The following is a 72,089-nucleotide window of genomic DNA, read 5'->3' on the forward strand; positions in this document are numbered from 1 at the left end:
CTACATGTTAGCCTTAAGAGAATCATGAACTAGGGTTCCTGAGTCTCTTCATCCTCCACATTTACAAAACCTTTCCCCGTTTAGAAAATAGTCTACAACTCTATTCTTCCTACCAAAGCATGTTATCTCACTTTTCCATGTTGCATTCCATCTGCCACTTCTTTACCCACTCTTCTTGCCTGCCCAAGTCCTTCTGCAGCCTCCTGTCCCCTAAATGCTACCTTCCCCTCCACCTTTCTTTTACCATCTGCAAACTTAGCAACAATACCTTTGGTTCCTTGATCCAGAATGTTAAAGTGTAATATGAACAGTTGTGATCCCATCACTGACACCCACGGAACTCCACTAGTCACTGGCTGCCATAAAAAAAATTCCCTTTATCCCAACTCTCTGCCTTCTGCTGGCCAATGAATTCTCCATCCATGTCAGTACTTTACCCTGTCACCTTGGGCTCCTATCTTATTTAGCTATCTTGCTCGGCCCATTGTCAAAGATCTTTTGAAAATCCAATAGATCAGGTCTACTAGCTTTCCTTTGTGTAACTTGTTCATTAATTTAATTTTTTTAAACGAATATCTGTAGCTCGGTAATGGTTGGAGTCGTTGGTTGGTACACAGAACTGACTGGTTTTCATGCAAATGTTTCATCTCCCTTCTAGGTGACATTGTCAGTGCTGTGTAGACTCTGTTGAAGTGCTGTTAGTCCATCCCACTCTGAATTTATATGGTCTATTCTGTCATGGCCACTACTGCCCACTATCTGCAACCTCCTCAGCCATCTCCTAGAGCAGTCTGGGCCGTAGTCTTGGTGAATGGTCCAGCTTCAGACATTTCAGCTTCCCCTGCACATTCTCCTTAACGACGACCAGTGCACTTACTCCTATCTCTTGACTCTCCTGAAGTTCTCATATGCTGTTGGTGTCTTCCACTGAGAAAACTGATGCAAAGTACCTATTCAATTCTTCTACCATTTCTTCGCAACCCATTACTACTTCTCCAGCCTCATTTTTAGCAGTCTGATCTCCACTCTTGCCTCTTTCTTACCTTTTATATATCTGATAAAACTCCTGCAATCTTATTTTATTTTGCTGTCTAGGTTACCTCGTTTCATCTTCTCATCCCTTAATTTTTTTTTAGCTATTGTCTTCTAGTTTTTAAAGGCTTCCCTATCTTTTGGCTTTCCACTAATCTTCACCAAATTGTATTCCTTTTTTTCTCTCTGGTTTTTCTGCTGTCTCTGATTCCTGCTAATCAGCTGTGGTTGCCATGTCTACCCCTTAGATTGTTTGTTCATTCTTGGGATTAATTTCCTCTGTGCCTCCCATATTATCCTCAAAAACCCCTGCCATTGCTGCTCTTGCTGTCTTTCTTAATTGCAAGGATGCCCTTCCAACCAACTCTGGCCAGCTCATCCCTCATGCCTTTGTACCTTTACTCAATTATAATGCTATCGCACTTGATTTCAGCTTCTCCGTGAAACTGCTGGATCAATTCTTTCATATTATGGTCATTGCTCGCTAGGGGTTCCTTCACCTTAAGCTCCCTAACCAAGTTGTGCCTCATTGCAAATCACCAAATCCAGAATTGCCTGTTCCCGAATGGGATCTACCACAAGCTGCTCCAAAAAAACACCTCTTAGACATTCTACAAATTCCTTTTCTTGAGATCTGCTATCAACCTTGTAGCTTAATAACCTATATTTTGTCTGATGTAGTTTATACCTACCTTCTGTTTCTGGCAATGAGGTTTCTGTCTGCTCAATTGAAATTACTCTAGAGGACTCAGCTGTTATCACCATTTAAAATGGAATTTGTGTTGTAAGCAATCCAAGACATGTTGGTAATTAATTGCCAAACATTTCAAGCCAGGGGTAAAGACTGACCCATAATATAAATAAAATGCTAATATGAAATATTTATGTTAAAGCGATTGATGCAAATCCCTTTAGTGTCCATCCATTTTGTGTGTAATGTGCACATTTTTGAAAATTTATTTATGGGAGATGGATGTCTCCAGCATTGTCTATTCTCTAATTTGTCTGCAGAAGGATGTCTTATTTGTAGTTCTTTGACCTGGTATTAAAGATTTTCAACTCAGTAGCCTTTGATTCGCTGAATCATGAGCAGAAAATGCCTTTTGAGTTATTATTGCCCTCTGAAACCTATCCAAAAATAAATTTGAATAGAAGAATCATAAGTAAGATTGCCTTCAACTGTGTAATGTAACCAGTAAACTGTCTTCCTTGGATTACTGATTTGCTTTCAGAGTGTGCATCCCAAATGCTGTGACATGTTTACAGTCATTAAGTTAATGAGCATTGGGGAGGCCCTTTCCCAAAAAAAGGCCTCTGTATTGAATAGCACAATTATTGCATATATTACCATTCATTAAAATAATACAATGATATCTGTGATGCACTGATCCTTGATCAACATCACTTTCATTGATAGGCCATTCCATTTTGGCCCATTTTCATCTTAAAATTCATCCAGAATATTTCCCTAATCGTGTCGCAGGTCAGACACTATGGGTACTTGGTATTATCAATGGCACCAGAATTTTAAGGTCTTTTGACTGGATTCTGCAATCCATCTAATCTATGCCAGTGAATAAAAGGCAATTCAATAGATTAGAGGATCTGTATTTGAGACTTGTTAATAAAGTTCTCCAAAATAAAATTGTGAGTGAGTATATTTATCATTACATATGGCATCTTTCAGCAATTTAGTATTATTCAGAGAATTAACAATCTCTCATACTTGCAAAGTAATGCAATAAAATGTTGGGCATATCACATGTTTTATTGCGAAGATATGGGATGTAATTAAGATGGATGCCACAATGTTTACTGAGCAGAATAGGCCTGTCAACAAATAGATAGGAATACCTTAAACTTAGATCAATTTTAGAATGTGTTAGAGTAGTGATGCATTAAGATTAAGTTTTAATAAAGTAACTGTCAATATAGTGTCACATGGTGTGCAATACTCCGATTGATTTTTTTTTTGTGGATACTAAATGCAAGCAGTGCTCAGAGTTTTCAAAGAATTTTCTCGGTCCACAGCTGTCCCTGTACTGTCAGTGTTTATTTTATATAACTGTAGGCTGGAAAATAAATTCTACTTTAATTATCTCAGTTCTGAAATAACAAACTCTGTCATTTATAGGATTGAATTATATAGGCTGTGGCTGACGAGGGAAGTTAAGAACTGTGTAAAGATAAAAGAGAAGTATAACATAACAAAGATGAGCGGGAAGCCAGAGGACTGGGAAACCTTTAAAGAGCAACAGAAGATAACTAAAAAGGCAATACGTGGAGAAAACATGAGGTAGAAGGCAAACTGGTCAAAAATGTAAAGAAGGATAGTAAAAGCTTTTTCAGGTATGTGAAAAGAAAAAAAAGTACAAAACGCTAGTGTGGCCTCATGTGGAATATTGCGTGCAGTTCTGGTCGCCCCATTACAGGAAGGATGTGGAAGCATTGGAAAAGGTACAGAGGAGATTTACCAGGATGTTGCCTGGTCTGGAGCGAAGGCCTGATGAAGAAAGCCTGAGTGACTTGGGTCTGTTCTCATTGGAGAGAAGAAGGCTCAGAGGGGATTTAATAGAGACATACAAGATGATCAGAAGATTAGATAGGGTGGACAGTGAGAGTCTTTTTCCGAGGATGATGACACCAGCTTGTACGAGGGGGCATAGCTACAAATTGAGGGATGATAGACTTAAGACAGATGTCAGAGGCAGATTCTTTACTCAGAGAGTGGTAAGGGCATGGAATGCCATGCCTGCCAATGTAGTGAACTCAGCCACGTTAGGGGCATTTAGACAGTCCTTGGATAAGCATATGGATGATGATGGGATGGGCTTATTTAGTTCACAGGTCAGCGCAACATCGAGGGCTGAAGGGATTGTTCTGTGTTGTATTGTTCTATGTTCTATGTTCTATCAACAGCCTGTGTATTTTCCAACAGTGGCCATTCTTATTTAAAGTTGTAAATAATTATCTTATTTTCAATGGATATTTCCAGTATCTCTACAAGGAGCTAACTGCTAGTCAGTAGAATGATTTGACTTGTTTTTGTCAGCATGACAAATAATTTTAAACTGAGAGATTCATTTTGGCTTTTCAGAATTCCTTATTCTGAGTTTGCTCCAATTCCAGCATCCATTACAGCTAATGGGTTATTTTGTGCATCTCTCATTAATGCAATGATTGGCTCTGCAATTAAATGTTTTCTCTCAAAAGTGAACCCTGAAGGGAGGATATCATGAAGTCAGATTTGATCAGTTGTTTTACAAAAGAGCAAAAAGGATATGAGAAGAAATGGATCTGTTTAGGAACTCTTCTCTCGTGAAGAATAATCAGGGATACTTTATACCAGAATATCTGCTTTGGAATTAAAATTTGAAATAGATATGTCTGATGTAACCAATGTCACCATTTATGGAAATCCCTGCAAAGATAAATTGTTTGAAAAACAGAGAAAGCCAGGAGAATATTACGAGGCCTGGATTCATTTGGAAGATTCACCGTTGAGCCACTGTTTGTATGGAGTTTGCACAATCACCCTGTGTCTGAATGGGTTTCCTCCAGTTTCCTGCCAAAGTCCAAAAATGCACAGGTAGTTGGATTGCCCATTGTGCCCAGGGATGTGCAGACTAGGTGGATTAGCCATGGAAGATGCAGGATTACAGGAATAGGGTAAGGGAATGGCTCTTTGGAGGGTTGGCGTGGACACAATAAGGCAAATGATCCGCTTCCCCATCTAGGAATTCGATGATTCTACGATTCAGGTGGTATCTTACACCATCAGTGGATACAGAGCAGGGGCAAAGGTATGCAGGAAGCTCCTCAAACTGGCTGATCATCTCAATGTCACTTTCTCATGCTATTCCCATACTCCTTGATACCATTAGGAACCATAAATCTATCAAACTCTCATCTCCAGCATGCTTAATGGCCAAACTTCCACAGCCTTCTGGTGCACAGAATTCCCAAGATTCAACATCGCCCGAATGAAAACAAGGCACCCTTATCTCAGTCATAAATAGCATGTCCTGTATTCTGAAACTGTGTCTCCTGATTCTAGACAAGGCAAAATTCATTTTTCCATCTGTCTAGCCCTTTAAGAATTTCATTAGGTTTTAATGTGGTAATTTCTCGTTCTTTGAAGCAATAGAAAATACAGGCCTCAATCTCTCCTCCCAGGACAGTCTTACCATCCCAGCAATCAATGTGGTGAACTCCCTCTATGGCAGTATATGCTTCATTAGGCAACACCTGAAGACCCAGATATTAATGGACAGGTAGAAAGGGAATTTGTGGGAATCCACAAAGATTTGGGGGGTGGGGGGCAGTGTTAGAAGAAAGATTTAGGAATACCAAACTTTTTTCATTCATTCATTGGGGGGGGGGCGGTGGGTAGGAGCTAGGGGTGTGGACGTGGACTTGGTGGGGGGATTCATTGGCTAGGCCAGCATTTGTTGCCCATCCCTAACTGCCCAGAGAACAATTAAGAATCAACCATATTGCTGTGAGTGTGGAGTCACATGTAGGCCAAACTAGGCAAGGATGGCAGATTTCTATCCAGAAAGGATATTAGTGAACCAGAATGATTTTTCCTGACAATTGACAATGGATTCACAGTCAAATTTTGACTCTTAATTCCAGACTTTTTTAATTGAATTCAAATTCCACTATCTGCCACGGTGGGACTTGAACCCAGATCCCCAGATCATTATCTAGGTCTCTTGATTAATAGTTTAGTGATAATACCTGTTGGTCATTGTTAATGTTACATTGCAGAGAGTCCCAAGATTTAATCAGTCAATTTTCAGGAAGGCATGATAGGTTGGTAAAGCATGAGACCACAGGCTGTCAGGATGCTATAGAAACAAGTGAGGGTTGCAGGATTGGCAAGGGAAGATCAGATCAGCAATCAAAACGGAGAGGGGACTAAGAAAGATTGCTAATTTTCTAAAGGAGCAACAGCTCAAAAATCAGAGGGAAAGGGCACTGGGAACATTGTGAGGTGGTGAGGTGAGTGATTGTCAAGTTGGCATTTCAGGATGGAGGAAGGGATCCAAAAAAAAGATTAGGACATCGGTGAATGGGATTGGATCAGCAACCAAAAGCAAGGGGTCCTTAGAAAGCTTATGCAGTTGGGTTTTATAAATTTTCCCACCGAACTGCGCACTGATCCTGTCCTGCCCATCATGAGGAATCCTACTAAAGCATGCAAATTGAAGATTGAATGTTTAATTGTGAGATAAACTAGTCATAGGGCATTACTCAAACATTGTAGCAGCTTGTGCAATGCAATCAACATTTATAACATATCCCAATAGGGTTAAAACTGTTGTGTTGTGGTATGTTTTGCAAAGTTTCATTGGCCAGTGTCCAAGGAACACATTGTTGTGGAGGAATTATGATCAATTCTAGACAAAGTTTATTCAGGTTTTTCCTGTGTTGATTGATTGCTGTCAATGCATGAAAATACAGCCTAAAGCTTTCATAACTTCTCGAAAGCTAAGCAGCAACTTGCCACACTTCATCTTGACTTTAACAAGCTATAAACAGTTCAGCCATTTATGAAAGATAATGGGAACTGCAGATGCTGGAGAATTCCAAGATAATAAAATGTGAGGCTGGATGAACACAGCAGGCCAAGCAGCATCTCAGGAGCACAAAAGCTGACGTTTCGGGCCTAGGGTCTAGGCCCGAAACGTCAGCTTTTGTGCTCCTGAGATGCTGCTTGGCCTGCTGTGTTCATCCAGCCTCACATTTTATTATCTCAGCCACTTATGAATACAGTTGATCAAACAGATTTGAGAAAGGAGAACCATGGCTCTTTTCTCACCTCAGAAAAGCAGTTGTATTGATCAAATGGATCAGATAATTATTGTCGTTTATAGTCGTCGTAGTAAAGGAAGAAACAGATTTTCAATGATTTAAGATTCCTGTCTTGTCACCGATAAGAGACTGTAATGGTACCTATTTGTTATGTTGATTTATTTGGTGAACATGTTGTTAAGCTTTCAGAATTTTAAATTGCAGTGTTCACTTGTGGTGACACAAGTGCAGAGTTTGTAAATGAAGCCAAGAAAACTATTCAATCCCACAAAATAAACATGAATAACATTATTGGATGTGGCATGGTGAAGGAATCAGACAGTGGAAACATTGAATCTTTGACCTCATCAGAAACCGATACATCAGGTGTTTTTGGCAATCTTGACATCTGTCCACTTCTCAAAGATTATTTTTGATGTTTACTGTGTTGATATGCTTTTATGTACAAACAAGAAAGTTAATTGAAAGCTAAGCAAACTAAATATAAGCCGGTGACTAACCAGATCTGAAAAGATGGAACAGAGAAGTGGGAGGTGTAATAATGATTTTGCAGCATTGGAAGATCTCATTGTGGCATTCCATTGCTCTTACAGAATTGAAAGCGGTGAATCCTGAAACAAATGCAATAAAAGTTTTGAAAAAACACACTGTCCCCCAGCGATTGTGCTAATTGCAGTAACGACCATCTGTAAAAGCTCTTCATGCTGTTATATCTGGTTATGATTTGCTGATGGGGAATTCTAGTTAATTGTTGGATTGCTTCTGATCTAATCATTGATAGGGATGATCTTCAAAACTTCCAAATGATCTTGAAATTTGTAGAAGCAGTAATTTACAGTTTTGTAATGAATACAATGTGAGCACTCTAGTTTCAATGAGAAGCATAAAACCCAAACAATTTTTAAATGAGACTAATGTTGATTTCCAATCACAACCAGATCAGTCATGATTTTATTAAATACCAGAGCAGGTTTGGAGGTCCAAATAGCCTCCTGTTACATGTAAAACATTTATTTCTTTGGGTGGAATTTTCTCTTTTGTAGTCCATTTTGAGCATCTTGAAGTACGTCATGTACGTTACTGTCTGGTGTGAGTTACCAGTATGTCTCAGCTTATGGTCCTGCGGTGTGTTGCTGAACAAAGAGACCTTGGTGTGCTGGTTCATAGTTCCTTGAAAGTGAAGTTGCAGGTAGCTAGAGTAATGACGAACGTGTTTGATTCACTTGCCTTTATTGATCAGCACATTGAGCACAAGAGTTGGGAGGTCATGTTGCAGCCAAACAGGATATTGATTAGACCACTGCTGGGATACTCTATTCAATTCTGCTCTCCCACAAAAGGAACTTGAAAGGGTTCAGAAAATATTGACAAGGATTTTGTCAGTGTTGGAGGGTTTGAGCTTTAGGGAGAGGCGGAATAGGCTGTTATTGTTTTCCCTGTGGCGTCACAGACTGAGGAGTGACCTTATAGAGGTTTATGAAATCACAAGGGGACACAGATAGGGTAAATAGTCAAGGTCTATTCACCAGGGTAGGGGAGTCCTAAACTACAGGGCACAGGGTTAAGGTGAGAAGGGAAAGATTTGAAAAGGAACCTAAGACGCAACATTTTCATGCAGAAGGTAATGCATGTATGGAGTGGATAGCCAGAAGAAGTGGTGGAGGCTGGTGCAATTACAACATTTAGAAGACATCTGGAATGGCTACATAAACAGGAAGGATCTGGAGGGATATAGGCCAAATACTGACAAATGGGACTAGATTAATTTAGGATATTTGGTCAGCATGGATGAATTGGACTGAATGGTCTGTTTCTGTGCTGTACAGCTCTATGACTCAATGATCAATATAAGGAAGGTAGCCTCACGCACCAGGGAATCATACACCTAAATGTTCAGAATGGTTGCCTGCGTGGTCTAAAATAAACTGAGAGTAACAGAAGATTTAGGAGTCAAACCAATACCGGGGATAATTGGGTCACAACTGAGCCAAGAAAGCCAAGACTGGAGTGAGAGAGCTAACATCAAGTGCTTTACTGTCTTTCACGAACTGGACATCGAGCTGGTGCGAGAAGACCCGTAACATTCCTGGGGGGGATGGGGACACTTCAACGGGTCAGCAAAGCAGTGAGTAATTATAAATTTAAAAGTTACTTGCATAGTATTTCTATCCAATGTTTCTGAGTAAAGACCCTCATGCAGCAGTTGGCATTCATATGGCATGATAGTTTGAGGCATCCTATGTCACCTTCTGCATGGGGTGTGAGTCATCTGAAATAGCTGCACTAATGTTTGCTCCCCCTCCATAGTGAGATTGCTTCTTCCTACTGATTTTCTCTTTGGAGGCTGCTTGGAGGTTGGTAGTGGCTGTTGGGTTTGAAGAACCTGTTACCGCCTGTGCCTTTTTTCTTACAGTACCAGCACCACAAAAGGAGCTGTGGCATTGACCACGGCAGATCTGTGAGAACATGAAGGGAAAGTACACAGTCTTGGTCAAAGGACCTTTTAGCCTAGCTCCTTCCACATGAAGCTACAGGTTAAGCCCACACAAAGGACAGTGTCGGCCCTACCCACGGAACCACATAATTCTGGTTTGTCATTGCTGCTTATACCCAGGAACCACCAACGTCACAGGAGCTTGGACTCCTGGAATACTGCAGCATCTCCAGCATCCCTGACAATAACCTTCCTGTGCCCTTTAATCATCCTCACCTCACGTAAGATGGCCCAATGAATTCTCCATGTGCCCTTGGCAGCAAACAGTTTCTAGAAGCCCCATCCCAACTTCACATTAGCCTCACATTGATGATTTGCAGAGTCAGCCTGTGACCTGAAAATTACCCTCTATTATTCATGTTCCCTATTTAATTTTGATGCCTATGTTCCCGTTGACCCTTCACCCTCCCCATTTTGGTTAAGTTCTTTATGTGACCATTAGTGCGTCTCCTTTACCCTGGGGCTTGTGATTCTTGTGATTCAAGTCTATACCCTGCTGACCTTTACCCAGCCCATATCAATGACAGAGTGACATGATCTGCCTTCACCTCATGAACAGAACATGCAATTTCCTGCCTCCCCCACCTCTAATAAAAGATCAGGTCCCACACTGCTATTTCCAATTGCGACCTATTACCAACACCATTCTCTCAGCCAGCAAATGCATCATTGAGCATCCCTATTTCTGACCTTATGATGGAGGGAAGGTTGTTGACAAAGCAGATGAAGATGGTAGGGCCTACGACACTACCTTGAGGAACTCCTGTGGAAATGTCCTGGAGCTGAGTTGACTAATTTCCAATGACAACCAGTTCCCTATATCAGGTACAACTCCAAACAAGAGAGAGATTTCCCCTTGACACCCATTGTTTACAGTTTTGCTAAGGATCCTTGATGCTACAATCAGTCCAATGTGGTCTTGGTGTAAGGGTTTACACTCTCACTTCACCTCTATCCATGTTTGAACAAAGGCTGTAATGAGATCAGGAGCTGAGTGGCCCTGGCAGAACCCAAACTGGGCATCACTGAGCAGGTGCTGCTTATTAGCACTGTTGATGATACCTTCCATCACTTTATGATGATCAACAGGAGACTGATGGGACAGTAGTTGGCCCAGTTGGATTTGTCCTGCTTTTTATGTATAAGACATACCTGGGCAATTTTCCACATTGTTGGGTAGGTGCCAATGTTGTACCTGTACTGGAACAGCTTGGCTAGGGGAATGCAAGTTTCCGAATATAATCTTCAGTACTCTTGCAGGAACTTTGTCAGGGCCCATAGCCTTTGCTGCATTGATTGTCTCCATGTAATATTCTCCCGATTGTGAGAAACATATTTTTGTTCTTTTGCTGAATTAATTCTTCATGATCACAATTTTCTCACCAACTCAGGGAAGGGAAAATCACAGCAAGCTACCATATTTATGACTAAATATTGAAGTGCATTTTTCTTTAACAGCCTGCAAGCAATGCATCTCCATAGGTGTTTTCTGGTCAATCAATGTCTATATACAGAGACATGAACCTCATCACTTCAAACAATTTATTCGGAGATTAAGAGTCAATTGGAGAATGTTCATGTGAGTGTCCTGGATATTACAATCTCAGATCTCTAACTGTTCAGGCAAAGTGTGCACTGTAACTCTCAAAAATATCTAAATTGAAGATGTTATCGGGAAAGTTTCAAAATCATACCATGAAGATGTGGGTTGTACAGAACAAACAGAAATTGATATTTTATTTTGAGAAGAGACACAAAACCAGGCAGCTTATCATGGTTTATCAGCAGTCACCAGGCAAAGTGTTGAATATGTTACTGTACAGCACTCTGCTGCAGTAATCTCTCAACTGCACCATGTGTCAGTCAGTTGTCTTGCTGGTAATGATGGAGAGGTAATGGCTTTATCAAACCACTCAGCCCTGTCAGTCAACTGCCAGAATTTCCAAACTTATTAGCCCTGTGTTCAATTTTGCATGTGATTACAGTCATGAGCATTATTATAGGACTCACTATCAGCCATATCACTGAAACAAGAGAAAGACAATGGACTGGATCTTCATGTATTTTGGCAAAGTAGCATTTTTGTCACTCATGCTAGACTTGGCTGCGGACTACTTTCCTTAGACTTTGAGACATGGCCACTTGCTTGCCGGATATGCAAGTGATTGTTGTGTAAACCGGAGACCCCACCCTTATAGGGCCTCCCACCCATCCACCTCCTCTAACCTTATATACCAGGGACAAATCAAGGTAAGCTTCTCTTTTTTTTTACTTTCTGTTTAGGGGATTAGCAGGGATGGCAGTGCAGGTAGAGGAATGTTCCTCCTGCATGATGTATGAGGTGAGGGACGCCATTAGTGTCCCATCCAAATACGTCTGCAGCAAGTGCACCCAACTCTTGCTCCTCCAAGACCGCGTTAGGGAACTGGAGCAGGATCTGGATGAACATTCGGGAGGCAGAGTCAGTGATAGACAAGAGTTACAGGGAAGTAGTTACTCCTAAGCGTGAAGAAAGCTGGGTAACTGTTAGAAGGGGGGGAAAGCAGTCAGTGCAGGGATCCCCTGTGGTTGTTCCCCTGAAAAACGAGTGTACCGTTTTGGATACTGTTGGGGGGGGGGGGGTGGAACTTACCAGGGGCATGCAGTAGGGTGCAGGTCTCTGGCACAGAGTCTGTCCCTCTTGCACAGAAGGGAAGGGGAGATAGGAAGAGAGTGATAGTCATTGGGGACTCAATAGTTAGAGGGACTGATAGAAGGTTTGCTGAATGAAAGAGACTCACGGTTGGTGTGTTGCATCCCAGGTGCCAGGGTCTGTGATGCCTCGGATCGTGTCTTTGGGGTCCAGAAGGGAGATGGTGACCAGCCCCAAGTTGTGGTCCACATAGGCACCAATGACATAGGTAGGAAGAGGGATAGGGATATCAGGCAGGATTTCAGGGAGCTAGGGTGGAAGCTGAAAGCTAGAACAAACAGAGTGGTTATCTCTGGTTTGTTACCCGCGCCACATGAAAATGAGGCAAAGAACACGGAGAGATTTCAGCTGAACACGTGGCTGCAGGGATGGTGCAGGAGGGAGGGCTTCAGGTACATGGACAAGTGGGGCTCATTCTGGGGAAGGTGGGACCTCTACAAACAGGACGGTCTCCATTTGAACCAGAGGGGCACTAATATCCTGGGTGGGAAATTTGCTAGTGCTATTCAGGTGGATTTAAACTAGCTCAGAAGGGGGATGGGAAACTGAGGTACAGTCCTAGTACACAGGAGGATGAGCGTAGGGAGGACATGGTCAGGACCTCACTGTCACAGGAGTGTGCTGGCAGACAGCAAGCTGGATTGAAGTGTGTCTACTTTAATGCCAGGAGTATCCACAATAAGGTAGGTGAGCTTGCAGCTTGGATAGGTACCTGGGACTTCGATGTTGTGGCCATTTCGGAGACATGGATAGACAGGGTCAGGAATGGATGTTGCTGGTTCCAGGGTTTAGATTTTTCATTAAGGTCAGGGAAGGTGGTAAAAGAGTGGGAGGTGTTGCTTTGTTGGTCAATGACAGTATAATGGCGGCTGAAAGAACCTTTGATGAGGACTCGTCTACTGAGGTATGGGCTGAGGTTGCTGAGGAAGGTTTGTCGGCTGAGTCAGTATGGGTGGAAGTTAGGAACAGCAATGGAGCAGCCACCTCACTGGGAGTTTTCTACAGACCCCCAAATAGCAGTAGGGAGATCGAAGAACTCATAGGCCGGCAGATTGTTGAAAAGTGCAAACGTAGCAAGGTTGTTGTTATGGGTGGCTTCAAATTTCCCAATATAGATTGGAACCTCCTTAGTGCAGATGGTTTGGATGGAGCCGTTTTTGTCAGGTGTGTTCAGGAGGGTTTCCTTACTCAGTATGTGGACAGGCTGACGAGGGGGGAGGCCATTTTGGATTTGGTGCTCGGCAATGAGCCAGGACAGATGACAGATGTCACGGTGGAAGAACACTTTGGCGACAGTGACCACAACAGCCTCACATTTACCATAGCCATGGAAAGGGAAAGGAGCAGTTACCAGGGCAAGATATTTAACTGGGGAAAAGGAAACTATGATGTTTTCAGGCAGGAGTTGGGAAGTACAGATTGGGAGCAATTGTTCCACAGAAAGGCCACAGCAAACATGTGGAGGCTGTTTAAGGAGCGGTTGTTGCGAGCGATATATGAATTTGTTCCTCTGAGACAGGTAAGAAGGGGTAAGATTAGGGAGCGTTGGATGATGGGAACAGAGGTGCTTCTTGTCAAAACGAAAAAGGCAGCTTATGTAAGGTGGAGGAAGCAAGGGTCTAGCACGGCTTTGGAGTATTACAGGCTTGCTTGGAAGGAGCTCAAAAGTGGACTGAGGAGGGCCAGGACGGGACACGAAAAAGGCTTGGCAGGAAGGATTAGGGAGAACCCGAAGGCATTTTACTCATACGTGAGGAATAAGAGAATGATCAGGGAGAAGGGTAGGGCCAATCAGGGGTAGCGTAGGGAACTTGTGCGTGGAGTCTGAGCAGATAGGGGAAGCCCTAAATGAGTTTTTTGCTTCGGTTTTCACTAAGGAAAGGGACCTTGTTGTGAACGAGAACTTTGAGGAGCAGGAAAACAGGCTTGAACAGATCAAGATTGAGAAAGTTGATGTGCTGGAAATTTCGGCAAACATTAAGATTGGTAAGTCCCCAGGGCCAGACCAGATTTACCCTAGATTGCTCCGGGAAGCGAGAAAGGAGGTTGCTAAGCTGCTGGTGAAGATTTTTGCTTCCTCACTCTCCACGGGAGTCATACCGGAAGATTGGAGGGAGGCAAATGTTGTTCCTCTTTTCAAGAAAGAGAATAGGGAAATCCCTGGAAATTGCAGACCAGTCAGTCTTACGTCTGTGGTCAGCAAGGTTTTGAAAAGAATTCTGAGGGATAGGATTTATGACTATTTGGAAAAGCATAGCGTGATTAAAGGGAATCAGCATGGCTTTGTGAGAGGCCGATCATGCCTTACAAATCTTATTGAGTTCTTTGAGGAAGTCACGAGACAGGTTGACGAGGGTCGAGCAGTGGATGTGGTGTAGATGGACTTCAGCAAGGCATTTGATAAGGTTCCCCACGGCAGGCTCATTCATAAAGTCAGGAGGTACGGGATACAGGGTGATTTGGCTGTCTGGATTCAGAATTGGTTGGCTGACAGGAGGCAGAGAGTGGTTATAGATGGTAAGTATTCTCCTGGAGGTAAGTGCTGAGTGATGTCCCGCAGGGCTCTGTTCTTGGGTCTCTGCTCTTTGTAGTTTTTATAAGTGACTTGGATGAGGAGGTTGAGGGGTGGGTTAGTATGTTTTGCTGATGACACAAAGGTTGGAGGTGCCTTTGATAGTATCGAGAGCTATTGCAGGCTTCAGCGAGACATTGACAGTATGCAGAGCTGGGCTGAGAAATGGCAGATGGAGTTCAACCTGGATAAATGCGAAGTGATGCATTTTGGAAGGTCGAAATTAAATGCTGAATATTGGATTAAAGGCAGGATTCTCGGCAGTGTGGAGGAACAGCGGGATCTTGGTGTTCAAGTGCATAGCTCCCTCAAAGTTACCTCCCAAGTGGATAAGGTTGTTAAGAAAGCATATGGTGTTTTGGCTTTCATTAACAGGGAGATCGAATTTAAGAGCTGTGAGGTTATGTTGCAGCTGTACAAAACCCTGGTGAGACCACACTTGGAATATTGTGTCCAGTTCTGGTCACCCTATTATAGGAAAGATGTGGAGGCTTTGGAGAGGGTGCAAAGGAGGTTTAGCAGGATGCTGCCTGGACTGGAGGGCTTGTCTTACGAGGAGAGGTTGACTGAGCTCGGACTTTTCTCTCTGGAGACAAGGAGGAAGAAAGGCGACCTGATCGAGGTGTACAAGGTAATGAGAGGTATGGATAGAGTCGATAGCCAGAGACTTTTCCCCAGGGCAGGATTGACTGCCACGAGGGGTCATAGTTTTAAGGTGTTAGGAGGAAGGTATAGAGGAGACGCCAGAGGGGAGGTTCTTCACCCAAGAGTTGTGAGCGCATGGAATACTTTGCCAGTGGTAGTCGTGGAAGCAAAGTCATTAGTGACACTTAAGCGACTGCTGGACATGCACATGGACAGCAGTGAATTGAGGGGAGTGTAGGTTAGGTTATTTTAATTTTGGATTAGGATTAATTCATGGCACAACATCGTGGGCCAAAGGGCCTGTACTGTGCTGTACTTTTCTATACGCAGTGTATTCAACACATACTTGACTGTCACATGGTGCAGCTGATACACTAATATAGCATGGTGTTGTACAACAACATGTCTAAACCTTGCCTGGTGACTGCTGACAAACCATGACAAGCTGCCTGGTTTTCTATCTCTTCTCAAAGACAAGGGAAGACCAAGAGAAGACCTGTGTCAGTACTGTGGGCCTTTAAACTCTGGCTGAGGGACAAGTTGGACCAAAGGGTCCGTCTCCCTGCTGTATATTTCTATGACTGTATGACTCTCTCAACTCTCTCAACCTGCCTTACAATTTTAGATTTCCTACAGTGTGGAAACAGGCCCTTCGGCCCAACAAGTCCATACCGCCCCTTGGAGAATCCCACTCAGATCCATCCCCCTATAACCCACACACCCCTGAACACCATGGCCAATCCACCTAGTCTGCACATCTTTGGACTGTGGGAGGAAACTGGAGCACCTGGAGGAAACCCACGCAGACACGGGGAGAATGTGCAAACTCCACACAAACAGTTGCGCGAGGCTGGAATTGAACCTGGGTCCCTGGTGCTGTGAGGCTGCAGTGCTAACCACTGAGCCACTGTGCCGCCCCTTTCAATGGCTGAAACACATATACACTCAGGTGCCAGCTGCTCCCGCTTCAGAGTTGTACACTCTATTTTAAATTGTCTCTCCATGTTCTTTCAACCCATTATGAAAATACGAAGTCGTAGGAGTGGGCAATTCAACTTCTTTAACCACGTGGCCAGCTCTGACATTGAATAACGTTATGGCAGATCTGATTGTTGCCTTAACACCATTTTCCCAGCTGCCCATGAGAGCTTTTGACTCCCTTGCCAATCAAGTTTCTATTACCTCTGCCGTAAAAATATTCAATGGCTGAACTTCTCCTGCTTTATGTGAAAGACAGTCCCACAAGTTTATGCCTCGCCAAAAGAATTTCTCCTCAAATCCATCTGAAATGGGACATATTTTCCTTTTAAACTGTGCCCCTCAGTTCAAATCACTCCAGCAATGGGGAGAAAAACATCCTCAGCATCCATCCTGCCAGGTGCACTCAGAATCTTTAATGTCTCAGTGAACTCTGGAGAATTTTGGAACCCTCTTCCCACCAGCCCTGTGGGTGCCCCTACACCCCAACGACTGCAGCAGTTCACAAAAAGCAGCACACCACTACCTTCTCAAGGGCAATGAATGCTGGCCTGGGCTGCAAGATCCTCACCCATCTTATGAATAAATTTTTAAGAATCACCTTTGTTTTTCTAGAGTCCTATTGATACAAACTCAGCCATTCTTAGCTTTCCTCACAAGATAACAACCTCAACCCAGGCGTCAATCAAATGAATCTTCTCCGAACTGTTTCTAAAGTATTCATATGCTTTCTTAAATAAGGAAACAAAATCATACATAACATCCCAAATGTGGTCTCACTAAAGCCTTGTACAGTTGGAAAAAGAACTATCCTACCTTTTATATTTCATTCCCTTGCAACAGATGACATTTGCCTTTCAAATCAATTACTGTACTGAAAACTAATTTTTCGTGATTCATTTGGCAGGGCACTTAGATTCCTCTGTACCCTAGAATTCTGAAATCTCTCTCTATTTAAATTGGTACATTGACTATCTGGTTTAGTAGCTACGTCAGTCTGTTTTTTTCTGAAACCATCAGGATCAGTTTTCTTGCTATTAGTTAGAAGCAGACCAGGTATCAGTTAGATCTTGAAGACACAAGAGCTATCACTCTAGAACTCTCTGGATTTATTAGAATCCCTATAGTGTGGAAGCAGGCGATTTGGCCACTCAAGTCCACACTGACCCTCTGAAGAGCATTCCATGGAGGATCACACCCCTACCCTATCCCTATATGTTACATTTCTCTATGGCTAATCAACCTAGCTTGCATGTCCCTGGACGCTATGGGCAATTGAGCATGGCCAATCCACCTAGCCGACATGGACTGTGGGAGGAAACCAGAGAACCCAGAGGAAACACGGTGTACTGGGATGTTGCCGAGATGGAGGGCTTGAATCATAACAAATAGCATTTGAACAACATCCACCAAACACTGGAACATGCAGACCCTGGGATGGCACTTGCATTGGATGTTAAAGGGTGCCTTTATTGAAGTTTATAAAACTGTGAAGGGATAGATAAAGTGGATAGTAAAGGTCTTTTCCCAAAGGTGGAGGAATTCAAAACTGGGGAGGCATATTTTTCACGTGAGAGGAGAAAGATGTAAAAAGGACATTAGAGGCAACCTTTTCATACAGAGGATGGTTAATGCGGAATGAAGTACGACAGGAAGTGATGGTTGCAGCTACAGTTACAACATTTAAAAGACATTTGGATAAATACATGAATCGAAAAGGTTTAAGAGGGATATGGGCCAAACACAGCAAGGTAGGACTACTTTAGTTTGGGGACATGGTTGGCATGGACCAGTTGGACTGGAGGGTCTGTTTCCATGCTGTACAACTCTGTAACTCTTTCATTCTCTGACTGTATAGCCTCTGCTGAACCATCCCCCTCCTTCAGCTTTTTTCATAATTTCCAAGCACGTGAATCAACTGCAACCCCTGCCCGCTCACCTCCCCACCTCATTTAGATTTAAAGCTTTATCCACAGGCCTACTTGTGTGACTTGTCAGGATTCTCGTCCCAGCATGATTCAGGTGAAGCCTATCCATCGGAACAGCTCCCTCCTTCCCCAGCTCTGGTGCCAATGTCTCATTGACTGCGCTGGGAGCAAAGAATCCAGTTGGAGATTTATTGCTGTTCATACTGTGATATCCGAGTGCTGCAGGCTGTCTTATGTTTGACTTTTCCCTCCATTGCCATGGCAATGTACTCTGTTTAAAAACAAGGCATTTGAGCAAAGAAATATCATTTTAGACAAGATCTCAATGTATTTTGATTAATAATAAGTGGGAGACCTTGCAGAATATAATTTAGCTTGAAGTGTTCCTATTTTTAAAATTTTGCACATCAATATCATTCCTTGCTACCTTTTTAATTCAGGCTGTGCCTGAATTTTATTGCACATCCCTAGTTCTCCTTGACAAGGTGGTAATGAGCTGCCTTCTTGAACCACTGCAGTCCCTATACCGTAAGCAAACCCATAATGCAATTAGGGAGGGAATTCCATGAATTGACCCAGTGTCAGTGAAGAAATGGCGATATATTTTTAAGTCAGGATGGTGAATGGCTTGGAGGGGGACTTGTAGGTGGATTCCCATGAATCCGCTGCCTTTGTCCTTTTGAGATGGTAGCGACTGTGTCTTTGGAGAGTCTTATATAAGGAGTCTTGATGAATTTCTGCAGACCATCTTGTAGATGGTATACGCTGCTGCTGCTGTACATTAGTGATGGAGGGAAGAAACTATTCATGCTTCTGGCACCAATGAAGTGGGTTACTTTGTCTTGAATGGCCTCCAGCGTCTTGGATGTTGAAGGAGCTGTACCCATTCAGGCCAGTGGGGAGTATTAAATCACACACTTGACTTACGTCTTTTAGATAATCGCCAGGTTTTGGAGAGTCAGGAGATGAGTTAATGTTGCAGAATTCCTAGCGTATGACTTGCTTGTGTAGCCATTGTATTTATATGGCTAGTCTCGTTCAGTTTCTGCTCAATAGTAATCTGCAGGATGTTGATAGGGGGGGATTAAGCTATGATAATGCTATGAATATCAAGAGGTGATGGTTCGATTCTCTCTTGTGGATGGTCATTGCCTGGAACTTGTATGGCATGAATGTTGCTTACCACTTGTCAGCCTCAGTCAGATTAGCTGACACGAAACAGCAACTTTCTAGCTCCTCTGATGTTGCCTGGCCTGCTGTGTTCTTCCAGATCCACATGATGTTATCTCTGGCTCCAGAATTTGCAGTTCTTACTGTCACTATTGTCTTGGCCTTGCTGCAATTCAAAATGAACTGTTTCAGTATCTGCAAAGTCATGTACATTGCTGACCATTGATAATCCTTGGTGAACATTCCCTCTTCGTCCTTATGAAGGAGACACTGCCATTAATGAAGCAGCAAAAGGTGATTTGCTCGCGAAAATCACACTGAGGAACCAATGATTCTAGTGAGATCTGTGTTCATAGTTATGTGTGATGTGAACATAGTTCAATTTTATAATGAATTTGTAACAAACAACATGACTTCTTATAACATAAGGTGTTTCTAAGCAAAAATGGAGGATTATTTGTTTGACTTGCATACTATTAGTATCTAATCTCACCTCATTGACAAGCATTTTCCTATTTTCAAATGTGCCAGAGAGAAACTAGAAGGCAATATGTCCTGACATGAAAGTCAGCTGGTTACTCCAGCTTGCCCCTTGCACCTCTGCATCATTACTTCGGACAGCAGCCACCAACATTTTGGGGTAAATGCCAATGACAGCAACTGTGCCCCCATCCACATAGGATGTCATCAGACAGCTTCCAGTTGTCGAAGTAGCTGGCACTTTTCAAAGTCCCATAGCCTGTAGCAGCTGCTCATTTCAATGTAACTCAGTGTCCTCAATGCAACTCAGCCTTCCTCAGTTACTATGAGGGTTGGGGGAATGTGGGGAGAGGCCCTCATTATTACTGCCCCAAATGTACAAGCAGCTTGAGCAACAGCAGTTGGAATCAAGGTCATGAAGTGTAACATTCATATAGAGGCACTCCATTGGTCTCTTTATCAGGGTCTGCATGTTCCAGTGTTTGGTGGATGTTGTTCAAATGCTATTTGTGAGTGAGCTGTGACTGCTGAATGATCCTGTTACTGAGGAACTGCTTTGTTTCTTATGTTACCCGCACAGGCTCATTGTAACTGTCCCAATGGGGTCCAGGCACTGAAGCTGCGACAGGTCCTGTACCCACTGCACTAAGAGCTGCAGCATAAATAATAGATGAGGAACACATGCATCCACACACCCAGGGCCAGCATCAATGTTCAGCAGGGGAGCTGACCCACCGCGGCCCCCGCCTCCCCACCTCAACCAATGGAGCTTGCAGCCACAGGTCCCCTTATGATGTAGTGAAGACACAGGGGAGTCACAGTCACTCTGTTCCCATGGATTGCTGTCCAGATGGGAGAGGGACAGTGATGCTATTATCTGTCCAGAGCTGGAGGTCAGTTTACCATGTCACACAGTCAGTGTATCTACATCGTAACCCACTTCCTCCACTGGGGCCATGGAGAGACATGACGTGGCTGTTCTGCATCAGGTGCCCTTGCAGGTCATGTCTGGGGTTCCATACCAGCACTGTCCAGACAGAGGAGGCTGCTTAATCCTCCAAATCTCTGCTCTAAACAACTGGAGGATGCACCGAGGCTGTGGGATGCATGATGGGATCCATGTGATGCTGCAGCATTGAAATGAGGAGGATGCTCTTCAAATGGAATGGCACCTTGAACTTCCTACAGTGCAGCAGTACCAGCTAAAGCCATGCAGGAAGGACTTCCTGGGTAAACTCGTTCACTGGAACTGAGTTGTGTGAAGTTATTGTCCAGTGAGTGCAAACATTTCGATTCTGCTGAGATCACTATCCCCTGTGTAATCCCAGCTTCATGTGCAGCTTAATGCATTGATCTTTCTTTAATAAAATTTAGATCTATAAATGGATGGAAACTTTCACAAATTCTGATGCTTCCTCTATGAATCATGTTAATGTTTCATGATAGCGCAGACACAAGAAAAAGATAGTTGTCACACATACAGGATTAGAACATTATATAGCACTGCAGATGGCGAGCCCTTGTGCCATCATTCTTGTAGTTGCATCAAAAATGGCATTTGCTCACACAACTGATGATGTGAAGTACATGTATATTTCCAAATAAAATGTCATTTATGTACCCTAAGAAGAACTTTCTTTGCCTCCTGTCATATTTACGTGTGTTGCTGGGGTCTTCAGCTGGCCAAGAGGGATCCTTTTGGCCTTAGGTGGTCCCGGGAGCATCTGTGGCCACAGAACCCAACAATTCTGACTTGATTGCATCCAGATGCAGGCTCCCCCTCCTCCGTTTGTACCTCCACAGAAATCATGGTGCAGGCAGGGAGGAGAGGGAAGGCATGGGCATTTCCAGAACAATCTGAGAGGACAGTTCTTGGGAGAACAAGTGGGTGGGGTTGGGGGTGCTCTATGGGTTTCATCCACCAGTTGAGTAGCCATTAGCACCTCGTTGTGAGGAGGATGTACCCTGGAATGAAGTCAACGTTCCTTGTCCTCCTGCCACCCTGATAGTGATCAGCAGTGGCTAGAATAACAGAGGGCAGGTTTGTGTTTCTCTCCAGCAGGCATTCACAGTGTTGGTCCTGGTGGCCCATGCCACCCATGGAGGCACACAGACACTTCTAAGCCTGAGCTAGAAAGGTATAGGCAGAATTGGTGGTTCCAATCTGTGAGTCAGTTCACTGGTGCCTGCCATATAATTGCTAGTTGCTCCTGTCTGCTTGAGCATTTGTGTGAATTTTTCAATGGCTTGCATCGCGGTCTCCTCTTCTACCAGGGGTTGAATAGTGCCTGATCCGTGAGCACCAGTGGCCTTGGGCATTTCTTCTTTGGCCAGCTGCAGAGCAGTGAGCTGTATCCCGGCTGAATTACCCACAAACAGGCTCAGTCTCTGAGGTAGTGGGGTTGTAGGAGTCAGTGCATCCTCTGAGAGATCTGTGGCTGCTGCCTCAGAGATAAAGGAGATGGAGTCCCGCATTGCTACTCTCTCGATGGTGCAAAATGTACGTTTGTAACCGCTACATGTCGGAGGCAAAAGACTGGATGATTTCTGAAATAGAGATAGAAGTTGAGGCACATTAAGGAGACGTTCACAATGGTGGTAATGGGAGAGCAGCACAACAATAGAAAATGGTTCTTACTCGGTGGGCATGACATGGAAATTGCAGCATCACCATGTGAGCTCAGTTCTCTCCTACTAAGGCAAGGGACCTCTCAGATGAGTATATGAATAATAAATGTTTGAAGAGATATGGGCCAACTGCAGGCAGGTTTGAAATTATGGCAGGCATGAACCAGTTGGAATGAAGGGTCTGTTTCTGTGTTGTATGGCTCAGTAGCTCTATGACTGTCCTCATCAGGGGAGAAGAGGTAGATATTGGGCACCCCACCTAACTTGGCTCTTTTAGTTCCATTGTGCACTGTTTAGACCTGAAATGAGAAAAAAGGAGGACTTGGTGAGATACAAGTTCAGGTTCAGCTTTTAGTGCTGGTGCAGGGAGGGGAAAATGGGGTAGTGACCCAAGTTAATGAGTAGGCATTGCAGATAGCATGGAGGGTTACTCATGTGGAGGGCTTGGGGTGATTAAGAGTGAGGGAAGTTAATAGTGAGAGTGGTAGACCATGGGCTGAGAGGGTGGGAGCTAAGTACAGTAACAGAGTTAGAGTGAGTGTGAGATAGCAGAGAGAAGATGGCAGTTCTTACCCTTGGGAAATGCATATTGTCATTGACTTTCCAGCAGCATTGCTGGGTATTCCTCTGCACCATGGGTTTTGCCCTGTCAAGTTCAGACCAGGCTGGCAGAGTCTAGTGCCATCGTCTACCCTGGTGTTCCTGAGGAAGGAGGATGACCACCCTGTCCACAAGGAATTTCAGATCACCATTGACAAAGTTAACTTGCCTCTTTCGGCCATTTCTGGGGCTGTTCACTGAAACCATACAAGACTGCTCCAGACTCACAGCTCTTGACCTGGTCCATTATTGTATTTTAAATTTGGTGCCCATAATCCTGGGCAGTCTTGGCAGTGATGAATACTTCCACCATTACTGAGTGGATGATCATACATATAAGTGCCATAGAGGCATGTGCATAATTAATGAAGTGAACTGCAGAGATTAATGTAAGAAAACAAGCCAGAGCTCATAGAGAGAAACCTCCACAAAACTCACCAACAGGAAGGATCTGAGTGTTCTGAGGAAGGGTCACCAGACCCAAAACTCTGTTTTCTCCTCCACAGATGCTGCTAGACCTGCTGAGCTTTTCCAACAACTTTGTTTCTGTTCCTGATTTACAGCATCCGCAGTTCTTTTGGTTTTCACCAATATTGATGCTTTGCCAATTTCTGGTAAAATTTAGCCCACAGTATGCAATTTCCGAAATGTTAGAAAATGTTTTGTTCTTAATTTTCCCATGATCAATTTACCCAGGCAGTAAAGTATGTTCCTAGAATATGACATGTCGGCCTGTTTAACACTTCGTTACTGAATTAGTGACATACGTATTCACTTGAATAAAACAGATGGTTGTCCGCCTTGAAGCTTTTCACAATCTGTTAGAATGATATATCCTGTAGTAGGAACTGTGGAATTCGGTAGTTATGTGTTGTGAAGCACTGGAAAAAGTGTGTTGATTCTCCAAACATCCTCAGACAGTAAAAAGCACAATCTGCAGCGACATAGATCATTGTGGCTCAATAATCTACACAGTAATCAAACATGATGCATGCTATACTTTGCTCGTATTTTTGGCTGTCCACTGACTGTTACTGACTGGATGAATGTAAGGTGGAGTCTAGATTACACCAGAGCATCACATGCCATGATGTCATCTGGCTGTCTTAAAATATAGTACTTTACTGAGGTCTGTGCAATAATACACATAATATATAGACATCTCTTTCTGATTCATACTTCATAAATAAAACAGAGTTAAACGTTACGGTTATTTTTTGGCCTAATTTAATTGGATCAGTGTTGGGACTTCTATTATTTGTAATACATACAAGTGATTTGCGTGAAATTATAGCTGGCCTGGTTACTAAAGTTGTAGACCACAGAAGAGCTGTGGATAGTGAGGAAGGCTATCAAAGGAATACAGCAGGATATAGATCAGGTGAAAGACTGGACGGAGAAATGGCAAATGGAGTTTCATCCAGACAAATGCGAGATGATGCATTTTAGAAGTACAAATGCAAAAGGAAAACATACAGTAAATTGTAGGATTGTTAGGAGCATTGACATAAAGAGGGATCATGGGGTGCAAGTCCGTAATTCCCTAAAAGTGGCAAGACATGTGGATAAAGTGATAAAGATGGCGTACAGCATGCTTGCCTTCATTGGTTTGGGCATTGAGTATAAATGTTGGCAAGTCACATTGTAGCTGTGTAAAGCTCTGGTTAGGCCACATTTAGAGTATTATGTGCAGCTCTGTTCAACATACGATAGGAAGGATGGGGAAGCTTTGTCAGGATGCAAAAAAGGTTTATCATGGGTGTTACCTGGATTGGAGTGTTTTTGCTATTGGGATGGGTTGGGCAAACTTGGATTGATTTTGCTAGAGCATCAGAGGCCAAGGGGCGACTTGGTAGAAGTATGTAAAATTATGAGAGGCTTGGATAGTGTGGATATTCTGAGTCTTTTTCCGATGGTGGGAATGTCAAATACTGTTAAGGTGAGAAGGGGAAAGTTTAAAGGAAATGTTTGAGACAAATTTTTACATAGGGTGTGGAGGGGGCTTGGAATGCACTGTCAGGGAATTGTTAGAAGCAGATACGGTAATAATGTTTATCACACATTTAGGCAGATGCACAAGTAGGATGAGAATAGAGGGATGTAGACTATGTACAGGCAGATGGGATTAGTTTAGAATAGCATCGTGGTCAGCGCAGGCACGGTGGGCTGAATGACCTGTTTCTGTGCTATTCCATTCTATGTTGCCTATTCTAATTTGGTTTGGCTTTACTGTTTTTACCAGAAAACGATACTTAATATATGTGTCTGAAGACTGAAGGATTCATCAAGTTCTTTTGCCCTTAGGGAATAAGAAGTTTCTTCTGCTATATCACAGTATATGATTTTTCTGAATGGTTTGTTTCATATATTCTTTCTAAACCCCTGCTGTAAAAAGCACCATTTTTGAGTTGTTTGCAACTGCAAAACAAAGGAATTGCTTTACAGTTCCTCAGGCCCTGTTTCCTATTTCCTAAACTGTCGGCATTGTTTATCATTTCTTGAGCTTCTGTAGTTTACAGAGTCTAATCCTGATGATGCAGCCTACCCATTATGCCAAGCAATAAACCAAAGTCTGATGTCCTAATTTCCCAGCATTCTGATTTTGCCCAAGTTGACAGTTCTGTGCTCTTTGACTGTGCAAATAAAGATGTTAAGATTATATTTCTAAATTGTTTAAAAACCAAGAATGAGAAGTGCATATTGAAAAGTTCAAAATCCTTCAACTTCATGTGAAGTATAATGCAACTGTGGTCTGAAATGACACTAAGAGTGCTCAACAGACCTGTTGGATCTTTTGAACATATTCTTATTAAGATTTTATTTAAAAGTGCTAAGTGTAGACATCACAACAGTTACTCAGTACTTTCAGCAGCCAGAGTGGATACTTGTGCATGTGCAAAGCTCCTATTCCTAGTGAATAAGCGTGTGTGGATAGGTGAAAGGAGACATTTTCATTGCTGCTTTCACAGGGGTATTTGATAAGCACCTGAAGGGACAAACAATGCGGAGCTCCAGGCAAAGTATGGGAAGAAAGGAGAGTTACCTGACCTGAGGGAGAATGACCTGACAGAAAGCTGAAAGGAGCTTGATGGGCCAAATGTTGTCTTCCTGTCCTATAATCGTTCTATTTTTAAATGCATTGTACAAAGGTCTGTTTTCACTGTATAAATATGCCCATTCAAAGCATAGCTGTCAGCACATTGTCAACACTTAGCTCATTGATCTGACAATCCAATTCTGAGCTAGGCAATCCAAAGAAAATATTTTTCATGAGAATAGATGTGGTGAGCAATCTAACTAACTGCATCTTGTTGTGCCACTGTTTTATTTTATTGTCTGTTTCTTTGTTGGACTTCACCTAAATTTTAAAAAATACTGTGGTCTGCTATTAACATCAGCATGTATATGCTGTTCATCATCCACAATAAAGCAATTTACAGCGTGAGTCAATTGATATTGTCTACAGTCATAACAATGTAAACTACAATGTCTGAACAGGTTTATTAAATTCCTGTACCCACTATATAATGGCATGGTTGGATGTACCTGCACCTGTGGTGAAATGCTCAATCCTTTTGCAGTAATCAATAATGAGAGCAAGGAGGCATTGTTCTACGCAACTTTTCAACTCCTTCTTCTTTATGGAATGACCTGCCCTGTGTGCCCAAAGACCAACAGGTCAGGAATTGGTCTGCTCAGTCGCATAAAAATTCAGGGGGGAAAAAAATTGGAAAATCCGGCATAGATAACATTCTTAAACCAAGGTACAGCCAAAGTCACCCAATGACACCAAGGCAGTCTTGTTAAAGCTGACACCAGCCTTTTTAGTTTGCTGTTTGGTATAGGAATAGCTAGACACTGGCTTGGATTTTCACTCCTGAGATCATGCACACAGTTAGGAAATTTTGTGCCTTGCCACGTTCCCCTCAGGAATGAGAGGTTTTAAATAGCAGGATCCTTGCTCTGAGGAGAAAGGCACATGCATGATAAAGTTGGTCACAGATCGGAGGCAGCAGTAGTGAGTTCAAGGGCTGAAGTAGGTTGTTTAAAAGGTGCACTTCATTTCACTGGGTCTTCATCTCAATTATTTTTTAAAATGTTATATAGAAAAACACAAATAGGGAATATAAGCAGATTATTCGTCCCCCTCATGCCTGGTCCATAGTTCAATAAGATCATGATTGATCTGATTGCAGTCTGAAATCCACATTCCATACTATCCTTGATAACCTTTCAACCCCTTTTTTAAAACAAGAATCTACCTTTCCCTTATAAATACTCAAGGCCTCTGCTTCTGCCACCTTTTCAGGAAGAGAGTTCCAAACACTCTTCCAAACAGAAAAAAAATGTCTGCTCTGTTTTAAGCAATGAATTCTAATGCATGACTCTCCTTTCAGAGGAGAGTTCTTTTACTTTTCAATCACATTCCCACTAATTCTTTTAGCAGACACAAGACTAGCCCATCCAACCTTTTCTCATCAGACAGCCTACTTATTACTGATATTTGTTTGGTAAACCTTCTCTGACCTGCTTGTGATTCATTTACACCCTTCCTTACATGAAGTGGCTATTACAGTGCACAGTACTCCAGATACGGTGTCACCGGTGCTCTGTCTAACCGAAGCATAACTTATCTTCAATTTTCCTTGTGAAAAATGAAAATATTGTACTAGCTTTCCTAATTACTTGCTGTACCTGCATACCAATGTTTTAGCCTTCCTGCCAAAATGAAAACTACACATTTTCTCACATTATACTCCATTTGGCAGATCTTTTTCCACTCACTTAATCTGCCTATATCCTTCTGTTGCCTCTTATGCCCTCTTCATGGTTTATTTTAGTGCATATTTATATTTATATACCTATTTCATCAGTGAATGTCCTCCTACGGTCCATTGCTACATTCTTCATTTTTTACTATATTTTCAAATTTTGTGTTATCTACAAACATTCATTATTGTGGCCCATGTTGCAATATCTAGGTCATTAATATACATTAAATATTGTTGTGATTATGATACAGATTCCCTGGGGACACCACGGGTTGGACTCTCCTGGAAAAACACATTTCCGCCCTGACCCTATTTTCTGTCCCTGAGCCAGTTCACATCTATGCTGCCACTACTGCCGCTTTTCTTCCCATGTGTTCAAGTTTAAGTTGTGCTAGAAAAGGTAAATATTAAGACCTTTTGAAAACCCACGTACACAATATCAACAGCATGCTCTCTCTTCAATCCTCACCACTATTTCATTCATACTTTTCATCAATAACTTGTCTTGAACAAATCTGCGCTGATAATCATTAACTACAATCATGGGTTTCCAAGTGAAAATTACTTTTCTGCCAGATTATTACCTCTAGAGATTTTCCCACCCTAGTTGTCAGGCTGACTTGCCTGTAGTTATCAGATTTCTTGGTCTCCCTTTCTTTAAACAGGGCTATAATATTTATAATTCTCTAGTCCTCGTGCTTTATTTTAATTTCCAAAAAAAGATTGAAAGAACTGGCTTCCGCTACTCCCATGTTTACTTGTCTCAGCAACCCAGCGAAGAGGAAGACTTTGCCAATTTAAGCACTGTCAAATTTTAAAATACTTCCCCTTTATCTATTTTTATCTTCATCAGATTTTCTTGTCCCTCTTGATGTACAATTTGTGATATTTGTGGTATTCTCTTTTGTGAATGCAGATGCAATGTATTCATTTTACACTTTAACCCCAACCTACCAGAAGAAATTTTCCTTTTTGGCCCCAAATCAATCTCAGCCTACCTTAGGCTAGCCTTTCACCCTCATATGATTAGCAGAAACTATAGCACTCCTCTTATGTTAGTCACTAGGTCTTTATGTCATATATTCTCTGTACCTCTTGACTCTTGTTTGAACTTTCAGTATCTTCCTTGATTTTCTATTATATTATGAACGTGATATTTATCAAAAGCCTATTTTTTTCCTGCTTCATTTTAATCTCAATTGCTTTGGCCACGTTGGGAGCATGAACTATAGACTTTCTTTCTTCTTCATGGGAAATTGCTTTGTCTGTATCTGAGCTATCTGCTCCTTGAAGGCCTCTCCTTATTTGTTTCTTCTGAAAATTTTAGCTTTCCATTCTCCTGGATTGCCGGATCATATCCCTTTACAACTCCTCAACTCAATTAAATCTCTTTCAGTTGGTGTGATTGCTGACAGATAAGTCTATTAATCCCATACCTTTATTGATCTGTTTCTTGCTGTTCTGTATTGATCCCCTAGCTCTTTCTTTACTAAGTAAAGTCTGTTCTTAAATTTTATCTCTGATTTGTATCACGTTTCTGTTTTGAATGTGAGTCCATGTTCGATTATTATATACAATAAGATATCTCTATTGCTGATTTCTACCTGCAACATTATATTAAGTAAGCTTCTCAGCAGAACAATAACTTCAGAGATGATTTTCAACTTGACTTCACTGATTGTCCAATATGGGATGGAAATGTAGACAGGGTGTACAATGGGCTGCCTATCTTCTATCACCTTCGTAAACCACAATTGAGGTTGAAATTTATGCTTGATTTCTTTTATTCATTCGCAGGACGCTGGGCCAGCATTTATTGTCCATCCCTAACTACCAAGACAGCAGGTAAGAGTCAACCATATTGCTATTGGTCTGGAGTCACATGTAGGCCAGATCAGGTAATGATGGAAATTTCCTTTTTCAAAGGGCATTCGTGAACTAAGTAGGCTTTTCCCCTGACAAGCGACAATGGGCTCATCGTTACACTCTTATTTTCAGATTTTTTTATTGAATTTAAATTGCACCGTCTGCCACGGCAAGATTTGAACCCAGGTCTCCCAGAGCACCACCTGGATCTCTGGATTAACAGTGCAGTGACAATACCGCCTCAACATTGCATCCCCTGAAGCCAAACATCTTTTGCAATTTATCCTCATGCAACAACCATTATCTTGTGGCCTGAAACACTTCATCAGTTGTTGGAATTCTAGCAGTGTGTGAAATTTGCACACTTCATGGCTAAGAGTCTTGGAGCTGGATGGGATAAAATTAGCAGACTGAATAGTGAACCTGTTACCATTAGATTTGGAACTCACAGTATCATTATGCAGTTTATGATTTAGTTTATGTACAAGACAGCAAAATAATTTTAAACCACTGGATTCTGTTTGGAATTAGGCTAATCTACCCTTGATTTTTCTTAAAGACAATAACAAAGAAGAAACACCTTAACGTGACACAAAAATGGAGAAAGCATGGGTATTCAAATAAGGAAAGAAATGATAGGCTGCATTTGTACTGTCTTGATAAAATGGTTTTATTAAAGTGGATACAGAAAGAACGTTACCCCTTGTGAGGAAGAGATAATTAAGAACCATCAATATAAGATAGTTGCCAAGAAATCCAGCAGGGCATTCAGGAAAAAAAACCTTCTCTGAAACTGTTGAAGAATATGGAAAAGAATCTGTTACCACTGTGAGTGTTTGAAGTAAGCAGTAAATGTGAATTTAAGAGAAAAATGAGATAAGCATTCGAAGGAGAAGGAAACAGAGGATAGATGAGAAAGCATGAGGAAACTTAAGTCGAGCATAAACACCAACATGCTATATATCATATATGTAAGACCATTATTAAAGCAACAAAATTCAAGGACTGCAGATTAATCTCAAAGGATGATGGAAAGAAATATTGCAAGTATTAGAGATTGGAAAAAGTAATTACCTTTCAAAATTTTATACAAACATGGAATCTTGAGTTATTCATTCCTGTCCCATGACCATTAATGTCCAAAGCAACAGTGAACTGACCTATTTGAAATAAGAGAGAATATTGGAAAGAATAAAGGTGCTGAAAATTGATCTCCTGAAGTATAGCTGGTACATAAATAAATGGTTCACAATTAACCTCACCAACTGAGTGAGGGCGCTTATGGAAAAGCTCACTTAAAACCCATGACTGATCAAACATTACAGCAGCTTTCAAGTGCAAATATCTTCATAGAATTAGATGCAAATACGTTCTCTGGCAAATATTGCTAGCAATGTTCGACCTTATTAATTATGTCTAAAGTACAATTTGAACAAGATTATTTTGAAATAATTACATTTAGAATTTCATCTGTATCTGAACATTTTCAGAGGAATTGTATAGATTGTGCAATCTGATGGCAGAGCAAAGGCAGAACTTAACAAAAATATATTATCCCTACACAAAAGCAAGAGAAATCTGGGGTGAGAAATTAAGGCAATCTACTGCAGCAAGGGAATCATCTTTGAATGACCGGAAGGTTAAAGATTTCTAAAAACATAGATCAATGAATTGGAATGTCCTCTTGAATCCAAAGGATGTATCAAAAATAAATAATTCGAAGAGATGACACTTAAACTGATCAAGACATTTCGCAGATGTCAGTACATGATAATACAAACCAGATTGTCATTATAAATTCATCTCCTTAAATACTAGGTGTGGGACCCATGAGGAAGGAATTAGCTGGAATTGAATTGCATTTGTTTCATAAGGTAAGAAAACACGGTGAGCGTAATGTTTGGCAATGTAAGTATTTGTGAAGAACTTCCCTATCCAGTGCTATAAACAATATCGCATTTTTATCATTTACTTGGCAGAGGGAATCTTCACAAATCTATTGGCACTACTGCCATTGGCCAATTTGAGAAGAATCGTTGCCCAAACATTGACTAACATGAAGAGCTGAGAAAACAAAATTAAAATACTGCAGTTGTTGGAAATCTGAAAAAATAACTAAAAGTGCTGGAAATTCTTAATAGATCAGACAGCCTATAGGTAGAGAGATAGCGCTAGCTTTCTAAGTTGAAACTGAATGTTTTTCCAAACTGAAGGAAGGTAGAGATATGATGGGTTTTATGCAGGGATAGAACAAAGGGGAAGGTGTGGGGTTAGTTAGAGGGCTTCAGAAATTAAATCACAAAAGTGTTGTGAAATCAAATGGTACGAAACAAACAAAGTAGAAATTGCCAGAGAAACTCAGTTGGTCAGGTAGCATCTGTGAAGAGAAAGCAGAGTTAGCATTTCAAGTCTAGTAACCCTTCTTTGTAAGTTTACATCCCATTATTTCCTAACATTGTCAAACACAATTTGCTGCTTTACTAGACAATGGGGAGAAACCAGATGGCAACAATTTGAATGTCTGAGCCAGTATCTGGCAACTCCAGCTTATCGCTTGCTCCTCTGGGATTCCATCTTAACCAGCAGCTCCCCCAGTGTCTTTGGGCACACTCCAAGGGCTTCACTTTGGAGTATTTTAGCACATTTTATTGCTGCTACTATTAACCCAATGGTAACTTGGCATGTGCCCATATAATGTGCTTGGCAGCTAACACTGTGTGGTCACTTTGTCAGATGGTGATGGAGGAAGAGGTCCTTCGATCAAAGGCACTCAGTAGATGATCAGGGCATCAGAAACAGGAGGCTCAAAGAGGCCTACCACCTAAAGCCCAAGCACAAATCCAACTTGACATTGATGATTTAAATGTTGAGTTATGCTCATTTATAGCACAATGCTATACCTCTCTATAGCTACCTACTGAATATTTATCAGTAAGGAGATAATAATAACATTTTCTTGAGAGATAAAATGGCCAATTTATTATCTCCAATGTCGAGGAAAATTGCACCAACTTGGCAACAATCAGACATACGCAATGTTCCAGACTGTGCACCTTTGACTAATCTGCAGGGGGCAGGTGAAAATCTCTGAGCTGGTGGAGGATGCAGGAGTTCATTCTCTGAGTATTCACTGGCTTCATCCTCAGACAAGTGGAGGTGGAGCTGAAGCTCTCCTTATGGAGATTCCCAGAATTGCAGGAGAGAAGAGGGGGATACAGCCATAGTCGATGCATAAAAGCTTGTGCAAATTAAGAATGCATTAGTGTGGCTGGTAATGGGACAGCAGCACAGTGTGAATGGCAGTTCTTGGTCTGCAGTGTCTGAGAGGGAGCACAGTTGGGCTTTAAATATGGCACCAGAAGCTTGAAAATGGAAGGACTTGCCAGTGGTGAGCACTTCAACCTTGCTCACCACACAATTCCTAAGAATTGCCACCAAAAGGCTACAAGACACAGGAGCAGAAGTAGATCATTCAATGAGATTATGACTGATCCAATAACTCCCAATTCTACTTTCCCTACCTTTCCCCTATTATCCTTGATTCCCATGCTGCTTAAAAATCTGTGTCTCTCAGCCTTGAAAAAAATTAATGACCTAGCCTCAACAGCCCTTTGTGGTGAGTAATTCCATTGGTCCACTACTCTCTGAGAGAAGAAATTACTCTTCAAATCTGTCCTAAATATGTGACCAGTAATTCTGAGATTAAGCCCTCTGGTCCTAGACTCTCCAGCAATTTGAAACAACCTTCTCCAACCTGTCAAATCCTCTAAGAATCTTGTATTTTTCAAAAGGACGTGCTTGCCTTCATTGGAAGAGGCATCAAGCATAAGGATAGACAAGTTATGCTGCAGCTTTACAGAACTTTAGTTAGGCCACACTTGGAATATTGCATATAGTTCTGGTCACCACACTACCAGAAGGATGTGGATGTTTGGAGGGGGTACAGAAAAGGGTGTTGCCTGGTATGGGGGATTTTAGTTATGAAGAAAAGTTGGATAGACTTGGTTTGTTTTCACAGGAATGCAGGAGGTTGAGGGGCGACCTGTGGGAAGTTTATAAGATTGTGAATGGCATGGATAGAGCGGAAAGTATGAAGACCTTTCCAAGGGTGGAGAGGTCAGTTGCTAGGGCAGACAGGTTCAAGGTCTGAGGGGAGAAGTTTAAAAGATGTGTGAGGCAAGTTTTTCCACACAAAAGATGGTGAGTGCCTGCAACACACTGCCAGAGGAGGTAGTGGAAGCAGACACAATTGCAGCATTCAAGAAATACCTGGACAAATACATGAATAGGAAGGAAATAGGCGCATACAAATCCTGTAAGTGATGACAGTTCTAATATGGGAGGGTAAAATGTGCCAATGCAGGCTTGGAGAGCTGAAGGGCCTGTTCTAAGTTCTCTGTTAAGGTTGTCTCTCATTCTTCTATGTTCTGTATCCAACAGGTACAGGCCTAATCTACTCAACCTCTCCTCATAAGATTTTTTTTTTCTTTTATTCATTCATGGGATAAGGGGCATCTCTGGCTAGGCAACATTCATTGCTCATCCCTAGCTCCCCAGAGTCCAGTTAAGAGCTAACAATATTGCTGTGGGCCTGGAGTCACATGTAGGCCAGACCAGGTAAGGTTGGCCATTTCCTTCCCTAAAGGACATCAGTGAACCAGATGGGTTTTCCTGAAAATTGACAATGGAGTTATTATCATCATTAGATTCTTAATTTCAGATATTTATTGAATTCAAATTCCACCATCTGCCGTGACAGGATTCGAATCCCAGGTCCCTAGAACATTTTCTGGGTCTCTGGATTAACATTCCAGCAACAATACCACTAGGCCATTGCCTCCCTCATTAATCCCTCCATGTCTGGTAGCAGCCTAGTGAACCTTTCACACTTCTAATCTCCAATTAATACATTTTCACTTGACTCAATCTCTTCCTATAAGAAAATTTTCCATACCTAGGATCAACCTACTGGATCTTCACTGTACAGCGCCCAAAGCCTCCAGGTATATCTTTCCTTACATAAGGGCCCTATTGCATAATTAATGAGATTAAAAGTTAAAGATTTCTTAAGACAATTTGCTCTAAGCCACGGCAGGCTGGATACCAAGAATCCCACCCACCTCCAAGCTTTAACTACACATTGACATATTCTGTCCATTACCTTAAGGTTAATTGGAGAATATTCCCGTCCTACTTGTCAATGAGTGAAAATCCTATGAAAAATGTAGGTTTCATAGATGAGGCAGAGAAGAGACTAATAAGTCAAAATAGCGAGACTTGTGAAATCTGAGAGAAATTTCATTGTAAGCCTTCCATTGGCACATGACCACCAAAGGAATTGTCTGGAATAAAGGCATCAGACAAAATCAGAAATGTTTTAAAATTGCATTTTGTACATCTTGCCAAGAAATGTAACATTTGCTCAATAAAAGATAAGAAATAAAGTACAGTTAAAACCTTAAAGGAAAAAATGGATGAAGACTGGACTTGGGTGATAAACATATCATCATCCATTTCGAGGAGTTCTCTGATTGAAACATAATTTTTTCCCTTTGCTTTGAGTTTGAATGAATTGTAGAGCTGGCTGATCTCGTATCTGACCACCTTGTAGGTAAACTCCTTTCATGTCTGCAGGACATGAAGGCAAAGGGGCAAGAACATGGAAGAGAAAATATCAAACAGATTAGTTGCTAAGCCACACGTCTGTTTCACTTAGCTCTTTAGCCTGAAACTGAAAGAACGAGAGCCATCAAATGGTACAGTTCAGTGCGTGTTATCAAAAAGTTGTCAGTCCCCAAAATCTCCTTAGTCTTGTTTGACTAAGGAGATTTTGGGGACTGACAACTTTCTCCAAAATCTTGTACAATCTGTCCTTGCTGATGGCATTGAATGCTTTCACGGCACCTAGATTTCTTTAGTGGCGGGCAAATGAAGAAGATCATGTCAACTGTAAATCTGCCATGAACAAAAATCTGTCTTTACTGCTGGATATACTCTGTCTATAAGTAGTTTATAAGCAGCAAAGCCTTCCCTTGCAGTGGTGCTGAGCTATGACATGTCACTTTACAGTTTTTTGTAGCCTTTGTGGATAAGGTGATGGTGTTTGTGTTTGGTGACAATGTGTGGAACAGACCTATTGTCCAATAGTGAAAGAGAATGCCACAAACATCTGGCAGTAGATGGAACTTTATGTTTGAGTAGTTGGAATTGAATTCTATGTTTGCCGGATGCCTTTCTGCTTTGCTTATGAATCAATACCCTTTTCAAGTTTAACATTTCTGCATCTAACATCATTGACACAAAGCTGTGGGAGAGTGTTAAAAGCAGATTGGAAGATTCCCATAATTTCATCCCCTTAGGACATTGGTACAGTTCATGTTGTGCTGAACTGGTTGTAGAGATCACTGGCCATCCGGAGATAATTGGGTTACGTTCGCCCAGTGGCACCATCTGTGATGGTGTTTGGCTGAAATGGAAGTGTCAGTGACACAGATTCTAAGAAGTCAATGTCTGTTGTCTGTGATCAAGCGACTCCATGATACTGAGGCATGCAGGCAATTAATCCGTCTGCTTCCGCACATGCTTCAAGATCAGTCAGATGGAATAACCTCTCACTATAGAATGTGGAATGTGCTCCAAAACTTCAGGTAGAGACTCAGGAGTGATCCCAATCTAAGACATTCGGATACAGAGTTAGTTCATAGCTCAGATGATGTTGACAGCTGCTCCATCAGATGATACCACAAAGAGATGAAGCATTCTGAAGTTGCTGCTGATGGCTTAAGTATCTATTTCAAAATGCTGCTGACACTGAAAAGGTTACACACGTTGAAGATTGTCTTCTGTATTCTTGCTATGTTATCTGAAAATATTGCTCGCTTTGTGTAGAGAGCTGGTGTAAGCTAGTATGCCTTTCTGTAGCAAACACAGACGGCACTGGAGAAACTCATCAGGTTTAACAGCATCTGTGGAGAGAAAAGCAGAGTTAATATTTTGAGTCCAGTATGACTCTTCTCCAGAATAGTTTCATGTAGAACTTGCTTAGCTTATGGCCAATCAGGGTGATCCCATGTACACTCACTGTAGAACATGCATCATCATTCATGCCAGGATACATTTTCCTGACTCTTCCACATCCATCCTGAAACATACTTCTTGACAATTTGTTGGTTATTCACTTTCCATTCACTTGGTTGTAATGAAACTCCCTTGCCTTACTGTCTCGGTACAGGAGAGTAAGATATAGATTGGCCAGTACCTTACACCTTGAAGTAGGTGGTGACTGGAGCAATGGGAAGTGATGATTTATTCCATCATTGGAGTCATTTCCCTTCCCATATGCCAGTTGAGCCAGATTTATAAACCACGGACTACTCCTTCCCACAGTTATTTCCTCACTTGTGGAAGTAACATGAAGTGAGTTCTCCAGCTGTTTGCTGCATAGTCTAGGCCTTATTTCAGGATTAGATTATCTACTGTGTGGAAACAGGCCCTTCGGCCCAACAAGTCCACACTGCCCCTTGAAGCATCCCACCTGGACCCATCCCCCTGTAACTCACACATCCCTAAACGCTACAGGCAATTTAGCATGGCCAATCCACCTAGCCTGCACATCTTTAGACTATGGGAGGAAACCGGAGCACCCAGAGGAAACCCACGCAGACACAGGGAGAATGTGTGGAGTTTGCACAGTCGCCTAAGGATGGAATCGAACCCAGGTCCCTGGTGTTGTGAGGCTGCAGTGTTAACCACTGAAGCACCATACCGCCCCTAACATGACATGAAGACTCACCTAGCATTTAAGCCTGGCTAATAAAAGAGTCACCAGATATGAAATGTTAATTCTGCTTTCTCCCCACAAATGATGCCTGACTTGGTGAGTTCCATGAGCAATTGCTGTGTTTGTTCCCACAGATATAAATTCTGTGAAATAAAAGCCAACGTGAAACAAACTGCACAGAGGTGGGCTATGCAGCAATTCCAACATTGCAACAGCGCTGATACAATTAAGAGCATGGAAAATAGGACTTTATCATAACAATGCTGCGAGCAAATTGCAATTGCCTGATTGATTGATTGATTGCTTATTACTAAATCATAAGCAGTGGAACAGGACAACCTCCAATTAAGAAATTGGGAGTGACATTATAGTAAACAGATGACTGTAGACAATGACTATTACACAGCACCATTCAAATCTGTCAAGGGGAAAGGGGAAAAGCATTTACCTGCATATTAACTGCCAGAGATCCCTCACCAAGGAAAGCAAAAGTATTGTGGGTGTCGGAAATCAGAAACAAAAGCAGAATTTAATGGAAAAGCTGAGCAGGTCTAGCAGCATCTGTGAAGAGAAATCAGAGTTAACGTTTCAGGTCCAGTGATCCTTCCTCAGTGAATCTGCTCAGTGATGCCCAGTTTGGGTTCCACGAGGGCCACTCAACTCCTGATCTCATTACACCCATGGTTCAAACATGCACAAAAAAATGCTGAATTCCAGAGGTGAGGTGGGAGTGACAGCCCTTGACATCAAGATTGCATTCAACTGAATGTGGCATCAGGAACCATTGCAAAACTGGAATCAATGGGTATCGGGAGCAAACGGTCTGCTGTTTGGAGTCATAGCTCGTACATAGGAAGATAGTTATGGTTGTTGGAGGTCAGACATCTCAGCTCCAGGAACATCTTTGCAGGAGCCCTTCAGCATTGTGTCCTAGGCACAACCATCTTCAGCTGTTGCATCAATGACCTTCTCTTTACTCTAAGATCAGAAGTAGGAATGTTTGCTGATGATTGCGCAATGTTCAGCACCATTCACAACTCCTTGAATACTGAGGCAGTCCATGATCAAATGTAATAGGATCTGGATGATATCCAGGCTTGAGCTGACAAGTGCCACGTAACATCTTTGCCACACAAATGCCAGGCATTGACCATCTCCAATAAGAAACGATCTAACCATCATCCCTTGATATGTAATGGTGTTACCATCACTGAGTCCCCCACTGTCAACATCCTTGAGGTCACCACTGACCAGAAACTCAACTGGTTTTGCCACATAAACACAACGGCTGCAAAAACAGGTTAACAACTAGGAATGCTCTGGCATGTAACACGCCTACTAACTCTCCAAGGAACGTCCACCATCTACAAGGCACAAGTCAGGAATATAATGGAAGGCGTCCAGTTACCTGAATGGGTTAATAGCCAGCGACATCATCCAGGACAAAGCAACCCACTTGATTGGTACCACATCCATAAGCATCCATCCCCTTCACCACTGACACTCAGTAGCAGCACTTACTATCTACAAGATGCACTGCAGAAATTCACCAAAGATCCTTAGACAGCACTTTCCAACCCCACAACCACTACCACCAGGAAGGACAAGGACAGCAAATACATGGGAACACCACCTCCACCTTCAAGATCCGCCCTGTCTCTCACTATTCTGACTTGGTAATATATTGCCGTTCCTTCAGTGTCACTGGGTCAAATTCCTGGAATTCCCTCTCCAAGGGGTTTGAAGGTGAAATTACAATACATGGACTACAGTGATTCAGGAAAATAGCTCATCACCACTTACGGAAGGACAGCTAAAGCTGGTCAATAAATGCTGGCCCAGCCAACAACATCCACGTCCCATAAATGAATAACAAAAAGTGCCCATTTGCCATTTATGCCAATTCATGTCAAGTTCTCAACTGTCCTCTGTTGAACCGATACCATCCATACCAACTTATGTTTCTCTACCCATCCTTCATGGTTCATCAAGCTAAACTTGACACTTTACCCACCTCCATAGCCTCATGGAGCTACTATGACAACATCATGTCGGTCCTTGTTCACACCATCACATTTTATTCTTGCGCCCCCACCATGCCAACTCATCTAGTATTCACTGTGAGCAGAAATCAGGAGCTATGATGAGATTATGTAAAATAAAGTGCAAATATGCCATACTTTTCAAAGTTTTTATTCACACAAAACATTAGTTGATAACAACCCATTCAAGACATTAAATTTTATAAAGTATGTAAACATATCTGAAAACAAATATTTAGGTACTTAATCTCTTATGAAAACTTACATTTGTATTCAAAGTACCACATCAAAATCTTGGAGCTACTAATCAACCATGATTTTAAAACCACGTTGTGGGATCAGTCATGCAGCAACAATTCTATAAGGATAATGCCCAGGCTAATGTCAACAAACAGCATGTGAAATTGCAAGCAGTTACAGAGGACATGCTTTTTAAGAAAATTTAAAAGCTTGGGGGTTTAAAGGTCTTGACACCTTGACAGTGCCAATGAATTTGTCCACTTTTAACAAAGATATATGTGTGCTTTTAACAATCCTAAAACAGTACCTGATCTCACCTAAAGGGATCCTTACCTCTCTATAAGGGTGCTCCACTTCTTCAAAGAACTCTCTAAGAAGTTTTGACTTCTCCTGATTGATCTAAATTACAGAAAATGTGTTTTGAACATTGCACAAAATAAAATTGGATCTGACTAAAGGCTGGTGTACTTGAATGTGCACAGTTGTCTCTGTGAACCACAGATGTGTAAAATGCATCCCACCCTCACCCTCCTCCGTATGAAAATGATGGGTACACTATTTAGGGGATGGATTTCTAGAAGTGAACCTCTACATATTTTGTCAAAGTTTGGGATCACTTCCATCCCTGTGAAAATCTGGCCAGGGAGTACAAAAGCTAGGAATTGATGATGAACTTCGGTTACTTGGATAAATTGGAAAAGTCAGTTTGATTTTCCCTGCAGATGTGAATGATGTGAATAGACTTGATGGCAAAATTTCAAACCTGCTGCAATATATACAATAGGAAGAAACTGTTTCCATTGGCAGACAGTTTTACTAACAGAAGAGATAAATTTCAGGTGAATGGCAAAAGGGAAAACTATTTTTACATGTTGAGTGATTAGGATCTGTAATTTTCTGCCTGAAAGTGTGTAGCAGCAGATTTAATTGTGGTGTTCCAAAGGGCAATGCTTGAAGGCTATAACTGTGGGGATATGAGGAGCCAATATGCTGTTGTGAAAAGTTGCACAGACTCAAGAGGTTGCATGCTGCAAGCGTTGTATGATATCAGCCAATATTCTACCACCTCTTTTTTGTTCCTGTGGATGTCGTGAAGGATTACCCAAAAGCCACTGATGAAGAGAAATGCACAAGGCAATATGCGAGAAAGAGTGAATTTGTAACTGGCTCCAGAGGTGAGCGTGGCGGCAGGAGGACCCTGTTACTGCCTGACATGGAGATTTACTGGTATGTTCCTGCCTTCAGAACATTACGCAGGAAGCTGGTTGGGCATCTATCTAAATGGATGTAGCAGATAGGCACCTGAACCAGTTTAAAGGCTTGACAAGGAGCTCAGACCCCAGCAGTGATGAAAACACAGCCAGAGAATAGACACAGCCTCCAGATGGCAGACTGGGACGGGGTCAGCACTTTGTTCACTATTTGTTCACAAACAGCTGTGGGTGCAGGATCAACCGTTTATTTTAAATCTGAGATAGATATATATATATATTTGACAAGCAAAGATATTAAGGGATTTGGGCCAATAGCAGAAATACAAAGTTAAGCCACGCGCCAGCCATGACCTCATTGAATGGTGGAACAGTCTTGAGGGGCTGAATGGCCTACTCCTGTTCTATTTTGCTATGTTCCTAGATCCTGCAGTTATGGTAGTTACTAAAAATTGGCCAAGTGTCAGTTTTTTGAGAGTCATGAAGGGTTTCTCTCCATGAAGCCTGACAAATTTTCTTGCATGATCATCTCAAACCCACTTCATTCATGAAATACCTCAATCCTCTCACACAAGGCTAACTCAATTTTCTCACTTACCCATAGGTAAAAGTGTTTGCCACAGGATGTCCTGGGATCTCTGTCACTGGTGCTATCTTTAATTCCCAGCCTTGCACCTAGTCAAGAGCTAAAAGCCTGGGTTAGCGCTTCACCATCAGCATAGTGGCATGGCAACCACTAACCACTGCCTTTTACAGCATGTACAATTGCACATAGCGACCTCAATTTCTGCACCGGCCCCGCAGCTCACCTTACGTTCACCACGTTCCCTCTTACAACCCTTTATGCTACTGCTACACTTTCCAAAAACCATAATGTAGCCCCGCATCTTATGATTGTGCAATGTGCCACCACAGTATACATGGAAGACCTGAAAGGATTCAAACATTTTCCTTACTTCACCAACACGGAAAATGAACAGAGACCAAACAAGCAGAAGTTGCATTTTCCTCTCAGAACAGAAATTGGATATTTGCATGTTAAGCCCCAACAATTTTACAGTCAAGGTACAACTATTGTAGCCAGTTACCATCTTTTGGAGTCAATACACTGCGGAGCTGGAGGAACACAGTAGGTCAGGCAGCATCAGAGTTTACACTGTTCATCAGTCCTAATCAAGGGTTTAAACCAAAAACATCCCCTTTCCTGCTCCTCTGATGCTGCCTGACCTGCTGTGTTTCTCCAGCTCCACACTGTATTGACTCTGACTCCAGCATCTGTAGTTCTTGCTGTCTCCCATCTACTGGAGATGGGGGTCAATGAAGTCCAGTCTGGCTTGTAGTGCCTGATGTTGCTGTGCTCTGACATGATGAAAGTGGTGTTCCTCCAGCTCAACGCTCTCATCCAGCACCACAGAAGCTTGATTCCACTCTCCCAGATCTTCAATGTTCTTCACAACCCTGTCTGTGTCTTTTTCAGTTGTGCAGAACACAACAGCTAAGATGGTGTGACACACTGTTTGGAGTGTATTCTAAGGCCTCAGCTCCCCACCACCCCGTCAAATCCAATATAAGCAGCAGAACCTCACCTTCAAGACACCTGTCATTTGCTCCACCATGACCCTGGTGGAAGAATGGACGGCATTGTAATTATGCTCAATTTCAGTCTGGCTGTTTCCTGGTGACATCATCAGCCATGGTTGTGGACGATAGCCCATGTCCCCAGTAACTATTCCTGTAAGTCATCTGGCCCCTCAAATGCCGCAATGACATGAGTGTTCTCAAGGGTATTAGCATCAGAGCAACTCCCAGGGCCCCTGGCACAGACTTGCAGAAAGTGGCATGAATGATCATAGATGATTTGCAGATTGAAGGAATGGAATCTTTTTATTATTGTTGAACTCAGTAGCATTATGAAATAGTCCTCTCAATCTGACACACGCGCAGTCTATTGTGGTCTGCACTCTGTGTTGTCAAATCCTTCTGCCTGGGCCACAGCACTGCGTGGTCATGGGGAAACAAGAATAAAGCAATGCAATCTGGCAGAAACAGCTTCAATGACAGCTTTGATACACTAGTGGTCGAGGATTGAGAAATCCCACACAGCTCCCAATGGTTCCTTACAAGGAGGCAGTTGCATAAAGGGTTTTTTTGCAGCATTCACGTTAATGGCCACTGGGATAGAATGGCCACCCAGACCTTCATGTCGGAGGTTCCACTCTAGGTTCCGCTGGTATCATATCTTCAGTGGGTTCACACAGCCTCACTTAGCAGAAGTAAGTGTTCTTGGGGACACAAACCCTGGGTCATCCTGCACCTCCTGCACACCCTGAGTGACCTTCAGCTCTGATTTGTCATGTGCCAGGTGCCTCAGCAGCCATTAGAGTTACTGCTGTCCCAGAGTCTGCCTCCATCAGTCTGAGCTCCTCGATTTGTCTGCACCATCTTTGTGTCACAGCAGCAGCAATAGAAGCCATCACTGTTAAGTTCACGTGAGCAGTGACCACATGGGGAGATAGAACAAGACCATGGTAACGTGTGCACTCAGTGGGATCTGGGGCACTCCAACTTGCACATTGCACCTTATTCCCACAAAAAAATCCACCAGTAATCCCATAAATATATAGTAGGAGATCACAGTTTGTTCATGAGTACCGAACCTTTCTCCTCCCATCCCCATATGACACACAGAAGGCAAAATTGGAAAGAACGTGTGTTACTTTCTACTTACAGCTCAAATTGAATTGGGATTTGTTGAGAAACCTGTACAACCAATGATCTTGCATTAAATTTGTAAACTGTGGCCCTTGGGTGCCTCTTTTAACATTGCCTGGGATTATTTCTGCTTCACAGAGAGGTCTATCATCAATCACAAGGACCAAGGACGTGGTGAAGATTGCTTGTGAAAAGTATTGTCACTCACACAGTCAGACACCGCAAACACTTCACATGTATGATAATATGATCACAAATGACTTGGTGATTGTTGCAGTTGCCCCTTGAAGGGCATCACTTCACACAGACATTGAGCCCATGTTTTGGCCAAGAGAGAAAAAAGAATACTGACTCTAGTGACTCTGGATATGATCACAGCCATTTTCCACACAGAAGGCACATTTAGGAATCAAGAGATCATGGAAGATAAGGTTGGACACCATGAGTCCCAGGCTTAGCCTGGTCAACCAGTCCTTACACACATCAACCTCCGGTCCCTTTCTAGCTGACACTTCCTGGAGATCCCATCACTACTGAACCCTCAGGTTCCCACACACTATCTCAAACTCCAACTCCGACTCTCACCCTTACCCCAAAAACCTTGCCACTACAGCCCACCATCTTAATGCCCATGCCCCTCATCAAGGCCGTTGTGGTGATGATTACATCCAAATGTCCTTTCCATTATATCTCGTGTCCTCCCATATGCTGCTGATGTCCTCCCCCAAGTGCTGAATTTCCCCATTCACTATTCTTGCCCCTTCAACAACCCAGGTTGCCATCTCCAATCACCAGCAAGGACATCCTCCACTTCCCTGCCACATTGGTGCCCACAAATACTCTACCTCCCAACTTGCCCTCACCACCCCACCTCCTCTGCCCCCAGTACCCACACCCCCTTTAACTTTCATCCAGGACTGACCGTGGCTCACACCTTTGACTGACTTGGATGGACAGCCTTGATGGATGACTGTCTGAATTCTTGGAGCACTGTCCACATCTAATTCCCTGAATGACGATCTGCTAACACCCTGACTGCTGACATCGGCTTGCTGGAGTTACCATGGCCGACTCACCAGAGTGCAGTGAGACGTAGCCCCTGACCCTGCCTGCCCCGTGTGAACTAATGAACATGCTGAAGCCCTTGAAATGTGAACTGATGCTGCCCTTTACTGACTGAGCCAGGAACCCCAATAACTGATGGCAGCTCTCCCTGACCTGACTTGATCGCTTTGACTTTGGGATGTGGCCCCTTAGGCTGCTGCCACGTGTTGTAGGTTTGAGATTGACACAGCTACATGCTGTACAGCAACATGTCCACCCCCTTGACCGGTTTCTGCTGGCAAAGATGACAAACTGCCTGCTTTTGAGTCTGCGCTGTAAAGCAAGACAACGCAGAAATGCTGTAAACCTTTAAGGTCTGTCTGACAGGACAAAGCCGAAAAGGCAAGGCAAGGCAAGGCTGGATCAGGCAGGAAAGCACAAAGTGAGCATGCTGGAAGACTATGCTGAGCTACAGCCTGGTCCAATCCATGAGCTGGCTGCCTGTCCCTATGTACAAAGTGTCCAAGCAGCAGTCTTTCAATGAGAGATATTATTGCACTCCAACGAGCGTGCAGTAAGTGGATCGGGGATATGCCATGATGCAGTGAACTGGTATATATATTGGATACAAATGTCTAGGGACATAGGGTCTGCCCAGCCACTGCCCAGAAAGCATACCTTGAAGTGTTGGGGTCAGGTTTGCAAGATGGAGGTCCAGAAGAGCTGGAGTTCTCAGATACCTCTTCACTTGCATCTCAAAATTCTTGGTGTTTTGCTTTTATCCAGTAAGAAAAGAAGCCTGCATGTGAATCAGGTAACAGTAGTGGTAAAGGTGGTGATAATGGGATTGATGACCACCATCAGTAGACTTCTCACTGCTCACTATCAAGAATCTCTTCTTGACATCTGAGACTAGCCAGGGAACTACAGGCTGGTGAGTCTGACATCAGTGGTGAGTAAGTTGTTGGAGGGAAATCCGAGAGATAGGATTCACATACATCTGGAAAGGCAAGGACTGATCAGGGATAGTCAGCATGACTTTGTGCATGGGAAATCAAGTCTCACTAAATTGATTCAGTTTTTTGAAGAGGTGACCAAGAAGATAGATAAGCACTAAATATTGTCTACTGACTCTAGCAAGGATTTTGATAAGGTTCCGCATGGTAGACAGGTTAGTGAAGTTAGATCATATGGGATCCAGGGTGAGCTTGTCAATTGGATACAAGTGTGCAAAAAGATCTACAATGGTGTTACTGAGACTGGAGGTTTGAGTTGGAAAGAGAGGCTGGATAGTTGAGATTTTTTTCCTTTGACCATAGGAAGCTGATGGGTGATGTTATAGAGGTTTATAAAACATGAAGAGCTAAAATAAGGTGAATAGCCAGGGTCTTTTCCCCAGGGTAGGGGACTCTAAAACTAGAGGGCATAGGTTTAAGGTGAGAGGGGAAAGGGACAACTTTTTCACAAAAAGAGTGGTCTATGTATGGAATGAGCTGCCAGAGGAAGTGGTGGAAGCAAGCACAATTACAACATTTAAAAAACATTTGGACAGGTACATAAATAGGAAAACATTAGATGGATATGAGCTAAACGCTAAGGCAAATGTCCAGCTCAGTTTAGGAATGGATGAGTTGTTATGGATGAGTTGGGCCAAAGGCCTTGTTTCTGTACTGTATAACTTTAAGACTCTTTGACTAGTTTGAAAAAAGTGATTTTTTGGCCTTAATCTTCAAGAAGGCCCTCACTCAATATTTCATTCTATATTTCCAAATTTCTCACCATAGCCTACATCAACCAGGGCCTGGGAAGATTTAGTATATATTGATAAGATTTGTAAATGCAATGGAATTATCTCAAGACTTGCTAGGACTTGTTACTTATGCCTTTAGCTCAATCTACAACAGCTTCAGTACTCAGATGAGGGGTTACTTTATTACCTGGGTTTTAATAGACTTCATACAGATAAGATTTCTGCACCTATGGAGATCAAATGAGAAGTCTACTACTTTGTGCAAGATGATGAGGCTGCAGTACCGTAGGGAATTGTCACATTTGGCCAACTAAAAGGACAGTAGATATATCAGCCAGCAGGCCGGAACAGGCACCACCACAGAAGCAGCCAGGACAGTATCAGTTACGAGGCTAACACCATTACAAAAGACTTCCAGACCCACATCTATACCAGTTACACCTTTCACTGTAATGCTGTACTGGCTCAGTGGAGTGGGTTCTGCAAGACATGCAGAAGAATGCCCTCTCCTTCACATCGATCAGGTTGAGTGGAGTGCCTTGAATAAAAGGGAGAAAGCTTATTTGAAGATGATAAAGTGTGGTTTGCCTGGAGTGGACTGGGAGCTGGTATTTTTAGGTAAACATGTCAGCAGTTTGACACATTCAAGAATGAAATAAGGAGTATACAGGGCCAACATATTCCAATAAAGACAAAGAGTATGATGAACAAATCCTGTGAACCCTGGATACCAAGGGGGACACAGCATTGGATAAAGAGAAAAGTGGAGGCTTATGCCAGATATTGGGGGATCAAATCAGCAGATGCTCTATAGGAATCCAGAATGTGCAAGGGGAGACTTGAAAAGGAGAGAAAAAAGGTGCATGAAAAAATAATGGTAGGCATATTAAAGGTAAAAGGATAACTAGGGAAAGAGTAGGGCACATTAACAACCACAGTGGTGATTTTTGTGTGGAACTGTAGGATGTAGGTAGGGTTTTAAGTGAATGTTTTGTATCAGTGTTCACTAGTGAGAGAGATGACGTGAGTATACAATCAGGAGAAGGATAGATATATTTAAAGAGTTTAACGTAGACACAGGGGTGGTTCTGAGTAGCCTGGCAGGCTTAAAAGTAGATAAATCTTCGGGACTGGAAGAAATGTATCTCAGGTTGTTAAGTGAGACAAGGGAGGAAATAGCGGGAGTGTTGGCTATAATTGTTCCCTGGCTATAGGGGAGGTGCTAAAGGACAGCCAATGTGGACCAGTCAGTCTAACCTCAGTGTTGGGGAAACTATTGGAAGTGATTGTGAGAGTCAAAATCAATCTATACTTGGTGAGGAAGAGTTTAGCCAGGAACAGGCAGCATGGTTTTGTTAAGGGCCAAACAACTTGTTTGAATTCTTCAAAGAGGTGACCAGGTGTGTAGATGAGGGCAATTTGATGTGGTCTACTTGGACTTCAGCAAGGCTTTTGAGAAGGCCCCACATGGGAGACTGATAGCGAAGGTAAGACCCCAAGAAAATTTGACTAATTGGATCTGGAATTGGTTGAGTGGCAGGAAGCAGAGGATGATGGTCAAAGGGTATTTTTGTAACAGAAAGCCTGTTTCTACTGGACTTCCATAGGGATCAGTGCGGTGGGCCTTGCTGTTTGTTTCATATATATATATAAATAATGTACACTTGGATGTAGAAGGACTGATCACTAAGTATGCGGATGTTATGAAAGTTGGTGGGCTGGTAAATAGGGAAAATAGTTGCCTTAGTTTACAGGAGAATTTAGATAGCTGGTTAGATGGGCTGATCAGTGCCTAATGGAATTTAATCTGGAGAAGTGTGAACTTGGACAAGTGAAACAAACAAGGGAACACATAATGAACAGTGGGACCCTGGGAAGCACTGAGTATCAGTGTGCATGTCCACTGGCCCATTATGGTATCGGGACAGATGGACAAAGTGGTTCCGAAGGCGTGTGGGATATTTGTCTGTATTAGTCCAGACATAGAGTTTACGAACGGGAGAATATGCTTGAACTGTGTAAAATGTTGATTAGACCACATGTCAAGTATTTGTGCATTGTGGACTCCTCATTATCGGAAGAATGTGGCCGTGCTGGAGAGGGCGTGGAGCAGATTTGCCAGGATGTTGCCTAGACTTTTACTTCTGCAGAGAGATTGGATAGATTTGAGTTGTTTTCCTTGGCGGCAAGGGGGAGATTTGAGAGAGACTTATAAAATTAAGCGGGTTGGATGCACATAGATCAGAAGAAATTCTTCTCCTTAGTGCAGGGAACATTCGTCAGAGGCATAGATGTACTGTAAGGGCCAAGAGGTTTATAGGGATCTGAGGAAGATGGTTTTCAGCCAGAGGATCATGAGGATCTGGAACTTAGTATCTGTAAGGGCAGTAGGGGCAGAAATCCTCATAACAGTTAAACAGTGTTTATATGTCCACTTGTGATGGCAAGGCGTTACAAGGCTATTGGCCAAGAGCAGGAAGGTAGGATTACAATGGTAAGGTAATAAAATGTGAAGCTGGATGAACATAGCAGGCCCAGCAGCATCTCAGGAGCACAAAAGCTGACGTTTCGGGCCTAGACCCTTCATCAGAGAGGGGGATGGGGTGACGGTTCTAGAATAAATAGGGAGAGAGGGGGAGGCGGACTGAAGATGGAGAGAAAAGAAGATAGGTGGAGAGGAGAGTATAGGTGGGGAGGTAGGGAGGGGATAGGTCAGTCCAGGGAAGACGGACAGGTCAAGGAGGTGGGATGAGGTTAGTAGGTAGGAGATGGAGGTGCAGCTTGGGGTGGGAGGAAGGGATGGGTGAGAGGAAGAACAGGTTAGGGAGGCAGAGACAGGCTGGACTGGTTTTGGGATGCAGTGGGTGGAGGGGAAGAGCATGGCTGGTTGTGTGGTGCAGTTGGGGGAGGGGACGAACGGGGCTGGTTTTGGGATGCGTTGGGGGAAGGGGAGATTTTGAAGCTGGTGAAGTCCACATTGATACCATTGGGCTGCAGGGTTCCCAAGTTGAATATGAGTTGCTGTTCCTGCAACCTTCGGGTGGCATCATTGTGGCACTGCAGGAGGCCCATGATGGACATGTCATCTAGGGAATGGGAGGGGGAGTGGAAATGGTTCGCGACTGGGAGGTGCAGTTGTTTATTGCGAACCGAGCGGAGGTGTTCTGCAAAGCGGTCCCCAAGCCTCCGCTTGGTTTCCCCAATGTAGAGGAAGCCACACCGGGTACAATGGATACAGTATACCGCATTGGCAGATGTGCAGGTGAACCTCTGCTTAATATGGAATGTCATCTTGGGGCCTGGGATAGGGGTGAGGGAGGAGGTGTGGGGGCAAGTGTAGCATTTCCTGTGGTTGCAGGTGAAGGCGCCGGATGTGGTGGGGTTGGAGGGCAGTGTGGAGCGAACAAGGGAGTCACGGAGAGAGTGGTCTCTCCGGAAAGCAGACAAGGGTGGGGATGGAAAAATGTCTTGGGTGGTGGGGTCGGATTGTAGATAGCGGAAGTGTTGGAGGATGATACGTTGTATCTGGAAGTTGGTGGGGTGGTGTGTGAGAACGAGGGGGATCCTCTTTGGGCGGTTGTGGCGGGGGCGGGGTGTGAGGGATGTGTTGCGGGAAATGCGGGAGACGCGGTCAAGGGTGGGATGTACGGGAGTAGAATGCCTCATCATGGGAGCAGATGCGGCAGAGGCGGAGGAGTTGGGAATAAGGGATGGAATTTTTGCAGGAGGGTGGGTGGGAGGAGGTGTATTCTAGGTAGCTGTGGGAGTTGGTGGGCTTGAAATGGACATCAGTTACAAGCTGGTTGCCTAAGATGGAGACTGAGAGGTCCAGGAAGGTGAGGGATGTGCTGGAGATGGCCCATGTGAACTGAAGGTTGGGGTGGAAGGTGGTGGTGAAGTGGACGAACTGTTCGAGCTCCTCTGGGGAGCAAGAGGCGGCGGCGATACAGTCATCAATGTAACGGAGGACGAGGTGGTGTTTGGGGCCTGTGTAGGTGCGGAAGAGGGACTGTTCCACGTAACCTACAAAGAGGCAGGCATAGCTGGGGCCCATGCGGGTGCCCATGGCCACCACCTTAGTCTGTAGGAAGTGGGAAGAATAAAAAGAGAAGTTGTTGAGGGTGAGGACGAGTTCGGCTAGGCGGATGAGTGTGTCGGTGGAGGGAGACTGGTCGGGCCTGCGGGACAGGAAGAAGCGGAGGGCCTTGAGGCCATCTGCATGTGGAATACAGGTGTATAGGGACTGGACGTCCATGGTGAAGATGAGGTGTTGGGGGCCAGGGAATTGGAAGTTCTGGAGGAGGTGGAGGGCGTGGGTGGTGTCACGGACATAGGTAGGGAGTTCCTAGACCAAAGGGGAGAAAATGGAGTCCAGATAGGTGGAGATGAGTTCGGTGGGGCAGGAACAGGCTGAGGCAATGGGTCGACCAGGGCAGGCAAGTTTGTGGATTTTGGGAAGGAGATAGAAACGGGCCGTGCGGGGTTGGGGAACAATGAGGTTGGAGGCTGTGGGTGGGAGGTCCCCTGAGGTGATGAATGGTGTTGGAGATGATGGTTTGGTCCTCAGGGGTGGGGTCATGATCAAGGGGGCAGTAGGAGGAGGTGTCAGAGAGTTGGCATTTGGCCTCAGCGTTGTAGAGGTCAGTGCGCCATACTACCACTGCGCCACCCTTGTCTGCGGGTTTGATCGTGAGGTTGGGGTTGGAGTGGAGAGAGCGGAGGGCTGCCCGTTCTGCAGGGGAGAGGTTGGAGTGGGTGAGAGGGGAGGAGAGGTTGAGGTGGTTGATGTCTCGATGGCAGTTGGAGATGAAGAGGTCGAGGGAGGGTAGGAGGCCTGGGGGTGGTGTCCAGGAGGAGGACTTGTGTTGGAAGCGGCGAAGGGGTCAGTGGAGGGAGGGTTAGGTTCCCGGTTAAAGAAGTAAGCGTGGAGGCGAAGGCGGCGGAAATACTGCTCTATGTCCAACCATGACTGGTATTCGTTGATGTGTGGGCAGAGGGGGACAAAGGTGAGCCCCTTGCTGAGGACTGACTGTTCGTCCTCAGTCAGTGGGAGGTCTGCAGGGTTGGTGAAGATTCGGCAGGGCCCAGTGTGGCTGCCTCCTCTGGGGTTGCTGGCTGTGGAGGTTGTGGGCAGAGCGATGAGGTTGTCGGCCGTGGGCGGGGTTCCATCGACGGTGGGAGGAGCAGGGTAGGCGGCAACAGCGGCAGTGAGGGTGGTGTTTTTCGTGCTGTAACTGGAAGTGGAGGCGGTGACTGAAGCAGCGGTCGCGTCTGCGGTCCCAGAAGTGGCGTGCCTGGCGGTGGCGGATTTGACGTCATCGGCGGGGTCACCGGCCGTGTCCTCGTGGTCAATGGCGGCGGGTGCATGGTGGGGGTGGGGCAGGGACAGGTTCTGGGTTTGGGAGGTGCAGGAATCCTCTTGTAGGTGGCAGGGGCCAGTGAGTTTGTTGTACTTATGATTTTTGATGTCCATTAAAGCTCAGTAGAACTGGGTGTTCAGTCTGTGGATCCTGCGGAGGATAAAAAACAAGAGAGGTCCTTTGCAGGTTTGGGAGCGGGAGGCTCTGAGCTGGGGCAGGCTGGATTGCAGTGCCTGGAGGTGCCGGCGCATGGCTGCGAGTGTCTGTTTCAGGACTCGCAGGGAGAAACGCTTCTGAAGGGTCTGAATTTTCTGGGTGTAGAGGTGGTCACGGTTGGGGCCAAATTGGGAAGGCTAGAATGTCTCTGCCTCCCTAACCTGTTCTTCCTCTCACCCATCCCTTCCTCCCACCCCAAGCTGCACCTCCATCTCCTACCTACTAACCTCATCCCACCTCCTTGACCTGTCCGTCTTCCCTGGACTGACCTATCCCCTCCCTACCTCCCCACCTATACTCTCCTCTCTACCTATCTTCTTTTCTCTCCATCTTCGGTCTGCCTCCCCCTCTCTCCCTATTTATTCCAGAACCCTCACCCCATCCCCCTCTCTGATGAAGGGTCTAGGCCCGAAATGTCAGCTTTTGTGCTCCTGAGATGCTGCTGGGCCTGCTGTGTTCATCCAGCCTCACATTTCATTATCTTGGATTCTCCAGCATCTGCAGTTCCCATTAGCACTGTTACAATGGTAAGGTGTTTCTTTTTGACTGGCACAGATTCGATTGGAAAAAGGGCCTTTTTTCTGTGCTGAAGATCTCTATGATTCTAAAAGCAACAAGTATAGTGCTGTCTGGAAAATAGCTACTCACCAGGATGATTAATAGAACAGTTTATTTGTTTATTTATGCCACTGGTGTGTGTGTACTCTTTCAAGATGCCAATTGCTGTGGTGTTGGCTTTCATCATAGCTGTGAGTATTCTGTGCAACATCCTACAGTTGTGAAATTTGTTACATAAGTTCACTCTTTTTATCCCCAATGTTCTGTGATCACCTCAGCATAATGGTTATCATGACCTTGCAATATTTGTTTCACTCGCTTAAAGGTAAATAAAATCCATTTCAGGATAGTTATTTGCTTTGTGCTAATTTTATCAAACTGAATATGCATTTCTTTTTGGTGAAATCATTTAATCACTTGGAATAATGCTGGTTGGGATGGGTATATTGTCCACATTCTCTTTTGTGAGTATTTGGGACTAGTTACCATTTAGAGTATCAACTACTTTGTGATGTTCCTTAGCTTTCTACCTGCTGTCTGTTTTAAGAACCTTACATCTTCTTTGACTGGTTATTACTGTACCAAAGTAATACCGAAAAAAATTCTTGCTGTTATGTTTCCTGTCTAGTTATAATGATTCCCAGTGTTCTTTACATGTGAAGGAAAGTGAAAAAGGTTTGTGTACCTTTTGAAAGTCAGACTGGCTGCCCTTGACATTAGCCCCTGTAAATATTTAACAGTGAGGAAATCAGTCTTACAGTACAGTACAGTGATCAGTCTTAATTTCAACTTACATATGCAATCACCATAACTCACTAATGTAAGTTTAAAATTCTACAAATGAAGCCACCTCACTGAAACAGTTTAACTAACTGTCCACTTATGCAATGTGAGTGGTGATGATGTGACATGAGTAAACAAATAAATGTACGATCTGAGTAATGTGTTATTCAAAGCCCCATTAAAGTTGCTGATTAAATTAAGTTTGAATTGCACTAGAATTGGCATAAATCCAAAACTATTGACTGACAGTAAAGCAAACCATTAGATGCAGACAGACATGCAAGTGTTAGAATCCATTAACAGTTATTGATGCCAACACCATCTGGTCTAGTCTGATTTTCACTGTCACATTTAAACAATGAATTTTAATAAAGTTACAATCAGGAACACGGATTCGAGAAGGATTCAGCTTCATAACAGAGTAATCTGCATGATTACTGAAGTGTAAAATATATGATAGAAACTAGAGTTCCTGGCCTACTATTATTGTTCATAAACTATGGCAAGGACAACAAGGAAAATAATTTTTACAAGCTCAAACTGAGTTGTTTAGCAAGGGTTCTAAGTTAATTAAGGGCAGAAAAAGGGAAGGTTATCCTATTAAATTTCTGATGTTTATATCATTAAATACAGTGAAGAATGTTTGTGTTTGTAAAGACATTAGCAACTATTAATATTTAAAGAAGCATTCTCAACGAAGTAAGCCAACATTTCTGGACTTGTGGGATATATACACATTCATCATGTGCATAGTGGTCAGTCTCTATCAATTTAACAAAAATCAAGCAAAGCAGAAAGGAAGTATAAGGAAATGACAACACTGCTGCACCGATTTCTTGTTCTAGATCCTTAAAACCACAATTCCCTGAGATCCTTATGGAAACCATTAAAACCTCCTATTTATTTGTTTTGAAGACCATAAACTCCAAATTATTACAAATAGTTGTACCAGATAAAAGCTTAATGTGGTTTCAAGAGATTCCCGTATTCAGTGTTTCAATGGTACCAATAAATCGTTACTTTTAAATTCATTCATTTGGAAGTGAGCATCAGTAGCTGGAACAGCATTTATTGCCCACTCCTAAACTGATTGGTTTGCAAAGGTCATTTCAGAGCACAGTTAGGAGTCAACGATGTTGTTGTGGATCTGGAGTCACATTTAGGCGAGACCAGGAAACAATGGTATATTTCCTTCCTTAAAGGAGATCAGAAAATCATATGGTCTTTCTCAACAGTCAGTCATGGTAACATGGCTGCCATTCAGCTGGCTTTTAATTTGAGATCATTATGGAATTCAGGTTTCACCTGCTATCACGGTGGGTTTCAAACTCAAGCCCCAGAACATTAGACTGAGCCTCAGAATTACTAGTCCAGTATCATTATCACCACAACATTGCCTCTCAAGTTAATATCCTTTTGAAGATAGTGAACAGGTAATTGTGATATAAATAATCGACTAAAATGACAAAGTATAATCTTGTGCCTCATTTTTAAAAACTAAATTACAATTTATTTGTTTTTCATGAGTGGTGTTGTGATGAAGAACTGATATTTTCAATACATTATCTTCATATTGGTTTTCATTGGATTCTACATGTGTTTGAATAATGTCTCCATATTGTTATTTAGCTCAATGAGCAATGGGCAGACCAGAAAGGAAATTCTGTTAAAGATAAATCATAATGGTTGTTGACTTACTTATCATGCAGCAAACATTGTAACTTATGCCAGCATCATTTTATAGCTAAACCTTACAGTCATCCTGTACCTCCTTCCAGCTATCCTCTCTACACAATCTATTTTGTACACTCATTCCTCTCCGCTTTCCGCATCTGTAACGCTGGGAACCTCTGGAAGAGGCTGAGATGCATATGCATAACGAACACTTACCTTGTATTGTATAATGTTATAGCTTTGAAGGGGTTAATGTTCAAGTCACATTTGTTTCTACTGCTCTATTGGCGTCTCAAAAACAGTAGTTGTAAACAAGGAGGTCTACTCTTGCTTTCTGTACTGGGGCACCCCAAGGCCCTATTAAATAAACCTAAATAGACATAATTCTACTTATTGCTAATACACAATAAACTTTGTTATTTAAGAACAGTGTGTTTTCTGTAGATATTTTATGATGATGTATGCTCTACTGCTAATCACTAGACCAGCCCAAGTCAAAGCAAAGAACACGTTGGATTGGTGGTAATGAATTACTTCAAACCACCCTGACCCAATACCAGTGGTAGAAATGGCAAATGCCACTTGGTCATCTGGGGGAATACCTCAGCCCAAAGTGCTATCATCACTAACATATATGTCATAATAAGCATTAACTGAGTTTGAACCCTTTCGTCAGGTTGATTCTAATCCATCTCTTCAAGCTTCTTCAAGGATAGCATTAGGAAGAGAACAAACTCTCAGAGATGAATAAGTATACCCACAGTACTCATGCAGTCTAACACAGAATCACAAAGCTTAGTTGATCCTGCATTAACTACAAGTGGGCAATGGTATGGTGAGGTGCATGTCACAAATGAGCAGCAGTAGGTGGTGGACATTTGGGCAAGAACAGATTATTTGTGTCAGAAGGGCAGAGCACTGCAAATACTGATCAGCTTCCCCAATGACCAAATCTGCTTCAGCATTGGTGCAAGTCCAAAATATAGTGAATGTGCACCAAGGGAATCACATGTCAGATCTAGAAAATGAACAATCAGCCTCCAGTTCTGTTAAATCCACAATGGATGGCACCATGTAAGATGAGGAGTGAGTTCCTCATTCAGAGGGTCGTGAATCTTTGAAATACTCGACCTCAAAGTGTTTTGGAAGCTTGGTTATATAACATACTTTGGAATATAGAGATAGTGCCAGAAAGTGGTGTAGCGGTAGATGATCAGCCATGATTGAACTCAACTGTGCAGCAGTTTCTACAGGCTGAATGGACTACTCTTACTCCTATGTTCTTTGGAAGTGGACAACGAAACCTTCTTCATTGTACAAGGGGATTGATTCCCTTTGGAGTTAGAACAATGCCAATATCAATTTCTAGATTGTTAAGGGCCTAACAAATGATTGGAGTTGTGCAGTAGGGCCATGCTGAAGTCATGACCTACTGACCTCTACAGGAATTTGTCTAGAATTTCCAATGGGCAATTGTCCTGCTCCCTGGAACCCTGCCCTTGCAGTTAGAGATGGAGATTTCAGCAAGTTCTATCTCATTAACCTCAATAGTTATCCAGGAGACATCAGACAGAAAAATTCTACCGTAGCTCCAGGGTAATGCTAGAATAGGCACCACAAACACTCACGCCATCCATCTCACCTCTCCCCACTCCCAACTTCCTCCTCAACCCCACCAAATACCACCTGACAATCCCAATAATCCTTGCAGACTGGATCTTGGCAACTGCGCCTGACCAGCCAACTATTCCTCTGTCGGCCACTTAACCCCTGACTGTCCTGATTCCCCAACTAACGCCCTTGACAAATCCCTGACTGCCAACTACCACCAAGCCCCAATTACTCCTCCAACATCTCAATTAATTACTGTCCTAAATCATTGGCTACCACAACTTGAAGATGCATGCACTTACCTTGACCACTTGTGTGAGACTATTGATCTTCTTGCCATACTGTGTACAGTTTGTCAGAATTGGCAATGACTTCAACCATCTGCTCTTACTGTGCTTTCACAATGTTCTTCTGGAATCTACTGATATGAAACACCTCTCTCCTTCCATCAAGCTCCTGCTATACTGCCTTTGGTATTGTGTGAAATAACCTTGGAACACACTCAGTACTGTGTCATGCCATTTCAAAGTTCTCCTGCTGCTTGGAGACTCTTCTACAGCAATTTTGAGCACTTGCTCCAGTCAAAACTTATCGCTGCTTTAGGAGACACAATTTGTTTCAAGCAGTTCAAATAAGCTTTATGTAATGCTAACCACACAGGATTCTGTTTCCATTCTCATGGGTGAAGCTAGTCAGCAATATTTAGCACTGAATACAAACCTCACTCATAGTAACAAACAGGCAGTGTGACGTTTATGTGTAACCTGTATCAGAACATGATGAGAAGGTGCTGGTGTTGGACTAGGGTGGATAAGGTCAAAAATCGCACGACACCAGGTTATAGCCCAACAGGTTTATTTGAAGACACAAGCTTTCAGGCTCTCACTCCTTCTTCAGATATCAGTGAGAGAGGTGGCATCAGACACAGAAATCATAAGTAAAAGGTAAAAGGGTCATAGAACTCTTGCGAATGTGTTGAACAAACCCAAGGTGGCTGTTAAATCTTTAATCAGTTAGAAAAGATTAATATGCAAATCTCAGAATTTCTTTCAAGTCACTGCCCCGAAATAACTAAAGGTTTTAACAGTATTCCAGAGGTGACATCTGAGGTAGACAATGCATTTTATGTGTGAGGCTTTGTTTAGAATTTGGCAGTGTATTAACTTGGAGTCAGACCATTTTTATTTTGAAAGTAGGAATTTATAAAATGCCACATTGACAGTCTAGAAAGTGTATGCTTTTTGAGCAAAATATGATGCATCAGTAATTACAAACCTGCAAATGCAAATTCACCCCATAGATTTTTACGTGTGTGTATATGTGCGCACATGTGGAGGAGAGAGGGGGAGTGTGTGTGTGTGTGTGTGTGTGTGTGTGTGTGTGTGTGTGTGTGTGTGTGTGTGTGTGTGTGTGTGTGTGTGTGTGTGTCAATGGTCTGGCACGTCTTGCAGACATTGCCATGATAGGGTTTTATGGTGCTGTGGTTAGTGTTGTCCTTAAGGCTGGGTAATTTGCTGTGAACAGTGGTCTGTTTAAGGTTTGGTGGATGTTTGAAGGTGAGAAGTGGAGTGGTGGGGAAGATCTTGGCGAGGTTCTCATCGTCATCAATAATGTGTTGAAGGCTGTGAAGAACATGGTGTAGCTTCTCCACTCCTGGGAATTACTGGACGATGAAAGGTGCCCTATCGGTCCCACCCTGTGTCTGTCTTCTGAGGAGGTCATTATGGTTTACCGCTGTAGCATGTTGGAACTGGCAATTGATGAGTTGAGCATCATATCCCTTTCTTATGAGGGAATCCTTCAGCACTTTCAGGTCTCCATCATGTTCCTCCTCATCTGAACAGACCCTGTATATGTGTAAGGCTTGGTACAGGGGGTGGCTTTTTTTATTATGTTTAGAGTGGAAGCTGGAGAAGTGCAGCATCTTGTGGTTATCTGTAGGCTTACGGTAGAGTGAAGTACTGAGGTGTCTATCCTTGATGGAGATGTGTGTGTTATAGAATTCCATTGTGACCAAAGTACATTATTGACAAGATGTATGGTCCATGCAGAAATCAGCAGGATACAGCATTTGCTTTCTTGAGCTTTGGAGACCTAATATTTAGTCCCATTTGCGTTGATTTTATAATGTTTATGTTTACAAGTTGCAAGAAAAACTGAACCAATATAATCTAAAAATGAATCACTGCATTTAGAGAGCAATTTTTCTTTACTTTGTAAATCGCAAGTAATTGCACAGCTGGTTAAGCACTACTCTGGTGCAATCAATGCTGGAATGTAAGTAAATGTGGATCCATTTTGAACACAGCAAAGTCTCACAAGTAACAGTGAGATATGTGACAAGAAAATATATTTTTAGCCATGACGCTTGGAGGGTAAATAACGAAATACCATCACTTTTAATTGAAAAATGACACCTTTTACATCTGTCTTAGAAAGCAGAAGCAATTTGATTTAATAGTTCAGTCAAAAGGGATTCTACAACAATACAGGAGTTCCTCTAAAATGCCACATTTGGTTTTGTGCTCGCATATCTAAAGTCCAGCTTAAATCAACAACTTTCAAAATTGAGTGACAAATGTATATCACTGAGCAAAGACTGATATCAGACTTCCTTTATAAAAGTGCATTGTGTATTTCATGCGATAATCAATGTTTTCTGTTCCACACAAGATCTAATCCAGTAAAATGCTTTAACAGTGTCTTGCAATTTTATTTTGGAAAGCACCAAGAAACAGTTAGCTATGAGACCGTGAGCCATTTGCTCTTTATTTTTGGCTTCTCACTTCTCCATATTTACAGTCGGGTTAATGCAATTCACTATTGTTAAATATTACTAACTATAAGTAAAATGTTCAGTTCCATGTCTCTTGCAATTTCTTGCTGCTATCTGCAGAACACATAAATCTCTTAACTAACCATATCTCCACTTTACATTCTCAGCTTGTTATATTTAGATTAACTGATGCTGTAGAAACATCTGTAATGTTTGGAAAAGATAAAATCTGTAGCAAGGTTGTCAGAATAAATTATGTTACTTTTAAGTTTGACTGAGCCTAAAAGGAATTGATTTAACTGCATTAAACTCAATATTTTTTAGAGCAAATGCTATTAACACAAATTTCTAAGAGGCTTCCCTGTGTAAAATAATTCTCGTGTTTGTGTGCCAGAGAAATAAGTTTCATGATGATCTTAAATAACTTGTAGAAAATATATTCATAATAGTTTAAGAAGTATTATAAATTCCATCCATAAAAAATGTTTCTACCATTCAACTGTAAAATAAATCTTAATGCCAGTGCATGAGTGAATTGTAATCCTACTCCCAAGTGATGTGATCATTCACTGAAGTGAAATTAAATTGCTAATTCACTGAAGTGAATAACATCACTTACAGTCAAACTCAGGAGATATTAAAAATGCCAGAATGAATTGTGCTTTAAGATAAATAGAACATCACCTCAATTAAGTTATTAATATTTTACATAAATCAAATACCATAACGCATCACTACCATGACCTGTCTGTCCTTTCAAACATCTGACATCTCTGCTGTTTCTGGTCACAGACAGGACGCCAATAAAATGCATTAACACTTTGTGAATCTTCATGTGCTTAAAGAGCAATCACTCTTTTATACACAGTTCCTTATTATTTTGCACAAATCTAAAGACTTTGTTTCATATCAACCTTAAGCACTTTATGGACATGTCTAATCATTTGATGCTTTAAGTCAAGAATAAGCATTGGTTGTACTATTCACATGCAGCCACTAATCTTCAAGAGCTGCGCAACAACAGTCTTAGATTTTCATCTCCCTTAAATCAGATTAGTAATTTGAAACAAAAACAAACAGAAATTGGGTGAACTAGTTGTGTCGAAGGAACAGAAGGCTGCGAGCTTGGCCTACTGAGTTTCTCCAGGAATTTCTGTTTTGTTTGTTCCAGATCCCCAGCATCCACAGTTCTTTGTTTTATGAAACAGAAATGATTGTTTGATTCCAAATCATAAGATATTTCCCATGCACAACTTTGCTGGAACGAAGATTGAGGGAGTAGTATTATTTTCAGACAACACACATTTGACCTCACAAGACTTTCCTTGATCTAAATATTTCTAAAACTAAATGCCCCAGTATGCACTACATTCATTAGAATTATATAGCAGGATAAACCATGGGCTACCAAGATGTCTCAGACATGATCCCATCACAAGTCCTGCAGATGGAGTATTTACATACAAAGAATTGATGCTACTGCTCCTGGGGTCCTCTGCTGCACAATAGATATGCAGGATGCCAAAGTGGTGCCTTTCAGTTTCCAAGGAGTAGAGCCAAAGGCCAGCAAAAATGAAGAGCCTTTGAATGGCCTCTGTTGCTTGTTCACAATGTTGGGCTGTATATTATCACTCAGCTTCTCTCAGTTTTAATCATCTCAATTTCAGGAGGAGGTTGCTTAAGCCCTCTGGGCAGAGATGGTGGACAGTAATGTATGGCCTGGCCTGGGCACACAGACTATGTTGATATGTCAGCGCAGTACTAAGGAATACTCCAGTTTTGGAGATGGTGGCCCCAGGCTTGATGCTGAGGTAGCAATAGAAAATTGCAAAATGTTAATCAAAGAGTTCTCCTTGAGTCCAAACAATGGTCCTTACCAAATACCACCATCACAACAGGTTAGTTTACAATTTATCCAATTGTTACTTTCTAGGAATTTGTTTACACAAATTTGCTGCTTAATTGTTTTGCTAACAATAACTGGTCTACGAAGGATTTCACTGGATTTTGAAAATGTGAGAGGTGCCATTTACTTTATGTGCGTGAACAGGATGTGGCAAAGCTGACAATCGCTAATTCTCCTTCAAGAAGTTCCAAGTTACATCAGTCCCTAAGAGGTCCTGACTGTGTACATGTGGGTAGGATGTTTCCTCTTCTGAGAAAATGGCGCAGCGGGGGTCACTGTTTAAACATCAGGACCACCCGTTTAAAACATAGATTCTGCAATTCTTTTTTTCTCTCTCAGAAGGTCATGAGTCTTTGGAATGGTGGCAACAGTGTCCTCAAATATGTTCATGGCACAGGTAGCTGGATTCTTGTTTAGCAAAAGAATGAATGGTTATCGGTCAGGTAATATTGGAAGATTCGAAGTTACAATCAGATCAGCTGCTTTCTCGTTAGATGGATTTTCGGCTTGAGGGGTAGAATGGCCTTCTCCTGGTCCTAATTTTTATGTTCAGGAAGGTGAGCAATGTAAAGGAAAACCCACAGGTCGGTGTTTCTGTGTTTTGCTGTTCTAGTTGGTCAAGGTTGTGGGTTTAGAAGACACAGTGAAAGAAACCTGGTCTGGTTGGTGCAGTGAAATGATGTTGCAATCACAGTTTGCTGACAGTGCAGGAAATAAATGTTTAAGGTGGGGAACCAACCAAGTGGGTTGGCTGGTGTCAAGCCTGTTTTTGAGTGTTGGAGCAGCTCATAGCCAGCCAGATAGGTAGTACTGCAGCTATAGAGTCATAGGGTCATATAGCACAGAAGCTGATGCTTCGGTCCAACTAGTCCATGTTCTCAAATTAAGCCAATCCCACCTGCCTGTGCTTGGCCCATACCCCTCCGAACATTTCTTATTCATGTACTTATCCGAATGTCTCTTAAACATTGTAACTGTACCCACATCCACCACTTCCTGTGGCAGTTCATTCCACTTACGACCACTTCCTGTGATGAAAAGTTGTCTCCCATATCCTTTTTAAATCTTTCTTCCCCTCACCTTAAAAATATGCCCCCAGTCTTGAAATCACCCACCAGGGAGAAAAGACACCTACAATTCATCTTATCTATACCCTTCATGATTTTAAAAACCCCTATAAAGTCACCCCTCAACCTCTACACTCTAGTGAAAAAAGACTCAGTCTATTCAGCCTGTCTCTATAACATAAACCTTCCATTCCTGGCAACATTCTGGTAAATCTTTGCTGAACCATATTCAGTTTAATAATAACCTTCCTATAAGAAGGACCCCAGAGCTAGACACAATGCTCCAGAAGTGGTCTCACCAATGTCCCTGTATAATTTCAAAATGACTCCCAACTCTTGATTGGGGCTTGTTTGAAATGACATGAGTTACTCGCCATTGAATTCCCAACCTGTGACCTACTCTTGCACTCACACCTTTTTTATGGCTGGTCCAGTTATGTTTCTGGTCTAAGGCAACCCCGTGATGTTGATGATAGAGGATTCAATGATGCAATACTTAACATAGAACGTTACATCACAGTACAGGCCCTTCGGCCCTCGATGTTGTGCCGACCTGTCATACCGATCTGAAGCCCATCTAACCTACACTATTCCATGTACGTCCATATGATCATCCAATGACAACTTAAATGTACCTAAAGTTGGCAAATCTACAACCGTTGCAGGCAAAGCGTTCCATTCCCTTACTACTCTCTGAGTAAAGAAACTACTCTGACATCTGTCCTATATCTTTCACCCCTCAATTTAAAGCTATGCTCCCTTGTGCTCGCCGTCACCATCCTAGGAAAAAGGCTCTCCCTATCCACTCTATCTAACCCTCTGATTATTTTATATGTTTCAATTAAGTCACCTCTCAACTTTCTTCTCTCTAACGAAAACAGCCTCAAGTCCCTCAGCCTTTCCTCGTAAGACCTTCCCTCCATACCAGGCAACATCCTAGTAAATCTCCTCTGCACCCTTTCCAAAGCTTCCACATCCTTCTTATAATGCAATGACCAGAACTGTACGCAATACTCCAAGTGTGGCCGCACCAGAGTTTTGTACAGCTGCAGCATAACCTCTTGGTTCCAGAACTCGATCCCTCCATTAATAAAAGCTAAAACACTGTATGCCTTCTTAACAGCCCTGTCAACCTGGGTGGCAACTTTCAAGGATCTGTGTACATGGACACCGAGATCTCTCTGCTCATCTACACTACTAAGAATCTTACCATTAGCCCAGTATTTTGCCTTCCGGTTACTCCTACCAAAGTGCATCACCTCACACTTGTCTGCATTAAACTCCGTTTGCCACCTCTCAGGCCAGCTCTGCAGCTTATCTATGTCTCTCTGCAACCTACAGCATCCTTCGTCACTATCCACAACTCCACCGACCTTAGTGTCGTCTGCAAATTTACTAACCCATCCTTCTACGCCCTCATCCAGGTCATTTGTAAAAATGACAAACAGCAGTGGACCCAACACCGACCCTTGCGGTACACCACTAGTAACTGGTCTCCAGGATGAACATTTCCCATCAACTACCACCCTCTGCCTTCTTTAAGCAAGCCAATTTCCGAACCAAACTGCTATATCTCCCACAATTCCATTCCTCCGCATTTTGTACAATAGCCTACTGTGGGGAACCTTATCGAACGCCTTGCTGAAATCCATATACACCACATCAACTGGTTTACTCTCATCTACCTGTTTGGTCACCTTCTCAAAGAACTCAATAAGGTTTGTGAGGCACGACCTACCGTGCTGACTATCCTGAATCAATTTATTCTTTTCTAGATGATTATAAATCCTATCCCTTATAACCTTTTCCAACACTTTACCAACAACTGAGGTAAGGCTCACTGGTCTATAATTGCCAGGGTTGTCTCTACTCCCCTTCTTGAACAGGGGAACCACATTTGCTATCCTCCAGTTGTCTGGCACTATTCACTGTTGCTGAATGTTATCAGGAGGTAGTTAGCATTTAGCAGATGAAGATCATTATATTAAATTAGACAGTAAAAGACATTTCACAGATGTAGAAATAGTAGGAACTGCAGATGCTGGAGAATCTGAGATAACAAGGTGTAGAGCTGGATGAACACAGCAGGTCAAGCAGTATCTGAGAAGCAGGAAAGTTCACGTTTCAGGTCTGGACCCCTTTGAAATGTCAGCTTTCCTGCTCCTCTGATGCTACCAGGCCTGCTGTGTTCATATAGTTGTACACCTTGTTATCACAGAAGTGGAAGTGGCTTAATTGCGAATCTATAGTTTAAAAGGTAAAGTCACCATAGACTCACCAGGCTATAAGGCTGCTCTCTCATGAGGGGCCATTGGGGTGGTTTAACTGTAGGGTCACCATGCTTCAAGGTTGTGAAGAAAATTTGTTCATGGTAACCTCAGCTAGTGCAAGAATTGAACCCATGCTGTTGACATTAATCTGCGTTACAAGCTAGCCAGCTTAGCGAACCTGTCCCCAGACCCATAGCTTATCAAATCAAATAATTACAGAATTGTACTGAAGAAGGGTCCAGACCCAAAATGTCAGCTTTCCTGCTCCTCTGATGCTCCTTGGCCAGACTGGGTCTGCAGCTGGTGGTGAGGGAACCAACAAGAGGGAAAAACATACTTGACCTCATCCCTACCAAACCATCGGCTGCAGATGCATCTGGCCAGGACCGTATCAGTAAGAGTGACCATCGCACAGTCCTTGTGGAGACCAAGTCTCACCTTCACATTGAGATCAATCTCCATTGTGATATGTGGCACTATCACCATGCTAAATGGGACAGACTTTGCACAAATCCAGCCACTCCAAGACTGGGCATCCATGAGGTGCTGTGGGCCATCAACAGCAGCAAAATTGTACTCCAACACAATCTACAATCTCACGGCCTAGTATACCCCCTACTCACCATTACCATCAAGCCAGGGGATCAACCCTGGTTCAATGAAGAGTGCAGGACGACATGCCAGGAGCAGTACCAGGCATACCTGAAGATGAGGTATCAACCTGATGAAGCCACCAAACGGGGCTACTTGCATGCCAAACAGCGAAAGCAGCGCATGACAGACAGAGCTAAGCAATCCCACAACCAACAGATAAGATCTAATCTCTGCAGTCCTTCCACACTCAGCCATGAATGGTGGTGGACAATTAAACAACTCACTGGAGAAGGAGGATCCACAAATATCCCCATCCTCAATGATGGAAGAGCCTAGCACATCAACTGAAGGTTGCAAGTGGTGTTCATCCAGCTCTACACCTTGTTATCTTAGCTTCAAATTTCATTCTTTATTGACTGACTGCTTCTCTCTCCGTGGCAACAGATTCAGATGAAACCAGTTTGTTTGCAACCTTGGAGTCACATTTGCCCTCAAGATACCTGCATGTTCACTAAGACTATCTATTTTTAATTCAGTAACGTCATCTGACTCCAGTCTGTCTTAGCTGATCTGTTGCTGAAATCTCTGCCTTCATCACCTTCAGACCTAATTATTCCAATGTACACTCAACCCTGACTAAACTTGAGATGATTTAAATTTCTGTTCCCTTGTGCTTTAACTAACATCAAGACATTTTTGGCAATCACTCCTTTGCTCACTGACTTACACTGACTCCCTTTCAAGCCATATATTGTCTTAAAATTTTCATCCTTGTTCTCAAATCCCTCCCTGGCTTTGCCACCCCTCTGTAATGTCCACCAGCCCCACAACAGAGATACCAGTGCTCCTTTAATTCAGGCCCCTTGTCCATCCACAGTATTAATTACTCCACCATCAGTGGTTGTGTTTTCAGATGCCTGGTGGATAAGCCCAGGAATATCCTCCCCAAATCTCCTTGTCCCTCCAATTTGCTTACCTCCTTAAAACCTGCTTCTTTGACCAAGTTTTGGCAATCCGATCCATTATTTCATTAATTGATAGAATGTCATGCTTCGCTTTGTAAAATCCTGAGAAACACTTATGAGCATATTATCATATTAAAGACAGTATGCAAATATACGTTGTTGTCATTGCCTCACAACTGGGTTACTATGTGCAAAAGCAAGTGCTGAGAGTGTTATTTATCCACTGAGAGACTGCGGAGAGTGAAATGAATGTACTGGTTGATGTTACACGGTAAGATCTCTACCAAATTTCAGCAGTGCCTGTGCCTCTGTCACTTGGTAAAGTGATATTAATTATGTAGTGAGCTGCTTGTGCTGAATATTGAATTATTTCCTTTCTCTTACCTTCTTATTGACATGCCACTTCAAAAAAGTAGCAATCTGCTCTTGGCCTTATGCTAAAGCAAGAGAAAGGAAAGTGGTTCCAGTCGGCTGCGTTAAGGCCAACACCAGGAGAACTCACATAAATAAGAAATCATGATGCCGGATAATGCCGACACATGAAATTGATTAATAGCCTGATAATAACTTTCATGATACTTTCCTTCTCAACAGATAAACCAAAATAATTGATTATCAACTCTAGTTTCCTTTTATCATCATTTGTGGGACATGGGCATTGCTGGCTAGCCAGTATTTATTGCCTGTCCTTAGATGCCCTTGAGAAGGTGGTAGTGAGTTACCTTCTTGAATGATTACAATCCATTTGGTATAGATGCACCCACAATGTCATTAGGGAAGAAGTTCCAGAATTTTGACTCAGCAACACTGAAGGAACTGAAAGTGATATATTTCCAGGTTAGGCTGATGAGTGGTTTGTAGGGAAACGTGTAGGTCGTGGTTGTCTTATGTATCTTTTCTGCATTTGCCCTTCTGTACGGTAATGGTTTTAGGTTTGGTAGGTGCTGTCTAAGGAGCCTTAATGAATTTCTGCAGTGCACCTTATGCATGGTACAAACTGCTGCTACAAGAGTGTCAGTGGTGGTGGGAATAAATGTTTGAAGGTATGATGCCTATTAAGCAAGAGGTTTTGTCCTGGGGATGGCGTTAAGCTTCTTGAATGTTGTTGGAGTTCCACTTATCCAGGTAACAGGACAGCATTCCATCAATTTTCTGACTTGTGTTCTGCCGATAGTGGTGGAATTTGGGGAGTCAGGAGGTGAGTTACTCATTGCAAGTTTTCGAGCCTCTTGTAGCCACAATATTATATCTAGTCCAGTTGAGTTTACGGTCATTTTTAACACTCATGTGATTGTCGTGGGTGATTCAGCAATGGTAATGTCATCGAGCATCAAATGGTGGTGGTTATATTATCTATCTTTTGGCAATGGTCATTGTCAGATGTAATTTTCTCCATCTCTCCTGAACATACACAGGCAAGCTGATTCATTTTCTTTTCTCTGATTTTGAATACTTTGGGGCTGCTAAAGCATTTTACGACTTCCAGTTGGCTCTGATGGTGTGAAATCTTCAACAAACTAAAGTGCCCCTCTCCTATTTCAGATCTTTTCTTCTGAACTCAACTTGCTTGCCGCCATTGGCCATCTGTGACTGTAAATCGTGAAAGTTCCACTTGATAAAGACCTCAACAACATTTCACCAGCTAGCTTACCTAGTTAGCAGGTCTGGCAGTATGTGTGGAGAGAAAGCAGAGTTAGCCCTATGAGTTCTGAAGATAGTCACTGCGCTCAGGGTGTTAACTCTGCTTTCTTTCTGCAGATGCTGCCAGATCTGCTGAGTTTCTCCAGCAATTTCTGTTTGTTTCAGATCTCCAGCATCTGCAATTGTTTCTTTTATATTTGTCTTATATTAGCTTATCTAGTCATTTGATTTAAGTCACATGATTTTTTGGAAAGGTCGATTTAGCTCACTTGAAAGATCAGACATTCAGAAAGTTGAAAGCCAAAAACCCATCCACATTTACTACAGGAATTGAAGTTTCCAAATCATAGCAATATAGAATTTTTCATCACAGACGACATATTATGACACAGTTATGCCTGTTATATGATTAAAGTACACATAAGGTGTGATATGATAAGTCGATTTGGTTATTATTGAATGTATTAGTCTAGTATTATGTAAGAGCGTAGTCAACTCACTTCAGTACAGATTGTCTTCAAAGAGGATATTAATAATAAAATGGCTAAGAAGCCAATAATCATAAAGTGTCAGGAGACATATCAATGAATGATCAAGACACTTAACATGGACAATTGGGGCTCATTCTGGGGAAGGTGGGACCTCTACAAACAGGACGGTCTCCACTTGAACCAGAGGGGCACTAATATCCTGGGTGGGAAATTTGCTAGTGCTATTCAGGTGGATTTAAACTAGCTCAGAAGGGGGATGGGAAACTGAGGTGTAGTCCTAGTACACAGGAGGATGAGTGTAGGGAGGACATGGTCAGGACCTCACTGTCACAGGAGTGTGCTGGCAGACAGCAAGCTGGATTGAAGTGTGTCTACTTTAATGCCAGGAGTATCCGGAATAAGGTAGGTGAGCTTGCAGCTTGGAGAGGTACCTGGGACTTCGATGTTGTGGCCATTTCGGAGACATGGATAGAGCAGGGTCAGGAATGGATGTTGCAGGTTCCAGGGTTTAGATCTTTCATTAAGGTCAGGGAAGGTGGTAAAAGAGGGGGAGGTGTGGCTTTGTTGGTCAAGGACAGTATAACGGCGGCTGAAAGAACCTTTGAGGAGTCGTCTACTGAGGTGGTATGGGCTGAGGTTGCCGAGGAAGGTTTGTCGGCTGAGTCAGTATGGGTGGAAGTTAGGAACAGCAATGGAGCAGTCACCTCACTGGGGGTTTTCTACAGACCCCCAAATAGCAGTAAGGAGATCGAAGAACTCATAGGCCGGCAGATTGTTGAAAAGTGCAAGGTTGTTGTTATGGGTGACTTCAACTTTCCCAATATAGATTGGAACCTCCTTAGTGCAGATGGTTTGGATGGAGCCGTTTTTGTCAGGTGTGTTCAGAAGGGTTTCCTTACTCAGTATGTGGACAGGCTGACGAGGGGGGAGGCCATTTTGGATTTGGTGCTCGGCAATGAACCAGGACAGGTGTCAGATCTCGTGGTGGGAGAACACTTTGGCGACAGTGACCACAACAGCCTCACATTTACCATAGCCATGGAAAGGGAAAGGAGCAGTTACCAGGGGAAGATATTTAACTGGGGAAAAGGAAACTATGACGCTATCAGACAGGAGTTGGGAAGTACAGATTGGGAGCAATTGTTCCACAGAAAGGGCACAGCAGACATGTGGAGGCTGTTTAAGGAGCAGTTGTTGCAAGTGATGTATAAATTTGTTCCTCTGAGACAGGTAAGAAGGGGTAAAATTAAGGAGCCTTGGATGACGGGTACAGAGGTGGTTCTTGTCAAAACGAAAAAGGCAGCTTATGTAAGGTGGAGGAAGCAAGGGTCTAGCACGGCTTTGGAGTATTACAGGCTTGCTTGGAAGGAGCTCAAAAGTGGACTGAGGAGGGCCAGGACAGCGCACGAAAAAGGCTTGGCAGGAAGGATTAGGGAGAACCCGAAGGCATTTTACTCATACGTGAGGAATAAGAGAATGATCAGGGAGAAGGGTAGGGCCAATCAGGGGTAGCGTAGGGAACTTGTGTGTGGAGTCTGAGCAGATAGGGGAAGCCCTAAATGAGTTTTTTGCTTCGGTTTTCACTAAGGAAAGGGACCTTGTTGTGAATGAGAACTTTGAGGAGCAGGAAAACAGGCTTGAACAGATCAAGATTGAGGAAGTTGATGTGCTGGAAATTTTGGTAAACATTAAGATTGGTAAGTCCCCAGGGCCAGACCAGATTTATCCTAGGCTGCTCCGGGAAGCGAGAAAGGAGGTTGCTAAGCCGCTGGCAAAGATCTTTGCTTCCTCACTCTCCACGGGAGCCATACCAGAAGATTGGAGAGAGGCAAATGTTGTTCCTCTTTTCAAGAAAGAGAATAGGGAAATCCCTGGAAATTACAGACCAGTCAGTCTTATGTCTGTGGTCAGCAAGGTTTTGAAAAGAATTCTGAGGGATAGGATTTATGACTATTTGGAAACATAGCGTGATTAAAGGGAGTCAGCATGGCTTTTTGAGGGGCCGATCATGCCTTACAAATCTTATTGAGTTCTTTGAGGAAGTCACGAGACAGGTTGACGAGGGTCAAGCAGTGGATGTGGTGTACATGGACTTCAGCAAGGCATTTGATAAGGTTCCCCACGGCAGGCTCATTCATAAAGTAAGGGGGTATGGGGTACAGGGTGATTTGGCTGTCTGGATTCAGAATTGGTTGGCTGACAGGAGGCAGAGAGTGGTTGTAGATGATAAATATTCTGCCTGGAGGTCAGTGCTGAGTGGTGTCCCGCAGGGCTCTGTTCTTGGGCCTCTGCTGTATGTAGTTTTTATAAATGACTTGGATGAGGAGGTTGAGGGGTGGGTTAGTATGTTTGCTGATGACACAAAGATTGGAGGTGCCGTTGATAGTATCGAGGGCTATTGCAGGCTTCAGCGAGACATTGACAGAATGCAGAGCTGGGCTGAGAAATGGCAGATGGAGTTCAACCTGGATAAATGTGAAGTGATGCATTTTGGAAGGTTGAAATTAAATGCTGAATATAGGATTAAAGGCAGGATTCTCGGCAGTGTGGAGGAACAGCGGGATCTTGGTGTTCAAGCGCATAGCTCCCTCAAAGTTGCCAACCAGGTGGATAAGGTTGTTAAGAAAGCATATGGTGTTTAGGCTTTCATTAACAGGGGGATCAAGTTTAAGAGCCATGAGGTTATGCTGCAGCTGTACAAAACCCTGGTGAGACCAGACTTGGAATATTGTGTCCAGTTCTGGTCGCCCTATTATAGGAAAGATGTGGAGGCTTTGGAGACGGTGCAAAGGAGGTTTAGCAGGATGCTGCCTGGATTGGAGGGCTTGTCTTATGAGGAGAGGTTGACTGAGCTCGGACTTTTCTCTCTGGAGAGAAGGAAGAAGAGAGGTGACCTGATCGAGGTGTACAAGGTAATGTGAGGCATGGATAGAGTCGATAGCCAGAGACTTTTCCCCAGGTCAGGATTGACTGCCACGAGAGGTCATAGTTTTAAGGTGTTAGGAGGAAGGTATAGAGGAGAGGTCAGAGGGAGATTCTTTCCCCAGAGAGTTGTGAGTGCATGGAATAGTTTACCAGTGGTAGTCGTGGAAGCAGAGTCATTAGAGACTTTTAAGCGACTGCTGGACATGCATATGGACAGCAGTGAATTGAGGGGAATGTAGGTTAGGTTATTTTATTTTTGGATTAGGAATATTCCACGGCACAACATTGTGGGCCGAAGGGCCTGTACTGTGCTGTACTTTTCTATGTTCTATATATGTTCTAAGACACTCATAAGAAGGGTCTCATTCAGCAAATTTTGAAACCTCTATGAGCCAAATAGACTGGAGTCAAAGATTGATGAGAAAAACTGTAGATGAACAATGGACTACCTTCACAGAAGAGATGGCTTGGATACAGTTAAGGTATATTCCCTTAAAAAGAAAAGGTGTGAAAAATAAATCCAGAACTTCCTCAATATAAAAGGAGATAGAATTAGAATAAAGTAGTGAAACTGTACTTCTGACAGGTATCAGGTGGAAGGTACAATTGAGATCCAAGCTGAAAACAAAAAGGTCAAAAGATGGTTAAAAATAAGCCAATAAGGGAAGTAAAAAATAATTATGAGAGAAAGAAATAACTGGCAGCAAGTATAAAGGAGAATCCTCAAGTTTCCTCCAGTCACAAGAGACTAGTAAAAGGTTGGTGGAAGGAGCATTCAGGCCAATCAGGGTCAACA

Source organism: Stegostoma tigrinum, chromosome 5 (assembly GCF_030684315.1).
Source record: "Stegostoma tigrinum isolate sSteTig4 chromosome 5, sSteTig4.hap1, whole genome shotgun sequence".
In the NCBI taxonomy this organism is placed as follows: domain Eukaryota; kingdom Metazoa; phylum Chordata; class Chondrichthyes; order Orectolobiformes; family Stegostomatidae; genus Stegostoma; species Stegostoma tigrinum.